The sequence below is a fragment of the Lissotriton vulgaris genome, chromosome 1_1 (assembly GCF_964263255.1).
Source record: "Lissotriton vulgaris chromosome 1_1, aLisVul1.2, whole genome shotgun sequence".
In the NCBI taxonomy this organism is placed as follows: Eukaryota; Metazoa; Chordata; class Amphibia; order Caudata; family Salamandridae; genus Lissotriton; species Lissotriton vulgaris.
The window spans coordinates 1,029,820,240-1,029,892,328 of record NC_141685.1 but is presented as its reverse complement, the minus strand read 5'-3'; positions in this window follow the sequence as shown (position 1 = coordinate 1,029,892,328).

Below are 72,089 nucleotides of genomic sequence, written 5' to 3'. Positions count from 1 at the left end.
AGGATGAGGACCTCCGTCTTGTCCTAGTTCAGCTTCAGACGGCTAATCTTCATCCAGTCGGCGACAGCCTTCATTCCTTCATGGAGGTTGGCTTTGGCGGTGATGGGGACCTTGGTGAGGGAGAGGATCAGTTGAGTGTCGTCGGCGTAGGAGATTATGTTGAGGTCGTGCTGTCGGGCGATGTGTGCGAGAGGGGCCATGTAAATATTGAACAGTGTCGGGCTGAGGGAGGATCCTGGGGGTACGCCGCAGATGATCTAGGAGGCTTCGAAACAGATCTGGGGGAGGCGGATGCTCTGGGTTCTGCCAGAGAGGAAGGAGGTGGTCCATTCCAGAGCCTAGTCTGGGATCCGGGCGGCATGGAGGCGTTCGCGTAGTGTGCGGTGGGAGATGGTGTCGAAGGCGGAGGAGAGGTCTAGGAGGATGAGTGCTGCAGTCTCCACGTTGTCTAGCAGGGTCCTGTTGTCGTCGGTGGCGGCGATGAGGGCGGTCTCGGTGCTGTGGTTGCTGCGGAACCCTGACTGGGAAGGGGCCAGGATTCTGTTCTCTTCGAGGTATCGGGTTAGCTGTCTGTTAACGATTTTCTCGATGACCTTGGCGGGGAAGGGGAGCAGAGAGATGGGTCGGAAGTTCTTGAGGTCTCTTGGGTCTGCCTTGGGTTTATTGAGTAGGGCGTTGATCTCGGCGTGTTTCCAGCTCTCTGGGAAGGTCACGGTCTCAAGGGAGAGATTGATAACGTTGCGTAGGTGGGGTGCGATGGAGCTGCTTGCTTTGTTGAAGACCTGGTGCGGGAATGGGTCTGACGGAGAGCCGGAGTGGATTGTGCTCATGGTCTTGATGGTGTCATCGACGCTCACGCTGGTTCAGGCTAGCAAGGGGATGTGGTCGATGGTGTGCAGAGGGTCTGTTGTTTTGCTGTCTGTTGGGGCTGTCTAGGTGTTGAAGCTGTCGTGGATGTCTGCTATCTTGTGGTGGAAGAAGGTAGAGAGGGAGTCACACAGGGTTTGCGACGGCGGGATGTCGTTGGTGTTGGAGCTGGTGTTGGAGAGTTCCTTCACGATGTCGAAGAGCTCCTTGCTGTCGTGGGCGTTGTTATCGAGGCGGTCTTTGAAGGAGGTCTTCTTGGCAGCCCTGATTAGGTGGTGGTGGTTGCGGACGGCGTCCTTTTGTGCTGCATGGCTGTCCGGAGTTTGTTCACTGTGCCATTTCTTCTCTAATTTCCAGCAGGCTTGCTTGGAATCTAGGAGTTCTGGGGTGAACCAGCTGGCCCTCTTCCTGGTGTCTCTGTGGGGGGGGTTTCTTCAGCGGGCGAGGGTGTTGACGCAGTCCTCGATCCAGCGTCTGAGGTTGTGGGCAGCGACGTCGGTGTTGGAGGGTTCGGTGGGTGGGCTGAGACCGATGTTTGCATGTAGTTGGTCTTCGTGATTTTGCTCCAGCGGTGGTGGGGGAACTGTTGGGTGCGGTGATGTGTGGTGGGTTTCTGGAAGGTGAAGTGGATGCAGCGGTGCTCGGTCCAGAGGAGTTCGCTGGTGTAGCTGACGCAGACGTGCAGGCTTGAGGAAAAAACGGGGTTGAGCGTGTGGACGGCGGAGTGGGTGGGCGTTGTGATGAGTTGCCTCAGTCCGAGGTTGACGAGGTTGTCAATTAGGGTGGTGGAGATGCTGTCGTTGTTGTTCTCAAGGTGAAAGTTCAGGTCTCCGAGGAGGATGTAGTCGGTGGAGGTCAGGGCGTGCGTGCTGATGAAGTCAGCGATGGAGTTGCTGAACTGGGGTCGGTGTCCGCGGGGTAGGTAGACGAGGGTGCCTCTGAGGGTGGAGTTGGGGTCAGTATGGATCTGGAAATGCATGTGTTCTGTGGTGCTGAGCGCCTCAGCAGTGCTAGTCGAGACCCTGATGCTGTTCTTGTGGACAATGGCGATTCCTCCTCCGACTCTGTTGGTGCGGTCTCTGCAGGTGATTTTGTAGCCGTCTGGGATGGGTATGGCGATGTCGGGTGCAGAGGAATTGTTCAACCAGGTCTCTGTCAGGAAGACGGCGTCCCGGGAGGTTGTGTTGAGCAAGTCCCAGAGCTCGACGGCGTGTTTGCTTGCGGAGCGGGTGTTCAGTAGTATGCATCGGAGGTGGTTGAGGTCTTTGTTGGCGGGTGGTTCGTCAGCTCTGTGGCTGGTGTCGCTGCAGTTCCGGCAGGTGAAAGGACCGTGTGTGCATTTCGGGGCGGCCTTGAATAAATTGTGGGTCTGTCCGGGGTTGAGAGTGTGCAAAGTGCTGGTGTGGTAGTGGTGGCGGTCGTCGTGGCGGGTGTGTGGGCCAAGGGTTCTGGCGCTGGGCGCGGTCCAGGCGTGAAAGGGTGCAGATGGGCTTGCCGCGCGCCAGCTGTGTGGCCGGCATGTATGGGGAGGTGGGAGTGAGAAGCAGATGGGAGGCGGGTGGAGGAGGCAGCGAATGGGCAGTCAGGGGGGCGGAGCTGCAGGGGACGCAGCGGTGTAGGCGGTCAGGAGCGACAAAGGAAACAAAAGGCAAAAGGGCACAACAATTGAGGGGGAAACGAGTGGCACAGAGGGCAGAAAGGTCACAAGAGGGCAAAAAGGGCACAAGAATACAGGGGGAAAAGAGTGGCACAAAGGTCACAAAAAACGGGAGGAAACAAGTGGCACAGAGGCAGAAAGGTCCCAGGAAAGGGCAGAAAGGTCACAAAAAAAATGAGGGTAAACGAGTGGCACAGAGGGCACAAATGTAACAAGAAAAGGCAGAAAGGTCACAGAAATGCAGGGGCAGCTAAGCAACAGAAGGCAAAAACGGGCAGAGAGACACGGGCCGCGAGGGGAGCAGAAGGAAAAACTGAGCAGAGAGACATGGAGGCAGGAAGGGGAGCAGAAGGGAAACTGGGTGGAGAGACACGGGGGCAGCGAGGGGAACAGAGTGAGAGAACGGGCATAGACCACGTACAGGCAGCGGGGGAGACAGACAACAGCAGTCACAGACACAACAATGAAAATGCAGTCACTACAACGGGTGCAATGAAAGAAAATACTGGCAATACAATGGAGGATGAGCAAACCTACGGCCTACCACTGGCCACCAGGAATGAAGCGCAGGTGGTAGCCTGCAGGTGGAGGAGGGCCTTGAACTTCCTCAGCAGCGGCAGCTGGGGCAGGGACACACAGGCGGTGCTGTGCGGAGGGGGAGCGACCTACCTGGAAGGGTCAGAGTTTAAACCAGCTGGGGAATCCAATGCGGTTCCAATGGGCTCAAGGAGCCTGACGGCCAGTGGAAAAAGGCCTCATAATCCCTTAAGGACTGCGTTTACGCGGTCAGGATTTTGATGTTGGTTTCCGACAGCCAATCCATGTCGGACTTTCTGACATGGATTGGCTTTCAGAAACTGACTTTGGGGGACCCTGGCAGGGCCCCCTTCCTCCTTGGCCCTCCACATTTGGCCCTGGGGGGCGCCTATGTTGCTTCCCTAAACATCCCACACGTTACAGGGATGTTTGAAAACATCCCTTTTTTATGGGAGCTTATGCTGTTTTTTTTTTTTTTGCCCACTGCACAAGCTCATATAGAAAAATTTATGTTTCAGACCGCACTGTGTGCAGTCGCATTTAAATCATACGGTCGGAACCCCCGGCCTGAGGTCAGTCGTTTCCCACTCCACAATAGTGTGAGGTGGACGTGAGTTCACCCAACATCATAATCAGCCCCTATATGTGAACCCCAATATCATGTAACAATGCTGTCTATTCCAGATATAGATTCTTAAAAACGTCCAGTGCCTTCTCTGTCACTAGTGGTTGCGGCATGGGATGAAACAAAGGACTTTGTACCGGGTGAACAGGAGTGAGTGTGGGGCTGGTTGTAGTGGTGGTGGAGGCACAGCAAGAGAGGAAGTCCCAACACATTCAGGAAAAAAAAACCTTTCGTGTATTTACCTATTGTATCTCTATATGCCAAGTACTTCTACCGATATACAATCTAATGCCAGGAGCACAATATAAAACATAAATCAACCATCAAACAAATCTTAAACGGTGTGTGAGTTTCATAAAAAATCCAGTTTATTACAAATCAATAAAAACAATGTTACAAGACATGATAATAGTGCCAAGAGAAACGAGTACAGTTGCAATGTAAACTTAAAATCATTAAAATACACAATTCAAAATTAGTCAGAAATTCACAGTTGAAAGAACCAATATTCGGTATGTAACCCCCTACAGGTCAAAATTGAAGAAAAGACCGTGTTGCAAAGTGGTCGGAGTCTGTTTGCTGAATTAAAGGCATCAAGTAGCACTGCGAAGTTTGGATATATAATCCCACGCCACGGGTGAGTTAAATTACATTAGGTCTATGGGTATTCACAGGAAGAAACCCCCGCTAGAAACTGTGGCATAAATATATGCTCTAGCCACTGGTAATAGTTCACTGAACAGGAGCCCATTTTGGACATAGTGACAGAACCATCCTTAGACTGATAGTAAAAGCAACAAACAATATAGACTCATCCAGGTAATCTAATACCACAACTTAATTCACTTACAGGGATCTGATATTGACTAATACGGTGGCACCCCTCCAGCAACCTCTTCAAATACAAAGGCCCTGAGGATATAAGGTAAAGAGAGGTGGGCCACTTATTTTCCTTGGGTAGAATGTGAAAAGTCAATCTTGCCAATCCCAAATAATATACACTGGGGACCCTATATTTCTTACAGAAAGGGAAACTGCACTGGAATTAAATATACCAGCTGCCTACAAACCGGAGTGACACCGGTCTGATCATCCTTCTTAATTTGATACAAGAAGAAAAGCAAATTTTACTTCACAGGTATGCTTTTTGAAAATTTCTTCTTAAGCATCCTAGTTGGTGACCTAAAGTCACCAAAGAAAAAATCCACGTGTATACCTTGTTGTATCTCAAATGCCTATGAATAGTACTAATGCGAATGACTCTCTGAGTAAGAGTAATTACCTATCTTAGTGTGTGTTAAAAACAAATGTGCCCTAAATATGTACAAGTAGTAACTATGTATTTTCAATGAGTACCAGACTTTGTGAATAAAGATGTGTGTCTAATTGTAATGTTCTTTTATATAGAAACTGTTTGTCCTGAAGAAGGTGGTATCTGTATACACCGAAACGCGTTGACTACCTCAACAACTGTGAATTTCTGACTAATTTTTAATTGTGTATTTTAATGATTTTAAGTTTACATTGCAATAGTACTCGTTTCTCTTGGCACTATTATCATGTCTTGTAACATTGTTTTTATGGATTTGTAATAAACTGGATTTTTTAAGAAACTCACACACCGTTTAAGATTTGTTTGATGGTTGATTTATGTTTTATATTGTGCTCCTGGCATTAGATTGTATATCGGTAGAAGATACTTGGCATATAGAGATACAATAGGTAAATACACGAAAGGTTTTTTTTCCTGAATGTGTTGGGACTTCCTCTTGTCTTCCCACTTTCGAGCTCCTTGTCCCAGATTGTATTTAAAAGGAGGCCTCCTTCTCTTTTTTTACAGGCACAGGAAGAGATGCTGTTTCCTGTATGGTTTCGATGACCATCACGAGGGCCTGACCAGAGTTGGGCATCTCAGATTCTGATGTTATATTGGCCTCCTTGCAAGCCCCATCACCCTTATTCCATTGGGTCCCTCGGTGTCAGTGGCTCCCTGTACTGACTTCTAGCGGTCCTCTTGTTGGTCCCCTGAAGTGTTGCCAGCATCCCCTTGCTTGCTCTAAAGAAAGCTGAAAGCAGACATTTGCATCCATTAGTTACATACTATAGAATGTATACTTCATATATACATACATCCAGTGAAGGTCAGGGTAATGGGAGTCTATTGTATTGTAATTAGTGATGAGTGAGTTTGTTTCAGATACCATCCCGTAGATGCACCTGTAGCCCCATCATGAGATATTCTTACTTACGAATGAAGCTACGCCACCTGAAATTGAAATCCCTAGCAACAACTGCACTTGCAAGAAGTGACTGGTGGAAGATAAAGCTGTTGTGTGCTTCCAGGAAAGGCTTTGAATACATCAATCAAGCAATCCCTGAAACTGCAGCGAGCTTGCACATTGATGGAGTGCCAGAGGTGTCTATTGTTCTATTGTGGAGAAGATATGATGTGTGGTGAGATGGGTAAAGTGCTATGTGGGTGCGATGATTGGCATCATCCACAAGTGGCTTCAAGGCTTAATATTCCCTTGTCACCCCTTGCCTTTCCTCCAGTGAGTGAGGCATGGCAATAAACTGGTACACTCTTTCTTCGACGTAATGAGACTGGGTTGCCTGTGAGATGACTACAATGTCAGAGCTGACCCTCTGGAAACGTCCAGTGGTCATGAAATGGAGTGTGGACAGTATTTTGACATGGGCAGGGAAAGACTGCGAATAGGCTGTAAGTGACTCAGGAGCCTGCTCCCAGTCTGCTACCATGTCAAGGATCTCTTTAGGTGAAAGCAGTACCTGTCAATAGTTGTTTCCTTGGGCATACCAATGATGTTGATCCTTTTGCCTGTAAACCCTCTTTCTATCACAAATAATTGTTCCACAAAATGTGGGGCAAAACTACAAACACATTCATCAACATAATGAAGGAAGAAAAAGTGTTTAGGTATGTGAGTTCATGTATGTTATTAGTTGAATGAGTAATGTGTTTCACCTGCAGATGGTTCAGATGGTTGATGGAGTCCAGAGCCATGCCCCCTTACATTACCAGGTGTGTTGCAAGTGATGCAAGCCTTTTTTGAAATGGTAAAAAAATATTTACAAAATTGGATATAACAATTTTTAAAAACCAATGTTCACATTATTATCCTATATATTTAAATTGTTACTTTGTGCCTCCATTGTTTTCATGGGAGTGTGTTGCAGTACCTGTGAGTGGCCATGTGTTATACTTACCTTACTCCAAGGCTTGACTGGAGTACATTTAATACTGTTTGGTGTTCTTTCTGGCTGTATTGACTTTAAAAGTGCAATTTGTAAACAGCAATGGCCTTACTCTTTCGTAGGTTTGTTTTGTTATTGGTTTATATGCATGTCTTTCCCGAAGCCCCCGTTACTTTTCCCTAAATCCCACCAATTTACTTGTCAGTGTTCCACGTTTTAAAGCTGCTTCCCATATCCCCTCTCTACCCCACTTCTTAAAAAAACATATGCATACCTGTGTCGAGAATTCCGAAAATGTGGTGGAGATGTGCACACACGTAGATAAGAGAGACACAGGTTTGTGAAAACCATTTTGTAATATGTGACTAGTACTACTAAACTTATCACAAAGTACAATATGTGAATAGGCACCATATACATTTATTCAGCATTCACCAGTGCCTTTGTGCACTTCTAGTAGGATGGGTTTGTTATTTACCACTCAATTGGTCCACCTATCTCCCCAATAAGCCTTAGAGGTTCAGAGCGCATCATTTACCAGCAGTAGCTCCGTCGTTGGCCAGTGAACAATGCCACATCCATTAATTCACCAGCGCCCGCCCCTCAAAGTCCTTCTAATAGTAATCATATTCGTTCACCAGAGCCATGCCCCTGCGCACCAGTAAACGTGGCCCGAATATGGACATCGTCATTCATCGACTGAAGCCGGCTCTGCCCTGCTATAGAGAGCCGGGGCCGTCCATTTACTTCCAGGCAGCGGTTCGTTCTTACCGTTTTAATTATAGTAACACATTGGTCATTGAATAGGCGCATTTATTACTGCCATGGTCCTGATTAATGAGCATGGTCGTCACTTCCGGCCCCTGCTCCCTTCTTCCCACCCCTACACAGAATCTCTCCTTATAACCTCTTCCCCACCCACTTCACACCGCTATCCTCTCTTCACACCCCACTGTCTTTCTCTACCGACAAATCTCTCTCCTTCACCTTTCTGTCCCCCATTTGATTATTCGATCACTCCCTCCGTCGATCTCACGACCCTCCATGCCTTCTCTCTCAGTGCATCAAGTGCATGCACAGACTAGCTCTCTTCGGTGCCTTCTTTTTTTTTCATTTCTCGCTCTCTCTTTCTAACTCTCGCTCTCTCTCTCTTTCTCTCCCGCTCTCTCTCTCTTGTTTCTGCTGCACGCCCGTACCTCACTCTCCCCTTTGCTGCTGTGGTAAAACGTGTGACTAGAATGCAAACCGCAGAATGCAGCTTTCTCGTCAGGAAAGCCCTTCCCCTTTTTCTGAGGACACTGCTGCACCGGTTTCCCCGAGGCGGGATTCCCTCGTTCCTGGGCACCAGCTCCCCTCTCCCTCCCACGCACGAGAGCTCTGCAGTATTCTGGGTCCTGGGCATCTCCCGGGCACGCGAAGGCTGAGCGGCCTTTGCAGAGAAAGAGATTGATGGGCAGAGGCGCCGCCGTGAGCGGTGTCTGACTCTTGGCGTGGGTGCTATCGTCGTTTCCCCCTTCTCGCTATGAACATGGGCTCCGCAGCAGAGGCGTTTTAAGGCATGGGCAAAGTGGGCTGTGGTCCAGTGTCCCAGTCTTTTCGGGGGGGCCCCTGATACAGCCAGCTCTGTTCTGCAGAGATCAAAGCAGGACCTTACCGACGAGAAATGGGAGGGTGTCACAGAGATTATAAGTGCAGTAATATTAGTGAGCTGCTGTTGTGTTGAACACTCACATCACTATCGGTGAATAATAGATGTAAACACATTTAGAATCAGGATCAGTGTGCCTATCTATGCACGGTCAGTTTCCTGGCCAAAGAGGGCATAACAGATCTGAAAATGGATCATAAATCCAAAGGTGTTCTGAACAGGGGGCCTCAAAACACGTCGTTTGGCCCAGGCCCCCAAAATCCTTAAAATGTTCCTGCTCCGCAGTTTTCCCGGGTCCTCGGCCACTGCCACGCGCTCGTCATGCCTTTCTCAGTCTAGGAGGCGCGTGGGGATTAGTGTGATTTTTAATCGGGGAATAGCCAGAGATTAAAACTCCCACCCCACCCTCCATCACCCCTTTGAACTATACCTAGGCTCTAGTCTAAAGGTACCGACATCAAGCATGCCAGAGATTCGCGAGAAAAGATTATTTTAACCGTCCATCCTTTCAACTTCCCGTCCATCCTTTCACAGATTTACAATGTTACCCTCCCGTCTAGCCTCATCCATATTTTCACCCTTCCGATAATCTATTCAATCTCGCTGTGTTTATCCCATCACTTTTTCTTCATCCCATCTTTACCCCATTCCCGTTATCCTTTACTTTTAGCCTGCTCCTTTAACCCTACTTTTATTTTTGTTCTTTTCACTATTTCTTCCTCGCAAACATTCTTCATAAATTCCTACTCTCGCTTCTTATTTTTTGCTAAACTCCTTTTCTTGGTTTCTTACTGTTTTGTAGCCTATCTCTTTCCGGGTTGCTCTTTCTATTTGCGTCCCAATCTGCCCATTTTCGTATATTCTCTTTCTCTGAACCAGCACTGTTTTGCCTCCTTTGCCGGCTCTCTGCCCACACCACTCAGCACCCTTCTGCAAATAGACGAAGCCATAAAGAACTAATCAGTGTTTTAGATGGACCCTGTTTACCAGCCCATCAGCTACAGTGCCATGCACCCTTTAAGCTGCTACAGCGGGGTTTCCTACTCAACTGAAGAAAGTTCAAATAAGACAATCAATAGCCATCAATGTCAGGGGGACTTCCCCCTTTTTCAAGCGCTATCTTGATGCGTCCGAATTTACAACCAGGCTACTCGGGCCAATAATTGGTAAATGTTGGCTTAGCAATAGAGTCAGGTAATGGAACAAAGCGACCCTGTGTTGCAGGCTGATAACCAGTGTGGATGATATGTTTATGGTTGTAAGTGATACAGCACCACAACAGGCTGCCTGTACAATAAAAGGTTCTTCTCTGAAACGTTTGTGGCTCATGTTTACCTTTTCGCGTTTTTTGGGGGTAATTTTGGAGGTGAAGTTAATCCTACCTTTACTCTAATGGCAGGTGTCTGACTTTGGGTTTGACTGCTTTTTTGTTTTTGTGACTCTAAATGTCCTTTTGGCTGTTCAAGTAACATTTTATATGGAATGGAGTGTAGTTGCTCTTTTATAGTATGTACATCAACAGCCCCAATTCCCTTGACCGCTTCGCTTTTCTTAAGTGAGACCAAGACTGTGAGAGCAGAAGTGCTTTAGTGCTAGTGTGAGTGGGTGTTTATCTCTAAATTGATACTTGCTGATAGTGTGCCAAAAGTTACCCCGTTATGTCATTTCAAGGCGGCTTCCCAGCCTTTTGCATTGGCATAAGGACTGATATAGCGGGAACCACGTTTTATTTGGGGGGGTGCATTATAATCACACATGTAGAGTGCACCCACATATAATCATTTGTTGTGTTAACATGAAGTGTTAGAATCTTGAAATGTATTAACATGAAATGTCGTGTATTTAGGCCATTAAACAGTAACCTGAAAAATTAACGTAGAGAGTGATTGTAGCTCGCAGAAAACATTAACTTAAAGGTAACATTAAGATGCTGCACATCCAGAGCTGGATGGACCAGAACCATCTTAGCTCAACCCAGGAAAGACCGAGCTTGTACTCCCCGGCAACAGCACTTTAAGTTGGGGCCCCCACTTCTGGCCAGCCTCGTTGGGCCCCCCTCCTTCCCCCTCTCAGTCAGTGAAAAGCCTCGGGGTCACTCTCTGCTCCGACCTCTCACTGAAGACCCAGGTTGGAACAGTGATCTCTTCCTGTTTTTTTCAGCTAAGAAAGATTAAAAAATCGCCCATTTGCTGTCTCATTCTGCTCTCATTCAGGTGGTAATCGCCCTGGTCCTTTCACGACTGGACTTTTCCAACTCCATCTACTTGGGCCTACCTCTTGCCCTCGTTAAACGCATGCAGATTGCTCAAAATCAAGCGGCCAGATTAATATTTAAGAGCAACCGCAGGAAGTCTGCCAAACCCCTACTAGCCTCCCTCCATTGGCTCCCTATAGCCCAATGGATTACCTTTAAGGTAGGCTGCATAACCTTCAAAGCCCTTCACGGCAAAAGCCCCAAGTTCGTCAACCTTCTCATAAATAAATACGAACTGGATCTTCGCTCTGCCCACTTGTCCCTTCTCTCGCTGCCCATGTTCAAAAAGAAGCGACTAGGTGGTTCCCGCTTCGCTTACCTCGCCCCCAAAGTTTGGAACTCTTTTCCCCTGTCTATTCGGAACTGCACTAAGCTAGTAGAATTCAGGAGAGCCTTGAAGACCTGGCTATTCAAACAAGCGCACAGTTAGAGCACTGTTACCATCTCTCTCTCCAGATACCATTTGACTCTCAGCGCCATGAAACCTCTGGGTGACCGTGCGCTTAACAAATTCCGAATAGAATAGAATAGAATAGAACTTGTGTTGCGCAATTGACAATTCATTCGTTAAATGTGCTTATTGATGTGTCATTTTAATGTGTAGGTAGAAATATTACTGAATGTGCCTTAATTTCTTATGCAACTTCGTAAAGCTCACATTTTCTTATGTTAGCTGAATCTTGTAGGCCTAAATTGTATGTTTCCCTGGAAGCTATCACTTTAGAATTAATAGCTGAATTTTATCCGTGCTGTGGAATTTGTTCTTTCTTACGTTTTGCGTTGCAGATAAAAGAAGCCCTCATGTTAAATATAATATGTAGATTATAGCATTTGCTTCAAGAACTTTGATGGGTGCGAAGGCCACATACTCCACCATAGAGAAGGAAGCACTTGGATTGTGGTGGGTGTTAAGTATTTTACTAATTTTGTTTGGGATGTAAGGAAATGTGGTTTATGTTATGGTTTGATTGTGCGACCTCACCTTGTAGCAAGCTCACCAACCTGTCTTAGCTTGAGTCAGGCTCGTTTGTAAACCCTTAGCTCAACATTGGGTAGCTGTGGCTTCCAGCAGTCAGGCTTTATTAAAGGAATAAGTGCAAAGCATTCTGAAGTACCAAAACAACTCAATAGGAAAGAAACACAACACAAAGGAGATCCAACACCAAATTATCAAAATAGTACTAATTTTTATTGATTTTTAGACCCACAAACAAACAAAATCCACCATAGGGTTCCGAAGATACATATTTTTGAACAAATTGTAAATCACTGCTTTTCATTAAAATGCATACAATCATTGGCAACTGCAGTGATTAGTGGTTACTATGAACATTTTGTAAAACGTTTTTATAAAGTTTTGTTCGGGTACACCAGCCTACTTTGGGTGACCAACTCTGGCAGGGAGCAAGTTACAGGGGCCAGTAAGGCTTAGCAGGACAGTTACATAGCAGTCAAATCAGAATCCAGTCTAGTTCCAGGCTCTATTAGAACATTCCAAAATACATCAATAGAGTGGTCCTGATGCAGGAGATACAAGATGCTGATGATGCTGATCTAGTAGATGAGGGTCTTCCCTCAGCCCACGAACATGGTGGAGCAGTTTTGGTGACAGGGGTCAATGTCCCTCGAAGTCCAGGTAAAGTACAGGCAAATTCTAGTAGCCACTGGTCTACTTGTCTCCAGACTCAGCGAAACCAACACTTCCATTTAACTGTGGCTAGAGTCTGTCTTGGGCAACCAGACAGCAGTTTGATGACTCTTACGGGTCTAGCAGACATAGGTGCAATCTGTGAGTGTCAAGACTCTGTGTCCCTGGCTGCAATTCGGCAGGTAGTGTTAAACAACCAGTTGTGGCTACCAACTCTACCAAGGCAGCTTTTTCAGATTTTCCGGTCCAGGTGTTGGAACAGGAAGTCAGCCAACTGACTCTTGGAGTTCACCTCTTCTTTCTGGGGTTCGTGTATGACTTTTTCTCAAGCAGGGCACCACAAACACAGTCCCCTCTTTGCTAGCTCGGGACTGGCAGGTGCAGTCCAGTCTTTGGTGCAGCCTCTCTTTCCCAGGTCCAGAAAGCAGCAGGGCAATCCTTCTTAGGGCTTCTCTCCATTGCAGATGTGATCTGAGATCTGGGTACCAGTGGTAGTCTTTGGGCTATCACATCCCCTCCTGCTTGTTGACGACTGTGTGGTAGTGTGTGGTATCTACCTATCCCAGAGTGCATTATTCTGCCCTCTTCCAAGGTGGTAGAACAATTCTCTGAGTATGTAAAGCTTATTGGCCCACCCTAGAGGTGTGTCTACCCGGGGGGGCTACACGCCTTTGGGAAAACTGGTTTGACAACTGTCTTCCCCTATATGTCCCAGACGCCAACCTCTCTACCAGAACAAAAGAGCAGCACCTCTCATGTGGGCCCAACATTTTCCCTTCAAAGGCCAACTTCCCCTTTGAAGCTCACCTTTTGGGCTTTCACCCTTTGTGGCTTCCTGCCACAGAGAGGTAACACCTCTTCCAACTTGCTTTAGTGTTAGGGCATATGAAAATGCATCATACTTCATAATATACAGCACCCTACCTTTAGGACTCTACAGGCCTTCCTTAGGGGTGACTTATATGTAGTAAAAAGGGGGTTCTGGGCTTTGTCAGTTTAAATGACAAAGTCGAGTTAGCAGTTTAAGCGGCTCTACCAGTCTGCAGTGGCAGGCTGGGAGTCATGTTTTACTTTGTCACACTCCAGGTGGCACAATCAGTGCCACAGTACTTGAAGGATACGTACAGGCCATGGGTACTCCAGGTACCAGGTCCTAGGGACTTATAAGTAAGTTAACTTATGCCTAGTGTGTAAAAGACAATCAATCACAAAACGTAATAGAATCCGTAGGACCTGAAAAATACTGCAAGAAATCTACCTCTAAAGCCAAGTGTAGAGGCACTGACAGCCCAAAGTGCTAATAAATATTCGGTAGAGCAAGGAAAGCAAAGAAGAAACAGAGAAATTGTACTCAAAACCACCTAAGGATAGCTGGTGTCCCATCAATACACAATCATGTGCCCAGTGTCATCATCTGGGATCCCAAACAACCCTCTCCTGACCCTCTTAATTAACAGAGGGAAATTGGAGAAAGAGTTGTATCCTTCTGAGCGGTTCTTACAAAAGAAAAAAAATAAATGCAGATGGGACTTGCTTAGAGAATAGGTGATTGAGATAATCTCTAGAGTGCAGTGCAGAAAACTGTGAAAAAAATGGGACTAAAAAGGATAAACCACACAGATGGAGCTCTACCCTTTCTAATACTATTACTAACAATCTCTAGTGTGTTTTCCTATTAAAAACAGTGTGAAAGTGAAAAAAGATAGGAAACAGTTAGGAACTAATCACTGTTTCAACGGTCGACATGTTTCAGCCACTAGGATTACTCTCCCTGGCTTTCTTCAGGACCTACAACAACCTTTGTCACTGCAAAAAAAAACAAAAAAGTCATACATACAGTATTACTGCTGTTGTATTTGTATTCTAATCCTTGATGCAAGCAAGATGTCTGGACAGCATCATTGCTTCTCAAGGAGTAAGCCTCACCTATCTTGGCACCAGCTCAAGTTATGTTAGAGGCCCGCTCTGTCCGTCGGTACCTCCGAGTGGAAACTTCACTGACAATCAAGCCTGTACTTTAAATGGTCAGAGCACAAGCACAGAGGTCTGGTTAGCAGGCCTCAGTGTACTTTCAAAGTTAAAAAAAACTAACAACATCAATTCAAACCTTTGCAGGTGATCATGCAAAAAGAGCCATTTCCTTACATGGCCCCCCTCCAGATGAGAGGTGATAAGCATCTAAACTACAGCCTGGTAGTTCTCATCATCTAAGCAGAAGAACCTCGAAAAGCCATCTGCATTGGCATTGTCAGTCCACTGTAAAGGGCATATCTTGTACGGAAATGAGCCACATCAACAATTTGGGATTCTCTCATCTCATCTGTATAAGTCTCCTTAGAGGCATTTGTTCAGTTTGAACTCTGAAGTGAGTGCCAAACAAGTAGGGTCTCAGCTTCTTCAAGGAGCAATCCACAACAAAGGCTACCCTCTAAATGGCACTCCAAGACTGCTCTCCAGGCTTTTTGACAGTGCGCAGTACAGATAATATTTCTGAGTTGACTCTTGGAAGTTAGTTCTGTCAATGGTGCCACTGTGGTACCATAGGTTTTAACAAAACTCCTATAGGACCCAGTCAGGCATAAAAACTTAAAGGCTCAGTGTCTTAGGAGCTTCTGAGGCCTGAATGGTTTGGATCTTGGGCTGGAGAGGTTGAACATAGCCTCCACCTACTTTGTGACCCAAGTATGCAACTTATCCTTTGCCTATCTGGACCTTACTTGCCCTGATAGCCTGTCCTTCCTGCTGTAGTGCCTGAAGCGCTTATCTTAGGTGGACCAGACTCCCCTCCCAGGTGGCACTAAATACAGCAATATCATATAGAATAGGCTGTACTGAAACTTTCCATGCCCAAAAGAACTCTGTTCACCAACCGTTAGATGTCGGAAGGTGCATTTTGCAGCCCAAAGGGCTTCACTTTAAATTGGAAAAGGCCTTTAGTGGTTGAAAAGGCAGACCTCTCCTTAGCTCCTTGGGTGAGGGCTATCTGCCAGTACCCTGACGTCAGGTCAAATGTACGTAAGTACTTGGCAGCTTCCAACTTGTCTATGAGCTCATCAGCTCTGGGTAAGCATCAGTCTTGGTGACTGCAGTTAGGCATCTGTAGTCCACACAGAACGTCACCTTAAGCTTACGCCATTTGGGATTTGGTTTGGGCACCAGCACCACTTGGCTGGCCCATGGACTACTAGAGGGCTCTTATACCCCAACTCTAGCATCTAAGCAACCTCAGCTTTGATGCTAGCTTTGACCTGATCTGACAACCAGTAAATATTGCTTTTGACAGGTAAACTGTCACCTGTGTCCACATTGTGGGTACCCCACGTTGTCAGACCTGTGGTCAATGAAAACAGACCAGTAAACTGTTGCAAGAGCCTGTAACAATCTTTTTGCTGCTAGTCTGTTAAAGTGGAGGAGAGTGAGGAAATATAAATTTTTGGTCATGTTATGTTCCCTAGCGCGTACCCCACCGACTCCATGTACCAGCTTTAAGTGCATGTAACTTCCCTCCTGTACCAGTTATGAAGACGTAAATACATTTGCGTCCAACGTTAACTTGTCCTCTTTCAGATCCACCCTGAATGGATTATATAGTCCGTTCCTAAGTATACTATGCCACCGTCTTTTTGTAGTACACTTTACATGTTTTTCCTGCTCTGACAGAGTAGGCCCTGAATTTCTGCCATCGAGCCTCTTTCCTGGCTCTTGACTCTGACAGCCTCTGCCCAGGCTACCTCTGTACCCGTGAACTCTGACTTACTTTCAGCGCGGCCCCTCGCGCTCAGCTCTGCCTGCTTTCTGCCAAGACTGACTATAACCTTCGAGTTATCTGTCCCGTTCCTCGAGAATGCATTCCTGCCTACTAGCTCCAGTAAACATCCTCTCCAGCTGCAGAGCCAAAGGGCCGACCTGTCTCAATGCAAGTAATTCATAGCCTCTGTTGCCATGCCTCCATGGAAGGCCCCGTGCCCCCACGCTTCACATGCAGACACTTAGGCGCTTATACACGCATCCACAGTTAGCATAGAATAGCTTCTGCCCTAGAGACCTTTTCGCCCAGATAGTATGGTTCCTAAACATCAGATATCAGATATGATAGAAGTACAAGTTGATCTGACATGCCAGACTTCTGTCTCTTTCCGTCAGTGTAAATGTCAAGTCCCCTGCACCCCGTCAATCACACGTCATGCAGCTGCGCGCGCATCCAAGCTTCCGATTTCTGCTGACATCGCAACAATTCTGTTAGCACCACCCCTTGGTGCCACCCACTTGCGTCACCTATCAGTGACGTTTCTAGCACACACCTCTGGTTCACGCCTAGTTCACGCCTCTTGATTACGTACTAGTACCACGTGTATACTGTTATCTTGTCTTCTCTCAGCTGTTACGCCTCTTACATTACTTCTTATGGTATAAATCAAGTATATAAGCTATGTATTGTTAATAAACGTGAGCGCTCTATCCCTTCTGACACCCCTGTGGTGTTCAGAACATGATATCCTGGTCTTGACCATTCCTTTATGAGGAATAAAACCCTTAGAAACTCTAACACCACGGACTCTGTCTTTTTTCATCCGATCTGAGTTATTATTGATTAAGTACTTACCTGCATAGAAATTAAGAGAGTAAATTAATTATTTACGTCATTTTGGCGCCCGAATAGGGACCCCTCCCCCACCTCACGCGCCGGTTGGTGCGTTGCAAGCTATGTCCCCTGCCATCAGTTAGATGGAACATACGCGTACTGGCAGGATTTCCTGCATCTCCCTCTGACCCACGGAGGTGACGAAGACTGCGATCAGTGCCCAGACGAGGCGGTGAGGAGTGCGGAGGATCCCGACCAGAGCCTAGCCGAAAGAAGCAAGGTCCGAGGTGTCAAGAGGCCCACCAGGTTTCCGAAGTTTTCCGAAGTTTTCCGAAGTTTTCCGAAGTCTTCCGAAGTTTTCCGAAGTACCGAGTCGAGTCCAGTCGAGTTTTCCGAGGCCTTCTGTTTCCGTGCTTCCCGGTGAGTACCATTGCTGGGTCGTATCTAGACGGGTTTGGGTACGCAAGTCCGGTCTGCACTGTTTTTAGGCAGTGTATCTGTACTGTTTAGCAGTATATCTAGTATTCCGAATTTCTGCACTGTTACACCAGTGTATCAGTACTGTTTAGCAGTACATCCAGTATAGGGGGGTAGTCATCTATGTCTTCAATGTTCTTATGTGATTAATGTTGTGGTATGAATGTGACTGTTTAACGTGTATTATTGTGTTTCTCGTATAACCTAGCTGTCAAGAGTATTAAGGAATAGGGATTGAGCATTCCGTAATAAGTAAGCAAAATGCCGATTTTCAACAAGTTAAAGCAGATAGGAACTAGGAAAGGGATACTGGAGGAAGAAATTCCTATTCCCCCTAGGGACACTCCCGGCAATTTTATGTACCAGAAGCATGGCTTAGATGCCATATTGTATCTAGATTTATGGGCCGATTACACCAAACACCTAGACGAAAGACACAGATGGCCTGTCACCGGAACATGGGATGCCGAATGCATCATGAGGGTAGAAGAAGCATTATGGAAAAAGAAAGCTAGACAATCTCAGAAGGACGCCATAGAATTTTGGCGTAAGGAATCACGTAAGCGTGCTGACAAAGCACTCCGTAGAGAAGACAGACTTAAAGAATCAGAGAAAGACCAAGAAAACGAATTAGTTACTGAAGGGATCCGAGTAAAAACAGAACAAATAGACCGTGCCCGAAATAATCTTGTAAACGGTATGTATCTTGCAGCAGATGGCACATCTGAAGCCCTATCAGAAATACCGAAAAACTTACCGACACCATTAGTCCCAACTAAAGTAATGCATAAAACTACTAAAGACATATTCCTAAATTCATATTTAGAGGATGTAGCACCAGCTTACGCCAATCTGCCTGTTCGCGCCCTGCCTACTGACAGGGATGGGGGTGGCACTACGCCCCCAGATTATGTTCCGCCAGTACCGCGACAGACTTCCCCTGTTCCGCCAGCTCCGCCACTTCCCGCACTCAAGATTGACTTACCGAAACAGGTCCTACCTGATCCTACTAAACGACAAATTCAAGTTCAGATCCAGACTCCGCGGAGAGATAATGCCCAAGCATCCGCCTCAGGAGGTGCGACTGCGGGTCCTCAGACCCCGCCATTAACACACAGATTCAATTTAAGGGACACGCAGAATCCTTTCACGTTCCAGTCCCCCCGCCTTGACGCATTAAAGGAAAACATGTCAGTTTGTAGATATGATCCAGTACCCGGAAGAAACGATCTAATGATATTGGCATCCTTACGGTTAAGATCTGCCACTGATATCTTGCTATGCTATGTAGGAATGAAGGAGCGTCTCGATAGAATATACGAGTTTATACAGACAGGGAAAGACCCTGACAGTGTCAAAGATGCCATGCATAAACAGAAAGTTGACATTCAAGCCCAGATATTACGATTTTTCATAAATTGTCTAATAAGAGAACGAGACAGGCCCGAGACAGATCAAAGTGAATTAGATGGACTAACAAAGTGGGGTCAAAATATAGCCGAAGGAAAACATGACAAGGGGGCTTGCATAGCCAGTATGTCCCAGAAAATTAGAAAGGCAGTATTATTTGCACACCAGGAAGGGAATGATAAAGCTTCCTCCGAGGAGGAAGAAGAACTTACAGAACAAGGAAGGTCTACAGATACTATAGCGTATGTAGGTAAGGGAAACTACCTTAGGAAAGGCATCCGTCCGGAAAACAAGAGAGTTTTTCTCTCTGCTTTAACAAACCCGAATTCTTCTGAACATCAGTTCCAGGAAACTGATAAAAGGCTTCGAGACCGAATGGGGTACCATGTACTCAATTCTATGGATGAACAGGAACTAGCCCGGTCAGCCGTGTTATGGGCCGAAAACCCAGACATATATAATGACGATACGTTAGCACAGACATTCTTGAACCTTTCCCCAGACGAGCAGAAATTAGCAGGGGTATACATGATTCAGCACCTCCTCATCAAGTTCAGAAACAACCATTCCGATCCAGGTCCCTTACACGAAACATTAGAAGCACTACTCATGGATAGATGGAGAGGTTTCAGTACTAAGTTAATACAAATAATTCTAGAACAACGACGTAAATATAACACCTTCATAAGTTCTGAATATGTTCCCGCCCCGCCTCCAGAAAGAAAAACGTATCACATGCAATGCCTGAGTGGCATTGAAAGTCAGAACCCCTTACGAGAAGTACACCCAGTTATGGGTGCGGATCAAGTCTTGAGGCGTGTATATGTCCACACACCACTGACTAAGTTAGAACTGTTAGAAATGAAGAAATTAGTCCCGTGTCACGATAAAGACCCTGCAGGTTTTCACAGAGAGCTCAAAGACATGTTACTGATGGGAGATTACACGTATGATGATATTATGAAAATGTTGAAAGTACTGTTGCCCACGGGCATTTACGAGAAATTAAAGGAAAAGGATTGGGAGGTGGGAGAGTCTAAGATAGCATGGGCAGAAATAGAAGACGAAGAAAGCAAACGAATCCCAGGGGTAGGCCTTGGGGATAGGACTAAAGCATTGCCTGGATTAATAGTACAGGTTTTACCAAGATTATTGACAACTAGAAAGGAAGATTGGGACGCAATCTCGTCCTGTAAACAGAAACAAGATGAAGATACTAGTGACTTCTATTCAAGATTCGAGAAATGTTTCATTATAAATAGTGGCCTACAACCCAGCAGCGAGTCATATCCACACCTTTTCGTATCAAAATTAGTCGAGAATTCCCTACCATTAGTTAAAAATAGAGTGTACAAGGTTGAAAGTACTTGGCAGGCAAATACGCCATCCCAGATGTTACAAATGTTACAATATCATCAGAACAGAATTAGAGAAGAACAAGATCAGGAACAGAAGCGTATGAAGGACACAAAAATGAAAATGTTGGTAGCTCAGTCGGTCCCAGCCGACGGTCAGAGAAAAGGTGGGGCCCAGACCAATCACCCTACAGCTCCCGTTAAAGGGACATGTAATTACTGCAAGCAGCCAGGTCACTATGTACATGAATGCCCAGTCCTGAAACATAACATCTCAACAGGTAAAACTAAAGAAAGACCGCATCCGCCTAGACATGAACATGGTCATCAACAGACCTCACAGAATGTACAGCCAATACAGAATACACAGCCTATGCATGCTCCATCTCACACAGCACAGACAGTAGCAGTACCACAGCCACAGCCCATTGCCGCGACTCAGCAAGTCTCACAACAGATGTACCAGTATGCCCAATCTGCATATCCAGATTACCCCCGATACACATGAAACAGCCTAGAGAGGGAAGGTGGTTTGCCTCTTATTGAAATTCCTGTAGATCAAGAAGGTCCTTATGTACACAGTCACGTATTGGGAAAAGACAGAAAGTTTTTAATTGACACAGGGGCAAGTCGCACTACCATCAGTCACAATGAAGTCCCAGGGGCACCCCTCTCAGGCTCACAGAATGTTTCCCTTGGTTTTTCAGGACAGCCTATTGTAAATGAAGTATCGGAACCAGTACCATTAGCTGTGGGTCCATTATCCCGAGTTACAGATTTGTTACTTACGAAATCATGCCCAGAAAATCTGTTAGGAATTAAAACACTGAAGGCTCTAGGAGCTATAATATGCTGTTCCCCGGAGGGAGTCAGACTCTTTCTACGGGATTTCAAGGGTCATTATGTTTTACGTGATTTTGATGTCAGATTGAAAAATGTACCAGATCACTTATGGGCAAAAGGCCCAGCCGACGTAGGTTGTATGCATATCACTCCATACCGTGTTACACTCAAGACAGGAGTTGTTCTACCCAGAATCAGACAATACAAGTTACCACCCGATGCTGTAGTGGCTTTACTGAAAATCATTGAAGAGCTTATTGCCCAGGGAGTGGTCGTAGAGACCGACTCCAATATCTGTAATTCACCCCTCATTCCAATTCTTAAACGTACAGACCCCAATGCACCGCCAGTATATCGGCTGGTGATTGATCTTCGAGAGCTGAATAAATGCATTGTACCGCAGTACCCTGTGGTCCCCGATATCTCTTCCCTATTGACTGCTATTGATTCAGAAGCAACGTTCTTTACTGTAATTGACCTCAAGAACGCTTTCTTCAGTGTACCTATTGACCCGGAGAGCCAATATCTCTTCGGATTCAGTTTAAATGGACGAAGTTTCAAATTTTCCCGCGCACCTCAAGGATTCACAGAAAGCCCCAGCATCTATAGTCAAGCACTGAAAAGACAACTAGATTGTGTTCAAATGCCAGTTGACACCGCTTTACTGCAATACGTCGATGATCTACTGATCACCGCACGAAGTGAGCCCGAATGTGAACAAGCATCATTGACAGTTTTACATTTCCTGGCCGACAAGGGACACAAGGTGTCTCCTTCGAAGCTACAATTCTGTGTTCAGCAAGTTGTGTACTTGGGTCACTTGCTGTCCAAAGTGGGGAGACAGCTCACTCCAGATCGCATTCAGTTAATTGTAAATATGCCACGACCCCAGACACAAAAGGAAGTGCGGGCCTTTATAGGCCTCACCTCGTACTGCAGACAATGGATTCCTCAATATGCATTTCTAGCTAAACCACTCATCCAGTTAACGACGCAGGAGGCAGCAACTTCGCCTGCCCTCCCTTGGACTCAGGAACACACACAAGCCTTTGAGGAATTAAAGAAAGCATTATGCCAAGCACCAGTTTTAGCGACACCATGTTACAGCAAACCGTTTACACTTTTTGTTACAGAACGTGACGGTACAGCATTGTCTGTCCTCACTCAAGATCAAGCAGGTTCACATAAGCCTTGCGCTTATTTTTCAAGTACATTGGACTCAGTAGCCCAGGCACTCCCTGCGTGCTTAAAGTCAGTAGCAGCAACAGCGTTAGCAATCAGACAGAGCGATTCAATTGTTCTAGGTCATCAGTTAACAGTACAAGTTCCACACTCTGTAGAGGTTCTGTTAAACAGAACTCAAACTCAACACTTGACTATAGCACGACTGACAGGTTACGAATTAACGCTATTCCAGCCACACATAGAAATCAGACGCTGCAGCATCCTGAACCCAGCAACACTGTTACCTACAGTTATGACAGATCCAGCTCCGCATGATTGCATAGAGATCATTAATGCAGTAACAAAGCCCCGACGAGATTTAACAGATATTCCATTGACAAACCCAGACCTGACACTTTATGTAGATGGTTCATGTATGAGAACAAGTACAGGAGAATTAGTGGCCGCATATGCAGTGACCACTGAAACTGAAGTTAAAGAGACACATCGTATTGATACACTGTCTGCTCAAGCGGCAGAGCTCATCGCTCTGACCCGAGCCTGTATTCTAGCCAAGAACAGAAATGTCAACATATACACTGATTCCCGTTATGCGTTCGGAGTCGTACACGACTTCGGCATGCTGTGGCAAGAACGAGGTTTTCTGACCTCTCATGGTGCCAAGATACAACACGGTCCCCTCATTCAAGCACTGTTAGAAGCAATACATCTGCCTTCAGCCATATCCGTTATGAAGTGTAAAGCACATACTAAAGTCACAGACTCTGTTTCCCAGGGTAACGATCTGGCAGACCAGACAGCAAAACATACAGCACTGACTCACACTCAGACAACTGATACGACAAAGACAACAGATCCGACAAACTGTATGACAGTCAGGGATCCCACACTAGATGTTATCGACATTCAGACACATGCTACTCCAGAAGAAATAAAGAAATGGATCGAACTAGGAGGGATCCAGACAGATCAAGGGTGGATGACGAAGGGAAAATCTACATGGTTTCTCCCTGATTCTATGGTTCAAGTTATGATAAATACAGCACATAGTCCTGCACATCTAGGAGAGAAAGCAATGTTAGACAGTTTGCAAAATCTCTGGAACAATAAACACTTACGAGCAGCCGCAAAACAGAAAGTGCGTACTTGCATGATCTGTTGTCAGTTCAATCCAGGTAAAAGTGTCCCTGTAGAGCAAGGTGGATTTCATCCTCCCGATCACCCTTTTGAAGTCCTCCAGATGGATTATATCCAGATGGACCGTTGTCGAGGATTTAAATATGTTCTCGTAATTGTCTGTGCTCTGTCCCGCTGGACCGAAGCATACCCAGTCCCAGATTACACTGCTCCGACCACTGCCAAGCAGCTGGTTCGTGAATTCTTCCCACGATACGGCTTGCCTCGTGTCGTGTACTCAGATAACGGTCAGCCATTCTCATCTGCATTAATGAAAGAAGTTTCCTTATTACTGGGATACCAGTGGAAGTTCCATTGTGTCCGACATCCCGAAGCAGCAGGCCTTGTAGAAAGGCATAACCAGACACTAAAGATCCGCCTTGCCAAAATATGTCAGGAGAAAGGGGTCGACTGGATAGTCGCCCTGCCAGTGGCACTATTCTACATGAGGATGGTCGCCCATTCGAGATCAGGGCTATCCCCGTACGAGGTGGTCTTTGGCAGACCACCGAATATGTGGGGGACGCCCCTTCCGAAAAAAATTACTGATGTTGATGGTAATATGTTGACAGATTACCTTGCCTCCTTGATGTCTGCACTCCAATCATGTCGTTCACAGGTTGCCGCAGCCTTCCCTGACAACACTGATGTAAAGCCACACGACGTCCGTCCTGGTGACCTTGTGTTCGTCCGCAACTTCGACAGGAAAAGTCCGCTGGAGCCCCGCTGGAAGTCTCCGAAGACCGTACTTCTTACAACAAGGACGGCCGTGAAAATCGAAGGAAGAAAGGGGTGGGTCCACACGAGTCATATAAAAAAATTCTCTGGACTGAAACCTGACCGAGACTCGTCCACCCCCACCAAAGACTGTGTCGAACAAAAAGACTTTACAGAATCTGAACGAGAAAAGACTCCTCAAGAAAATTATCGCATGAAACTCCGATCTAGCAAGTCAGACAGTTTAATTGTTTAAGTCCTCCCCTAGGTGAATCGGTTAAATAGTCTCTGACATGTATCCCCTAGATCGAGATAGAGAGAGAGAGAGAGAGGCCAAGAAACGTACATATTGTAAATCACTTCGTAGTCACTGTATAGTGACACTATTAATCATGTTTATTCTCAGTATTCTAAATATTATTGTCAGCATCGTATTACCCATCTATTATCCTATTTTCAAGCGTGAACATTCTGCCTATAATGTCTCTGCTGAACACACTTTTAGCAAGTTACCTCCTCACGAGCTTTCCTACAGACTTGCGCTGCGCAACAATACATTCATTAGTATGCTACACCATTCCCATCAAACTAACAATGCTACAGACTGCTGGATATGTGGCCGACTCCCTCCCTACCAGAATTACAAGGGAGCTCTGCCCCTCTTTCCGTACCCATTCACTCATAATGGCTCCTGCGGAGCATGGTTTAAAATAATTAATTCTTTAGATCCTGATATTGCTGTTTTCGATGGGGGTTGGGTTTGGGGAAACCTGAACTTGGTCCTGCTCGACGTCTGTTACCCAGATAAGGAGGGACTCCCCACTAGAATAGGAACTGATCTAGAAAATGAAGTATATGGATTAGGTAATTATACAATTAGCCTTATGATTCTTACTGTCGAGTCCGAAGCTGCACCAGTTCTACCAATTATGTCAGTACTGCCAGTCACTGGTGAATTATGCATCAAGAAGAAAGGTTCAGTACACTTAGGTCATAGTAAATGCACTACTGTGGTCGAATTCAGTGATCATGGAAAATGGTACTTCAAAGCTATTAGTCATTCTTACTTTGTTTGTGGTCATACCGCATACATTCGTCTACCTCCAGATTGGGATGGTACCTGTTACATTGCATTCCTTCTGCCACCTGTTTTTCTAGCTCCTCCTGATTACCACAGAAATACTAATCTAGTAAAGAATAGACACAGAAGAGATATCGCACTTGTCGACTACACAGAAACGGCATGGGAACAGTACACCGACTTTAATAAAGGATTCTTTTTCTTCTTAGGACCTGTTCAGAATAGTAAATTAATACGCAGATTAACTAGAACACTTGAAGCAGTAGTGAATGAAACTGCCTCCGCCTTAGGTAACTTAACCGAAGAGCAGTCCGCCATGCGGGTTGTTGTCCTTCAGAATCGTCTTGTTATTGACGTCATCTTGGCAGATAGAGGTGGAGCCTGTAAGGTCATCGGGTCAAGTTGCTGTGTTTTCATACCACAAAACGCACCATCTGTATATCAAGCTATTACCCGTCTCCATAAAATTGCAAATCAGATACATCAGAATCCAGGCACCTGGACTTGGTCCGGTTGGTTCTGGACAACGTTAACAGCTTGGGGATGGAAGATCCTGTCCTTCCTAGGCATTGGCCTAGTCCTAGTATTCAGTTGCTGCCTGTGCCTACAGTGTGGGCCAGCGATTTGTGGACTGTGTGCCACGTCATGTATTGAACATTCCAGTTTTCTCTCAAAACGTAAACAAAAGAAGGAAGAACAAATGATGTTACAAGAACAATCTGATAGATTTATGAGGATCGATATATCATGAAGGGTCCGTAGGGAACAAGGAGGGAATGAGGAAATATAAATTTTTGGTCATGTTATGTTCCCTAGCGCGTACCCCACCGACTCCATGTACCAGCTTTAAGTGCATGTAACTTCCCTCCTGTACCAGTTATGAAGACGTAAATACATTTGCGTCCAACGTTAACTTGTCCTCTTTCAGATCCACCCTGAATGGATTATATAGTCCGTTCCTAAGTATACTATGCCACCGTCTTTTTGTAGTACACTTTACATGTTTTTCCTGCTCTGACAGAGTAGGCCCTGAATTTCTGCCATCGAGCCTCTTTCCTGGCTCTTGACTCTGACAGCCTCTGCCCAGGCTACCTCTGTACCCGTGAACTCTGACTTACTTTCAGCGCGGCCCCTCGCGCTCAGCTCAGCCTGCTTTCTGCCAAGACTGACTATAACCTTCGAGTTATCTGTCCCGTTCCTCGAGAATGCATTCCTGCCTACTAGCTCCAGTAAACATCCTCTCCAGCTGCAGAGCCAAAGGGCCGACCTGTCTCAATGCAAGTAATTCATAGCCTCTGTTGCCATGCCTCCATGGAAGGCCCCGTGCCCCCACGCTTCACATGCAGACACTTAGGCGCTTATACACGCATCCACAGTTAGCATAGAATAGCTTCTGCCCTAGAGACCTTTTCGCCCAGATAGTATGGTTCCTAAACATCAGATATCAGATATGATAGAAGTACAAGTTGATCTGACATGCCAGACTTCTGTCTCTTTCCGTCAGTGTAAATGTCAAGTCCCCTGCACCCCGTCAATCACACGTCATGCAGCTGCGCGCGCATCCAAGCTTCCGATTTCTGCTGACATCGCAACAATTCTGTTAGCACCACCCCTTGGTGCCACCCACTTGCGTCACCTATCAGTGACGTTTCTAGCACACACCTCTGGTTCACGCCTAGTTCACGCCTCTTGATTACGTACTAGTACCACGTGTATACTGTTATCTTGTCTTCTCTCAGCTGTTACGCCTCTTACATTACTTCTTATGGTATAAATCAAGTATATAAGCTATGTATTGTTAATAAACGTGAGCGCTCTATCCCTTCTGACACCCCTGTGGTGTTCAGAACATGATATCCTGGTCTTGACCATTCCTTTATGAGGAATAAAACCCTTAGAAACTCTAACACCACGGACTCTGTCTTTTTTCATCCGATCTGAGTTATTATTGATTAAGTACTTACCTGCATAGAAATTAAGAGAGTAAATTAATTATTTACGTCAAGAGGACTATTCCATCCCTGAGCCATCTTTGACATCGCTGGACAGAAGATCAGGGAGAAGTTCACTTCCCTCTTCTTCCTCTCCATCTCTCACCATGAGCATAGTCATGTCTTTTCTGTCATGAAAGAGTTTCAGCCTGTTGACATGGATTACTATATATTGGTTTCTTGGAGTACCAAAATCCACCTGGGAGGTGACTTCAGCTTTCTTTTCCAAAATGGGATAAGGCTCAGCTCGCTTGTCCTAGAGAGCCCTAGGAGCTACAGTCTCTAAAACCCCCACTAACGTTCCTGGTTGGTACTCTATCATTGAGGACTTATGGTCTTACCTGTGCTTCACAAGCTCCTAGCTGGCCTCCAAATATTTGTTTGCTTTCTTCAGGAACTCTGCCATCCTGGAGTGAAGGCCTGGTACATAGACAACAATATCTTGTTTAAGTTCTTTGATGGGCCTCTCCCTTTCCTACTAGGTGGCAAAAGATGAGTTCAGAGGGACTAAAGCCAACTCCTTTCTGGAGCACCTCCCTGTAGGCAAACAGTAAGCATTGCAGGAGAACATCCTGTCTCCTTCTGAGCTTCTCTGGTAAACCCATAATCATGCCTTTCATGGTCTTATTACATCCTTCAACTAGTCTATTTCCTTGGAGATGGTAGGGGGTGGGGAACTTATTGGTAACTAGAAGTAGCAATGTGGGATGGAGAGGCGGAGACTAAAGAGTCTCTCACTCAGCTTTCCAGAGAGTATCACAAAATATCAGAAGGATTTATACGACACCATATCTGGAAAACAGTCTCTTGAGAAAATATTGGGGCCCTCAACAGCTAGTTTCAGTCAGTGGCACACTGTCCTCACTGACGTACTAGTAACCAATAGCGTTATCATCAGGTCTACCCTCCACGAGAAGGAAGAGTCTAAAATTGCAGAGATGGTGTGGGACGCGTGAAAGAAAGTGCAGTGGTTTAAAATTACCTCCTACTTAAAGTAGGCCAAAATAAGGGTGATATGTTTTAGGGAAGAGCTAGATAGCCCTCACATCTAAATGGTCACATGATCAACATGTTTCAACCTACTTGGCCCCAAAAGATCAATCGCTTTCATCAGGACCAGAAAATATCGGATCCCTCTTGTTAGCCAGTAGGGACACTTTCCCCTGGCCACTTGTGTTGCATAGTGTATTTACTTTGTAGAGGTTTGCATAACACAATGTACTCCCCTGAAAATAGAAAAGAATAGTAAAGCATGCATCCCTTCATTGCTGCTGTCCCATTGTTACAATTATGTACATCAACATAACTTAGTGGACCCAATTTCAAAACATAACATTGATTAAAGCCTATAAAGCATACATTACCATTTGTGTGTATAAAGCACAGTGTACAGTGAGGACTTGAAAAACTTCTTACGAATACTGTGAATTATAGAAAATTTGTATGTTGCTGTTATGATGTGAACCCAATCAGTTTGTTAAGTTCATGCAGGTTTGTAGTGCGGGGTATGGAGTACATTTTAATTACTGATTTTTACATGAGTAATAACTGCCAAGAACGTGCCTTGTTGTGACCAGAATAAATGAGCTTTGTGCTTTAGAAGCATGTGGTCCCTTTTTAGTGAGTAATATCAGGCATGCTGTAATTGCAAGTGCCCGTACGTGTTAGTGGCTGTAATTGTGGAATTACCTTGTATCTTTGAGAGGAAGCCTCATGTGATGTGTATAGTGGGCGGATCTGTTTTCGTGCTTCCTAATGGATTCACAGGAAAGCGCAGTAAATAAAATGTAATGTGCTCAATGCGTCGCATGCGTCTCTTGCAAGTCTTAAAAAATGCTATGCTCCCTGGGTAGAAAAGTGCTAAAGGTTATGCGTAAAACCACACTCATCGTACATTGCTTGCAGACAGGCAGACAAGGTTAGTCTCTCTATCACAGATGATTTCCTTAGGTTAACCCACTCTGGTAAAAATACCAAGCAGAGCCCTAGGCACAACAGGAGCAGTCACTGTCCAACTTTTTCAACGCCTATTTCTTCTAAAGGTTTCCAGCTTAAATCTTTCTAGAGACAAGAGTGTTCGTATATCTCACCACTTACTCCATCTCACCTCCTCGACACATATGCCCAAGAGGAGGATAATGACTATGATGACGATGAAGGAGCTTATGGAGTAGCTCGTCCTCCTTCAGAACTGAAAATTAAATGTCAGAAAGATGAAGACTACACGGAACACTACTACCAGGAGGACATTGTTGTTCCTCATCACACAGGATACCAGAGGGATTCTGGATTTCAGAGTCCAGTCATCTGCCTCCTTCCCTCATTCAGGACTTGCAGGCCATGCTAGCTGATTATAGGCAGCGCTTTCCACCGAAGCAAGTCATTCCACCACCCAGCCTGTGGTAGTTCCAGATCCTATACCTCAGCCGGAGGTTCCGGCACCAATGTCTCCAGTAACAGAACCTCCTCAACAGCCCCAGCCTGTACAGCCTGCTCGAACTCCGGACACTTCTTCGGATGAAGAAGTTGAAGAAGGTGAGCTGCCAGAGAATCCTCACTTCGATCCGTGGGATTCATATATTATCCCCATGCCGTCTCCTCGAACTCCACAACCATCAGACCTCATCATAACCTCATGCAGCGAGTTGCTGCTAGATTTCAGCTTCCAGTGACTGTGGAACAAACTGATTGTTTCCTCAAGGATTTCAAAGAGGAGGCTAGGAAAGCGACCAGCGCAATTCCTATAATAGATTACATATTGACTGAGGGCATCAAAATTATGAAGAGTCCTGCATCCGTGCCTGCAGTGCTTCCAAGGATTGATAAAAAATATATTGCTCCGGTTGACAGCTTGTCCTGCCTCATTGGTCACCCCAGGCCGGATTCAGTCATTCCACAGGCCGCCAAACAAAGGTCTAAAAATCTGGCCACACCAATCACTACACCACCGGACAAAGAGGGACGTCGTCTTGACCTCATTGGGAAAAAGTTCTCAACCATGGCTGCCGCCTCCATCAGGGCAGCGAATTCATTAGCGATCTTAGGGCGTTATGATCGCCAAATGTGGTCGGACATGGCTGGTCTGATTGACCTAATTCCAAAGGACAAACAACAGGAGGCTAGAAAGATCTTGTTGGAAGGAGAGCGCGCAGCTTCAGAAACCATCAACTGCGCTCTGGATATAATGAACACAAATTTCAGGCAATTGGCTGGGGCTGCAGTTCTCAGGCGCCAAGGTTGCTTGAAGGCTACCACCTTCAGACCAGAAGTCCAAACCAAAATATTAGATATAGCCTACAACGGTGAATCTTTGTTTGGCAAACATATTGAGGAAGCCCTCCAAGCAATCAAAACAGATACTGATACTGCAAGATCTTTGGGTTCCCTACAGTACAAACGGGGAACATTCAGAGGTGCTAGAGGGCGTGACTATTCTTCTAGAGGATTCCTCTATAGGAGGTTACCATCAACAGAGCAGGCAATATCAGCCTCAATATCGGCAATCTTATCAATCATCGTACCACCAATCCAATACGGCTGGCTTCTCTCGCCATGGAGGCCGAAAACGCTCCAACAATCAAGGGCGAGACTCTCATAGAAACAAGTGAATTCAACCGGGCACCAATCACATTTCCTTCCCTCCCTGTGGGCGCGAAAATGTCTTTTTACCTGGATCAATGGCAAAAAATTACCTCCGACCACTGGGTGCTAGACCTTGTAAAGCATAGGCACACCCTAGAATTTGTCACCAAGCCACCAACGACTCCGCCCAAGGACCCCCTCCCCCTCGTCTTTACTTATTGTTCAAGGAAGCTTATTTAATGTTCCTCAAGAATGCTATAGAGAAGTTCCTGTTCTTCAGAAACGGGCAGGTTTCTTCTCCCGTTTTTTCTTCATCAAAAAGAAATCAGGGGAATGGCGACCAATTCTGAACCTTCGCAACCTCAACAGGTTCCTCAAAAAACAGGGTTTTCGTATGATCACCCTGTCAGAGATTCTGAGCTGCCTGAACGAGGGAGATTTTATGGCTTACTTAGACATGGAAGACGCATACTTCCATATCCCGATTCATCCGAAACATCGAAAGTATCTCCGATTCACTGTGACTGGCACCCAGTTCAAAGTGCTCCAGTTTGGGATCAAATCGGCTCTAAGGATCTTCACAAAGTGCCTGGCCCCAGTAGTGGCAACATTGCGTTCTTGGGGAATCCATGTCTTCCGGTACTTGGACGATTGGCTAATCAAAGGTCCTTCAAAGCTGAATGTCAGGAATGCCATTTCAACATGTCGCAATCTCTTTGCATCTCTGGGACTAACTGTGAACAGAAGCAAATCCCAGTTACATCCAAAGCAGATCCGGTCGTTCCTGGGAGCACGTCTATACACAATACAATGCAAGGCATTCTTATCTCAAGAAAGACAGATTCGCCTCCAGAAATAGGCACGTCAGGTTTCAAAAAGAAAGTCACTTTCTGTTCGCCTGTTCGCTTCACTCCTGGGAATGTGTTCTTCGGCCATAAATCTCATCCCCTTGGCGCGCCTGAAAATGAGACCTTAACAGGAGGAACTACATCTTCAGTGGAAACAAGCGACAGGTTGCTTTGACGACGTCATCAAAGTCACTTCAGGAATGGTGGATGCTCTTCAATGGTGGTCACTGTTACCCAATCTAACACAAGTACTCACGTTCATACAGAACCCTCCAGACTTCGTTCTGACAACGGTTGCATCCATGGAGGGATGGGGAGGTCATCTCCAAGATTTACAAGTACAAGGCAAATGGTCTCAGAAGTACAGACAACGACACATCAACAGTCTGGAACTGCGGGCAATCCTTGCAAGCGTTCCTTCCAAGGATTGCAGGATCTTCGGTCTTAGTCCGAACCGACAATACCACCAGCATGTTCTAAGTGAACAAACAAGTAGGGACAAGGTCGGCAACGTTGTCAAAGGAAGCTCAGGAGTTATGAGAATGGCTAACACTTCACAACATAACTCTCAAAGCAGAGCATGTCAGAGGCCTCCACAATACTGTAGCAGACAAACTCAGCAGTTCCCTATCAGACTGCCACAAGTGGGAATTGGACCACGTTCAAGTAAACAGAGTTTTCCAGGCTTGGGGGACAACCGACTTTGGATTTGTTTGCAACAAAGCAAAACAAGAAATGCTGGTATTACGCTAGCAGATACCCTCAACAGGGGTCACGAGGGAATGCCCTGTCCATGCGATGGTCAGGGATTTGTGCTTATGCTTTTCCCCCGATCCCGTTGCTACCAAGAGTGTTGCACAAGATGAATTTGGAGAGCTGCCGTCTCATCCTGATTGCTCCCCGGTGGCCACGCCAGTACTGGTTCCAAGAACGTATGTTGCTATCCCAGGACCGTCCAATCCGTCTTCTTCCAACTCCAACAATGCCGTCCCAGAACAAGGGACAGATACTTCACCCAGACCCTCAATCTCTAAAATTACACGCATAGCTCCTGATTTCTTAGAATTTCAAGACCTTCATATTCCTCAGGACTGCAGTGACATCTTACGGCTAAAATCACAAGCACAAAGCACATTGAAGACTTATCGTCTTAAATGGAAGAGGTTTTGCTTTTGGTGTGACTCTAACAGTATACACCCGATAGAAGCTCCTACAGAGAAAATTCTTCGTTATCTACTGCATCTACCTCGCTCTGGCTTCTCTTTTTCATCAATAAAAGTCCATCTAGCGGCTCTATCCACATTCAGGAAAGTTGCCAACATTCCCTCACTATGTTTGTCCTCATGAATCAAACAGTTCATGAGAGGTCTTTTCCGAGCTTATCCTCCGGTTAGGCCTCCTCCACCGGAATGGAAACTCAATACGGTTCTCTTACAACTGATTAAACATCCATTCGGACCGTGGAGGGTCACCCTACTGTCAGCCTTAACGTCTGCCAGACGAGTAAGTGAAATTCAGGCATTCACTATTAAAGAACCTTTCCTGCATTTCTCTAAGGATTATGTCACTCTTCGAACTAATCCAACATTCATACCGAAAGTACCATCACAGTTCCATTTAAATAAACCAGTGAAGTTGAGAGCTTTTTTTCCAAATCCTACTTCACCGGCGGAAAGAACACTACATTCTTTGGACATCAAGCAATGTTTAAAGTTCTACCTGCAAAGGACAAAAACCTTCAGGAAATCTGATCAATTATTTGTGGCTTACAGTCAAACCACGCTGGGTACAGCAGTCCCAAAAGCCACAATTTCCAGGTGGATAGCTTCCGCAATCCATTTCTGTCATATCAAATCGAACAGACCACTACTAAGAAAGGTCAAGGCTCACTCCACAAGATCTGTGGCAGCGTCTACAGAGTTGTTTGCAGGAGTGACGCTGGAAAATATCTGCCGTGCTGCGACATGGAAGAATGTCCATACGTTCACGAGATATTACTGCCTGCAATCAATGAGTCAAGAGGATGCGGCAGTTGGTCAGGCTGTCTTATGACACCTATTTCTTTAAGAACAGCTTCAGGTAACCTGGCTTCTTTAATTTTGTATTTATACAGAGATATTCATATATTGATATACAGATATAATGTATCTTTAGGTATGTATATATATATATATATATATATATATATATATATATATATATATATATATATATATATATATATATATATATATATATATGCGATTTTAACAAATGAATGTACGTGACATTATATATCCATGTTTTTATTACTCTATGAATGTTCTTTTAAATTTCTGATCATATTTTATTTATGTAAGTTCAGTTGCCCTACTCTTGTTGGTTATTATTAATGATGTTTCTGGGAGTTTATCAGTACACGTCTCCCACCATCTGCAATCGACTACTACATGGCATACTGCTTGCTATTCTGATTCAGGCATGTGAATCTATGAAAGATGCCCCAATACTGCATAAGAAAACAAGTAACTTACCTGTAACTTCAGTTATCCATTATTGGTATCTTTCATAGATTCACATGCACCCATCCGCCTCCCCGAAGAGTCAGTTCTCTATTTGGGATACTCATTTCCCACTTGTGCTAACGAAAATCTGAGGAGAACTGGCTCTGCAGAGAGTGTTCTAGAGGGTGATGCTAGCCGATTGGCTGGGACAGACACTTTGGCCTTTTTAGCATACTGATGTAGATAGGCTACTAAGTTTTGGCCTCAGGCCTTTTTCCTTAGGGCCTACTACTGTTATTTTCCTTTGGCACTGTTATTTTATTTACCGTGGGACTCCCTACTCGGCGACGGGGAATGATTCAGGCATGTGAATCTATGAAAGATACCAATACTGGATAACTGAAATTAAAGGTAAGTAACTTGTTTTCTTTTATAGTACTGAACCACTGTGACATATAACACTACCAAACTCTTTTCTAGGGTGTCCAGGCGAAGAACAGCTGGTAAAGGGCATCACTCTGTGGCCTACTGTCTATTTGTGCCAGTTATGCTCTGTGAAGAGCCTAGGGCAAAAACTGTCTTTGGACCCTGACCACTCCCTCCACTCTTCCCCCTACAGTTATCCTTTGTTCAATCCAAAGAAGAGTATGCACAATTAAACTGGATTTCAATGCGGTCGGCAGTAATTATTCTACTCTGGACTAACCGTATCTTCAGAGATCGCTTTCTTTCACTCTAGGTGGACTTCATATTCTGATTTTGCAGTACCTCCTTGGTTAGGGTCCCCTTTTGATCCTCGGTGTGTTCATAAAGTGACTTACTGGTGGCTTGGAAGCGACTGCAGGGTGGGAGCTAGTATTTGCACCATTTTGGACTCTGATTATAGCCCTTTTAGGGAGCCCCTTCCCTGATCCTTCAATGCAAACCTTTCTTGCCCCATAGAGAATAATGATTGCCAAAGTGACTGGTATTCAGATCAGCAACAAAGGCCTGGGCTCTCCTAACATGACACAAGTGACATAAAATATCCTTTGTTTGGATATGCACCTTGCAAAGCTTTCCCTCACTCGCTCACTTACGTACAGTCCACTGCGCAGAGATCTGAAGCAGCAGGTTTCAACATACATTACACTCAACACGAAAACACTACACTTTAGTTGACAGTGGGGGTCGATGTTCAACTGGTTTAAATCTTTCCTTGCCAATCGCCAACAAATGGTCTGGGCTCCCCCTTTCTCCGCCAGGATGCCGCCATTGGAGGTGGGAGTGCCCCAGGGCTCTATATTGAGCCCCTCTCTTTTTAACATCTATATGTCCCCTCTGGCGGATCTGGCGGAGGCTTATGGAGCCCAGATCGTGTCGTACACTGATGATGCCCAACTTCTTTTCACGTGCGACAAGGGCTCCGACTTTGATGGTGAGAGCATCAGGGATTGCCTTGGGGCTGTTTTCAGCTAGTTTCAGCGGAAAAGCCTCAAGTGCAACTCCAACAGGTCAGAAGTACTTTTTTTTGGCTGGCCCTCAGATCCCAGGTGGAAGGCCTGGTGGCCTGCTGCTATGTTTCTCCCTGTTAGTGACTCAGCGGTCGCTAAAAATCTCGGGATACAAATTGATCATGGCCTCACGCTTAAACCCCAGGTATCAGCATTGGTGGGCAAATGTTTTGCCATCCTAAAGATGATCCGGAAATTTCTGCCCCTATTGTCATTTGACCATCGAAGAGTCACGGTACAGGCACTGATTGGCTCCCACCTAGATTATGCTAATGTGCTGTACCTGGGCCTCCCTGAAATTCTCCTCTCCCGTCTGCAAGTTGTCCAGAACTCAGCAGCATGCGCCATATTTGGTCTCACTAGGAGGACCAGAGCCAGTGCTCTTCTTACCACTCTACACTGGCTCCTGATTAAAAAGCGGATTGTCTTTAAAACATTAACGATGGCCTTTAAGGCATTACACGGCGTGGGTGCCATGTATCTCCGGAAACGGATAAAGTTCTATCTGCCTTCCAGATCACTTAAGATCTGCCACCCTGGCCTTGGCCGTGGTTCCTGCTACGCGGTGAGCTAGGTGCGGGGGACGCTCGTTCAAGCTCCTCGCACCTCAGCTTTGGAACGCCCTTCCTCTGTCCCTAAGAACCACCAGCAATTTGCTTACCTTTAGGAAGAGTCTTAAAACCCTGCTTTTCACTCAGTAAAGTATTTCTGCTCTCCCGCCCTTCTGTACAGTTAAGGATCTTAAGCGCCGGGACACTCCTCGGAGTAGGTGAGCGCTATAGAAATCCCCCATATAACATAACATAACAGTGCAACCACCACCTTTGTTCGCCCATGCACTGGAAGGCTGGGTCATACTCATACCTATTCGTTCACTTGGAGAGCACTTTGCGCCTGCAGCAAAAGTCACAGAAAGCTCTATAAAAAATTATGTAATGAAATACAATTACATCAGATTTTTTTCCTCCTTACGAATCCAATGGTTTTAGTTTGCTCTCATCTTCTTCATGTAATGTAAGCATGGGCGGAAAATCCGTTCCGCTCGCGGATTTTGCGGATTTTCGGTAAATTCGCAATCTGCAAACTCTCGCAAATTTAGCGAAAATCCGCAAATTTGCACGCAGCGGATTTTTTTGCTTGGTGATACAATATTGCGGCATGCGGCGTTCACTTACCTTCAGTCAGCGTTTGCCGAGTTGTTTTTCTCGATATTTTGCGAGTGCTGCGCCATTTTGGATCTTGCTGCGGGATCCCGCGGGAGTTTGGCGACGCATCGCGAGAGTTCGCAATTGCGAACATGTAGATGCGGCGGGCAGCAACAATCTCGCACACGCGAAATTACAAAATTTGCAATTCTGCACAAGAAATCCACCAGCAACAGCATAAACCTTCTGAAAATGTTGATTTTTATCAGAATAACTCCTCGGGTTGACATTTGCCTGCACTTTTTTGGATTTTAGGCCTTTTTGACTTTCTTTGCATCACTTTTGAATTAGAAATCAACTTTCACAAGTAAGTTTGTTTGGGGCATTACAGTTGCTGTTCTGCAGGAAAACGAGTTTTGCAAAACTGAAAGCACTCAGCAGGTGCAAAAGTTCAAACTCATCATTAGTAACCATTCCCTGTAGTGCTTCCTGAGGGGCCCCTCCAGAGTTCAGTTGCCTACTTGCAACTATTCTATGACCCTGCTCTGACCCTCACAGCAGGCTCATAGAATAGCTACAAGTAGGCCACAAAGGTCCTGGAAAAAAAAATTGCACTGCAACAGAAAGCAAATTACAGATAAGGAAGCCGGTGCCAGACAGGAACTTTAAATTCAGTGACACATTAATCAACCCCAAATTAATTCATGTCAGTTGAAGCAGGGTAGGTGTGCTTGCTTTCCCCCCCCCCCATAATCTACAGTGATGAATCAGAGGGTGGCAGTGATGTACCAGAGGGTGGCATGGGTGAAGCAGAGGGTGGCAGTGGTGAAACAGAGGGTGCTGTGAACCTGTGATGATGAACCAGATGTAGAAACAATAAAGTCGCGACCGTTGAGAGCCGACAAGTAAGTTCGCAATTGCGAACTGGTACAAAACCCTCGCGAACTGGTAAAAACCCTTGCGAACACAAAAAAAAAAAATCCGCAAATTCGCGGATTTTGCGGATTGCGAGCTCGCAAATACGCAAATTCGCGAACGCCAGATTCGCAAAATTCGCCCATGCTTAATGTAATGCCCCTCTTCTGTGGGCCTCGTTGATACTCTGTCAGTCAATAAAGAATCTTGACCTTCTTGACAGACTTGTGGCTGGGTTTCAAGCTAGATTGTGCGGTGCCACTTTGGGACCAGCTACCTCATGAACGCTGAACACACCTCTGTCTCCCATATACAGAAAAATAGATAGCGCCTGACAGGTATTCCCGTTGACGAAGTGTAGGCCTGGTATCTTTGTTGGCTCAAGAAATGCTAATGGAAAATCTATGTGCCCATGTTTTGCCTGAAGCTGCTTTCCTTTATTGTGTTTTGGTGTGTAAGCATTCTTCAGTGCGCAGTTGTCAGGTTCAGCATTTCTTGGATTGCTTACATATGGGTTGCCGCCTTTTGCTCTATTAGATCCTGTGCCAGATCTCACTGAAGCCCATCATTCACAACTAGAAATTGAGTCTACTTATGTAAGGTAGGTATATAGCACATTCCTAAATCCATGGGTGTTGTGTAAAGGGATCTACACACATTACAAAATAGCTTATTGCCATTTTTTTACTAGAGCTCTATCTATCTATCTATCTATCTATCTATCTATCTATCTATCTATCTATCTATCTATCTATCTATATATATATATATATCTATTTGTATGTATATTGACTCTTAGATCGAAAAGAGTCAATCATGGAAAACTGAGAGCAATCCTCTAACAAGCATTTACAATGCAATGGTCTCGGCATTGTTAAAGGTAGAGCTATTGGCATTGCTCATGACATTATTTTTATTTATGTTTTTGTTTTTAAAACATATAAATAAATGTCATTGTCATTTACAATGCCAATAGCTTAATCGCTTGCAAATGTCTATTGCATTTGCACCCACACAAAGCCACCCACACACACATACAGAGCCACACACACAGACCCACTCACACAGAACCACACAGACAGAGCCACACACACAGACGGAGCCACACACACAGACAGAGCCACACACACACACACACAGAGCCACACACACACAGACAGAGCCACACACACAGACAGAGCCACACACACACACACAGACAGAGCCACACACACACACAGACCACACACACACACAGAGCCACACACACAGAGCCACACACAAAGCCATACACACACAGAGCCACACACACACACACACACACAGAGCCACACACACACAGACACAGCCACACACTCAGACAGAGCCACAGAAACAGAGCCACACACACACAGACAGAACCCCACACAAACAGAGCCCCACACACACAGAGCCCACAAACACAGAGCCACACAAACACAGAGCCCCACACACACAGAGCCCCAAACACACAGAGCTACACACACACACACAGAACCCCACACACACAGAGCCCCACACACACAGAGCCCTCACACACAGAGCCACACAAACACAGAGCCCCACACACACAGAGCCCCAAACACACAGAGCTACACACACACAGAGCCACACAGAGCCACACACACAGAACCGCACACACACACACACACCCACACACACAGACAGAGCCACACACACACAGAGCCACACACACACACATACAGAGCCACACACACAGACAGAGCCACACACACACACAGACAGAGCCACACACACACAGACAGAGCCACACACACACAGACAGAGCCACACACACACACACAGACAGAGCCACACACACCCGCAGAGCCACACACACACAGACAGAGCCACATACAGAGCCACACACACAGACAGAGCCACAAACAGAGCCACACACAGACAGAGCCACACACAGACAGAGCCACACACAGAGCCACATACAGAGCCACACACACACACACAGAGCCACACACAGAGTCACACACACAGACAGAGCCACACAGACACACACACAGACAGAGCCACACACACACACAGACAGAGCCACACACACACACACGAACAGAGCCACACACACAGACAGAGTCACACACACACACACACAGACAGAGAGCCACACACACAGACAGCTCTCTGCCCAGTAATGCCCCAGGGAACAGAGGCACGAAAAAAGGGATCACAAGCAGGGAACAGAGGCACGAACAGGGAACAGAGGCACGAAAACCGGACCACTAGCAGGGAACAGAGGCACAAAAACCAGATCACAAGCAGGGAACAGAGGAACAAGCAGGGAACAGAGGCACAAAAACCGGATCACAAGCAGGGAACAGAGGCACAAAAACCGGATCACAAGCAGGGAACAGAGGCACAAAAACCGGATCACAAGCAGGGAACAGAGGAGAGAAAGATGGAGAGAGAGTCATAATAGGCTAGGGAGGAGAAGTGTTGAAATCACGACAGTAGTATGGTACACGAGGAGAGGGAAGAGCGGATGCAGAGTAGAGGAGAGGGCGACATGGAGGGGATGTGGAAAGATCGGAGAAAGAGGAAGAGAGAGATGCCGTGAGGGAAAGACGTGGAAAGAGGCAGGTGGTAGGAAAGTGGTACTGGGTGTGAAATATGGAAGGAGGAGAGATGGAGGTGAGGGTGTGACAAGAGACGATGACAGACAAGAGAAAAGGAGGACAAAGGAGAAGGGGTAGGGCAAAAGAAAGAGGAGAGAGAAGAGAGAGTGAGAGAGGAGAAGGAAAGAGAGAAGAGAGGAGAAAAGAAGAGAAGAGAAGAGAAGAGAAGAGAAGAGAAGAGAAGAGAAGAGAAGAGAAGAGAAGAGAAGAGAAGAGAAGAGAAGAGAAGAGAAGAGACTTGTGTCTGACAAGACGGGGAATGATACAACCCTGAGGGGAGAGTGGCAGAGGGACCTGTTGAAAAGGATAAGCTATGAGCAGTGGATTCCGGGTTTTCCATCATAATTAGGGGTAACTGTGTGAGCTGAGAGCTGAAGCAAGACTTAGTTTACATTGGTGCAGCGGGTGCAGTGGCACCGGGGCCCAGGACTCTAGGGCGGGCCAGCTGAACCCTGATGTTTCCCCTAATTTAGAATTCAAACAGCAGCTGCGGTGTGTGTGTGAGGGGAGGGGGTTTTAATTTCCTTCCATGCACCAGGGCCCATGAGACTGGCCATCCTACTGACGCAACGTCTGACCCTCGGCAAGATCTGATGAACAATGGCTACTCGCGGGCATCCTTGCATTACAGGCACTCGAGAACAAGAACAAACCTCTCCACGGTATAAGCTTAGTATTTAGGTAATATATCCATAATACAATAATTAAATCAACATTGTCCCAACAACAGAAATTATTTAGAAATGTATATTCTTATTTATTCATTCTCATATCCCAAAGGATTATTTTTTATAACAAAAGAGCATCATCATATTATTCAAAACAATACATTCTGTACAACAATATCTACAAAAGCCCCACAGAAAAAAACACCATATTCATTCGTTCAAGAGAACCATAACAAACATTAATACATCCATTCCACACCACATCTCTGCAACCATACCATACCAAATAACAATAAGCAAAAACATACATAAAGTCATATATATATATATCAAAGAAATAAGAGAAAATGGATGAAAAAAGCCACAAAAAAAGCGCCGACGCGCGTTTCGGAAGAGAACCGAGTGTCCACAGCTCCTTCGTCAGGGCGCAATAATTAACATTCCTGGTAGGTTAGGTTTATTCTTTTTTCTTTCTTTCAAAAGACAAAGTTCATAAGTAAATAAAAAGCAGTTATTTGACTCTAAATATTCACAAGCAGGGGCTTGAATTTTGAAGTAAATTCCAGGATCAAAAATGTAATTTGGAATTCAGAGATTCCCGGATCTACTGATATTAGACGATCTTCGGTGTAGGGGAAGTTTCTCTTAGGAAGTAATGTGCTACCAAAAAGGACACGCCGTCAATCCCAACAAGGTTCTTATTACAGCATACAGAGACGGTAAACTGATGTCCGACTGAGGTCGTACGTAGGAGATGTCCTAAGAACGGCTATATATCCACAACATTGCTAGCCCAGATATGATGTACACAGAGATATGGGCGAACACAGAGCTCCACACGTGTCTTTCAAAGCACTCGAGCCCAGGACCAGACGGGGGCAGGCACAAGTCCTCGTATACTCGACCCACTCGGCAAAATCGAGGCAAATTGGAAGCCAAAAGCACCGTCCACGGAATAGCAAGAATCAACGACTCGAACAATCAATCGCTACGTTTGATTTTTGAGGAGTTTATCACTTTAGGTTTCCCGCCCCTCGCCACCATCGTTGTCCTGCCCACCCAGACACCAGCTGTAAAGTGCTTAAGCCACTGCTGGGTATCAAGGCACTACTTCTGGCCCTGAGACACTTTATGTGAAAAAAAGAAAACAAAAACTCTTAATAAGGATGTAAAATTGAAAAAAATGGAATGATATCTTTTTTTAATTTTCTGTAACGAAAAATACAACTGAAAAAGCTGCACTTCAGGGTTAGGGAGCGTTGTGAGAATTTCATATTTTTGCCATTCGTCATAATTGGATGTCATCTTTGTCATTGCAGTGTGAAGTGTGTGCTGCATCACTACGTGTTTATCATTATGGTTGATGAAACTATACATTTCTTTCGAAATAAATAGTTACATTATAGCGCTTCGTAGCCCTGAGGAGGGCCCGGAATTGCTCTGATTGTGTTCCGGTTGTATGAATGAGTGTTGTAGTAAGTTTAACTCGTGGTGAAAGGTGGAAAGGGGCTCGTGGGTTGAGCGCCAGCTGCGAATGAAAGTCTGCGACCCGTCTCTGCTTCAAAGCCAAGCTCGACAGAAGGAGCCCGTCTCTCGCCTTTCGGAGCTTCCCACGGCTCGAAGCCGTGGTGTCACCTGCGGTTAGAGGGCTTGGAAGGTGTGTGCATTAAGTAAGAGGCACTGTGTGATTACAGTTTAGCTAAATTTCAAATGCAAAGGACAGGCGTCTTTTTTTTTATGCTGATTTTTATAGCGCGAATCCGACCCCAGTTATTGTAGCGCTTTACATGAGCACCAGTTACGTTACACAAGGGCACATTCATTTTTGTTAGGCACAAGGAGATCAAGTGATTTGCCCAGAATCACATGATGCTGAGCCTTTTGCCGAGACTCAAACCCGGTGCCCCAGCTCCCTAGTTGGCAGCTCCTGACAGCTCCATGACTTGACAGGTGAGCCTACAGACCATCCTGCCAGAAAGAAGATGTCTCATATTATCACGTCTGTCATTATTATTCACACTCAGACACCCTTGACCAGGGGAGGGGGGTCTGTCATTATATCACACATTCTATAGAACCTCTTTTAGGGGGTCTGTCTCTCACTATCTTACACATGCTACAGACCGCTTGCACAAATGTCTCTAATTACCATACTCACTCCACAGACCCCTTGCCGTGGGGCGGGTCACTCGTTACCATACTGAACATACTTGCCCAGAGTTGAGTCTCTCTCATTACCGTCCCTGCTCCACAGACACCTGTGCACAGAACCGGGTCTCTCATATTCATACCTACTTTGCAGTTGACCTTGCCTGGGCTGTGTTCCACATTATCATACTCACTCCACAACCCCCCCTTGCCCAGAGGTCCCTCATTACCATACTCACTCATTCCACAGACCCTCTTGTCTGGGTGGGATGGGGTGTGAGTGTGACTGACAGTGGGGCGCGCGCTTCCGATCCTTGCTCCTCTGCCCCGCACCCGCGGCCCCCTCCCTGTCTCTCCCCCCTCTACTCGGGACGGTCCGCCCACTCCTCCCAGGGAGGGAAGGGTTAACGAGGAAGGGCTGCCGCGGGTGCATGGAGCAGAGGCGGCGACCAGAGGCGGCTGCGGGTCCGGCAGCAGCTAGCGCCTCCTTGCAGAGGCTCTGCGGCGCTTCATTTCTGTCATCTGTCCTGCTGGCTCCGGGGTCAGAACATCCGACGGAGGCTGGAGGTGGAGGAATCACCTCAAACATCCCACCTCCAAGGCTAAGAACTTCTGTCTGAGTTTGGAGGTAGCAACACTGAGGCAGCGGCTCAAGCACCCTACATTCGGGGGTCACAACTTCCATCAAAGGCTGGAGGTGGCAGAAACCGAGGCTGTAGCGCCATACCCCGGGGCTGAGGATTACGTTCCTACAGAGGGTGGGGGCAGAGGACCCCACGCAGCTTGGCGGGCAGTCATACCTCCGGACCCGCAGCAGACGCTTGAGGAAGAGGACCGGAGCGGGCACAAGAGATGCATCAGGTGGAGCACCTCAGGCAGAACAGCAGGAACAACTACCTCCAAGGCTGAGAACATTACATAGCGCCTAGAAGAGGCCAGCAGGCACCCAGACACATCCTACAGGCTGGACGAAGCATCGCAGCTGCATCCTACCCCCTCGAAGGATAAGCAGACAATCAGATACCTCCTACCTCCCAGGCTGAAAACGTGCACTAGAGGCTGGAGGTAGAAGACACGAGGGTGCATCTCAGATACCTCCTACCCCCGGGTAACTGCGCAAATAGTTTGTGAAAATGGCGGTCTGGGGAAGACAGCAAAACAAGCCTTCAGGAGGGCAGTCGAACACCACCACGTTTCTCCGAGGCGATGCAGAAATGCCTCGGAGAAAGCATCGTCTTTTTCAGATTCGGGGGCGTGGTTTTCGTTCTCTCCTCTTCCCATTGGCAGGAAGGTAAAATTCCAGCCAATGGGAAGAGGAGAGACCGAAAACAAGAAAGAAGTGGAAATGAAAAGCCCCCGAATCTGAAAAAGACGGGGCTTGAACGGAGTGACGCCCCTCTCCTCCAATGGCTGGCCTCCGTTTAGGAAGCCAGCCAATGGAGAAGAGGGGCGGGTTCAAGCCCCACTATAGAACATTAAATCTCTGACCGAGACTGCGCAATCGCAGCCTACGGTCCTCGACCTAAAAAGACTGGTCCATGGCGTTAAAAGCAGGCGAGACATCTGATAGGATAGCTCCCTCTGTGTTACTTTTCTCCAGAATAGTTCTTATGCCATCTCTCTATATAGTCTAAGCAGTTTTAGTCCTTTCAGGATGGAAACTCATGGCAATTTAGGGCCATATCACACATGTTGCTCCTTACGTATTTTTATTTTGCATAATTTAATTGATTTTACAATTCTTTATAAAGATTTAGAGCAGTTGAGCGTCATCCATTTAGTATTCCTTGTATGCGTCAGAGTGGGATATGTCTGACGATGTTTTGAGAAATGTGTGTTTTTGTTGGGGATAATGTGCTAATTTTTAAAATGGGTTTTATGCGACACTGCGTATGATTTTAAATCATAATTTCAATTAAAAGATCATTGTAAGGAATTAAAAAGATACATTCTAAGGGGTGCTTTTCTTTTGTAGTGACACTATAGAGTAGGTTTAACAAGACAAAATGCGTGCAGAATATGAGCAGCACTTTCATTGTGATAGCATACTTTTACCAGCAGTTGAAGAAAGGCGATTATTCAAATTAATTGTTTGATTTGTTTAGGGAAGCCAAGCATCCTTTAAATAAATTCAGCACTGTGAAGTATATATAATTCACAGTTAGGTCTCTTTGTGAGCAATGAGCTTTGAAATCACTAGCAAACATTCAATAGGAATGCTTACCTGTGCAATATTATGCTTACCCGTGAAATATTATATACATATATATTTATATTGCCACATACTTCCACAAGGATATAAAAGGCAGGGCTGGATTGGCTTCCAGGCATTTTGAAATGCTGCTGAGCTGGGGGCTGATTTCGTTGACATGGACCTGCGTGTACTGAACGAAATTCATTTTGCTTTCATTATTTCGAAGCACACACTAGTCTCCCTGAACGAAATCAGTCCCCACCGCAGTGAAATCAGCCCCCAGCTCGGCAGCATTCCAAAACGCCTGGTAGTCAGTCCGGGCCTGACAAAAGGTCGCACTCCGTTTTTTTCTTTCAAAAAAAGCTTTTTGGATGCTTTAATTCCACAGGTTGCAAATTCCTCCTTCAGTCAAAGAAACATACTAACACGTTTCGGCCTCCACTGAGACCTTGCTCACGGTAATGCCCCCTCTCTGAACACATGTTTTTAAGCATCATTGCATCATTTCCTGTGTCCCGTATCCATACAACACTGCACAGAAAAATCACAGCTACAAATGCGACTTTACACGCAAGTAGTTTTCATCAACAAAGTCTGTTCCAAAATATCCCCTACGTAGAGTTCCTAAGATTGAAAGAGGATATCCAAAAACACAAATCAAAAAAGGCTGGAAAAAGGCAAATCAAGCAAATAGAAAAGACTTATTGCAGATAAAATCAACAAATGAAGGAAATATACCCAAAACAGAACCCATAAGATTTATTACAAATTTCTCCAAAGAATCTAATCAAATCAAAGAAATGTAATAAAGAAATTGGAAGATTTTACAATTAGACACCACAGTTGGCAATATCATGGGAAATGCCCCAAACATAACATACAGAAGAGCAACAAATCTAAAAGATCGACTAACACATAGTCATTTTCAAAAGGAGAAACACAAATCATGGCTACAAAGCAAGGGTTTTCAAAAATGGTATAACTTCAAAGTCTGTCAGATTGCCAACAATACTCAAGAAATAAAAATGGCGGATGAAAAAATCTGGAACATACAGGAACTAATCTTGTGTAAAAGTCAATACGTCGTTTATGTGATTGAATGCCCGTGCCTATTAAGGCAGTACCATATGTGAGTTGAAAAAACGGATACTTGAAATGTAAGAGCGACCGTACACAAAGACAGGAGCAACGCAACTGCTAAACATATGGAAACGCACCATGAAGGAGATTGGAAATTAGTGAGGTTCTATGGAACTGAAACTGTAAAAAAGCAAGTGAGGAGTGGTGACAGTGAAAGAAAACTGTGACAAAATGAATCCCATCACATTTTAAGTCTACGAACTTTCACCCAGCATGGACTTAATCAAAGTGAGCAACTCTATAATAATTATCCACATATGTAAAGCATGAACAATCACCCGTGAGGGTCTCTAGGCGCTGGGGGCCGTCGGGAATATTAAGCAAGCTATTGCCCAGAGTCACATGGTGCTGGGCTAATCTGCCACCGCCACCGGGGATCGAACCGTGATCCCCAGATTCCGGAGTCAGTCGCCCTGACTGCGGCACCACACCTCTTAGGCACATTTATAAATGAACTTGTGATAAGAAGTTAAAACTCCGGAAGCCTCTCTTTGATCTTTTTAGTGTAACCAAATAAGGAAAATCACCCTTTTTAACTTGTTAATTAATTTTCAGTTTAAAATAATTTGAACACTTGGTTTTTGTTTATAGTCACATCAGTTGGTACCACGAATGAGATGATTGGGTCTATCAGGAAAATTGTCTTATTGTAAATATTGTGTTTTCCAAGATAAGAAATTAACACAAAAAATCACTCTCCACTTGAGGAGTATAAGAGGTTCATAATATGCTAAAAACTGAATGCCTTCGATTGCCCAGAGGAAGTGAAGGAATGATAGACATAAAAGAATTGTGAAAAGAAAATCGAGAATTTTGTTTTTTAAAAGTCACAACCATCAGTATGACTAAAATACTGAGAATGCTCATGATGTGAGGAATGTATATATTCTTTTATAGTTTTTGTTTAATGTCATGTTTCAAACTTAATTTCAAATTGCTGGTACAAATCAAAAAAAGCTGGCACTACAAATCCTATAATGCCTGCCTAAGGGACACAGGAAATGATGCAATGATGCTTAAAATCATGTTTACAGAGAGGGGGCGTTACCGTGAGCAAGGTCTCAGTGGAGACCGAAACGCGTTGGTATGTTTTTTTGACTGAAGGAATAATTTTCAACCTGTGGAATTAAAGCATGCGAAAAGCTGTTTTTGAAAGAAAAAAATCGAGTGCGACTTTTTATTTCCTTTTGGAAGTGTGTGGCAATTTAGGGCGGCCAGGCTTGGTCGCGAGGTAGCGCACAGCTAGCAGAGAGCTGTGTCATCGAAAGGAGCCAAAGGAGGACGAATATAGCCATACTAATATAATAAAGAGAGAGCCCAAACCTTTGAGGCGGGTAATCTCAGGAACCACAGCACCAATCACAACACCCAATACACCGTTGGAAAGGGCAGTTGCAGCAGAAGGACATAGGCTATGCAGACGCCCACCATATACATTTAATAGGTAAAAGAACTGTGCCAGCAAAGTAGTCCCTTGTGGGCGTGTGTGCGTTGTGCTGTGGGCGTGTGCTGGGGGTGTGACAAATGCTTGGGGCGTGTGGTACGTTCTGCCCTTCATGCCATGTCTCATATTGTGTGTTAATCCCACCCTGCTCCCTTTAAATACCCCTGCACCCCATAATCATAACCCACCCTTACTCCTTAAAATACCCTAACACCCTTAAACACTAACCCATCTTAACCCCATAAATATACCCTGTACCCCAAAACCCAAACCTATCCCTAAACCCTAAAAATACCCCTGTACCCCAAAACCAAAACATAGCCCTGAACCCTAAAAATACCCCTGTACCCCAAAACCCATACCTATCCCTAATCCCTAAAACTACCCCTGTACCCCATAACCCAAAACTATATCTGAACCCTTAAAATACCCAAACACCCCAAAAGATATACCTCAGTACCGCAAAACATATACCCCTATACTCATACTTACCTTATCCAAACATTAAAAAAAAAACATGCTTTTACCATTCATGCATTTACAACGAATTTCGTTGTAAATATATGCGTGGTAAAAGCATATAAAATGTAATGCAATGTGTTATAATGGCATTGCGGAGTCATGGTACTTTCGTAATGAAAGTATGCAGAGTGATGGTATGCGGAAATAAAGTTGCGGAATAATGGGTGTTTACCCTCCCCGGGTAAGTACATTGGTGGCACAGCGGCCCACATCTCCAGCAACATACTCATATTTTTTCACCACCCATTTGAAAAATGCACAGGTCTCTCTCATTGATGACCAGCACCGACATACACTTTTAGACACACCTCCTGCCACAAGTTCTAGAATTGCGAACTTTAGAGCTGGGGAGCTACGTTCGAATCTCGGCATCAGCTCAACATCCTGTGATTACAGGCAAATCGCTTTGTCTCCCCGTGCCTACCACAAATGAATGTGTTCTTCTGTAATCTAAATTGTGCTCATGCCATGTTGTCGAGTTTCCGCTATATAATATTGATAAATCATGTCCAAAATGATAACAACTAATTTCAACTCAAATTACATCACTGATGATGAGTGGGTATGTGAGTGGTTGTACGGGTGTGTGAGAGGTTGTGTGGGTGTGTGAGTGGATGTGTGAGCAGTTATATGAGTATGTAAGTGGGTGTGTGAGTGGTTTTATGGGTGTGAAACTGGGTGTGTGAGGTTCTTTGTAGGTGAGTGAGTGGGTATCTGATTTCCCTTATGGATGAGCGGGGGTAAGTCAGTTACTGTATGGGCGAGTGAGTGTGTCTCCGAGTGCCTGAATGTCTGCATGTGTGAGTAGCTGTATAAGTGTATGAGTGGGTGCATGAGTGGCTGTATGGTTGAGTGAATGGCTGTGTGAGTAACTGTATGTATAACACTGTCTCACATCGCAACCTGTAGTGTAGTTCCTCTAATCCCAATAGGCTCTGCGCTTTGGAATAATATATTCAGCAGTGTAGACGTAGGACTGAGGTCGACTAGGTCTCTACTGACTATATTAGACTTAAGGTTTGCCAGCTAGCTCAGAGGTCAATAGAAACTTTCTCGAATAAACGAGGAGGTGTTTAACCTCCCTGGATAGACAAGAAGGGATTAGCTTCTGACAACCATATAACATGACAACTTTGCTCCCTCAGAATAAGAGTATCTCTAGAGTCGTGTGAAAACAATAGACAGCTATTTCACTCAGTCAATTGTGCGTACTTACTTTCACCAGAGTGCAGAGAAAAGAGAGACGGGCGTTTTCAATAAAAGGTGTAATTTATTGAGCAGTCTTCTTTCTCATGCAAGAGAAATGAATTGCCATAATTGCAATACTTAATGTAAAGTAAAGTGCGTACAGTAAAAAGAGTATTATGAAATAATACTGTAAAAGCATTGATATGGTTTCTTAGCCATAAGATACTTTAAAATGGATAAAATATATACATACATATATACATTGACTAACGTACTCAACTGGTGCTTCTAAAATACGCCTACCCCGGTGTACCTGACCTAAGCCTAATACGTGGGAAGGAGTAAGTAAGTAGCAGTTTAAGTTAAGTTGGTTTTGCCAAGAATCTGACTCAAGAATTCTCTTTAAGGATGTAGTCAGCTCCGTACCTGGGTAATAGAATGCCGAAGGTCTGGTATCTCTCTTTCAGGACTCGATATCCCAGCAGCCCGCGAAGGCGGCTAAGAACACCGGAGCTGCATTTCTCGGCAGGAGAAAAGACAGCGTCTCTCTCAGTGCGTCAAAAGGGAGGGGCAGCGTCCGTGGGCTCTCGCATCAGCTGGGCTCTCGGGCAAGTGGATAGCTGCTCGGCTCCAAAACCACCACCGTGTGTTTGCTTAAAGCAACGTTGGTATATTTATACCTGAAAGGTGCTGAGTTTGACGTAAGGTTTGGACATAAGACGCCAATAAAGATATCACTAAGAACTGACTGTTCCTTTAGTGTTCGCAGGAGGTTAATGACAAATCAAAACAAAAGCAAATGGGGATTTCCCAGGTTGCTGGAGGTTTGGCATGTCGAAAGAACTCGTTGTGCTCTCTAGGAATCTAAGGAAGTAGCTTTGCCATGCTTTTGACTGCAAGGGCTATTTACTAAATATGGATCTGATTCTTATGCCATTATAGGGATATTATTGATTATAGCCGTACAAGGGCATAAAATAGCAATATTGATTTAGGTTCCTAGATAAAAACACAATAACCCTAGCTCCCAGACTCCACAACGCAGGAATACAGGGATCCGCCCTGGACTGGATCCAATCCTTCCTCTCTGGCAGAACCCAGAGGATCAGACTCCTTCCTTTCCTCTCCGACCCCACTGACATCATCTGCAGAGTACCTCAGGGATCTTCACTAAGCCCAATGCTCTTCAACATCTACATGGCCCCCTTCGCTGCCATCGTCAGACAGCAGGGGCTCAGCATCGTATCCTACGCCGACGACACACAACTCATCCTCTTCCTCACCAAGAATCCAGAAATCACTAGACTCAGCTTCCAGGAAGGATGAGAACCGTAGCAGCCTGGATGAAGAACAGCTGCCTTAAGCTCAACTCCAAGAAGATCGAGGTCCTCATCCTCGGACCCTGCACCTCCACTTTGGACAACACCTGGTGCCCCTCAGCCCTCGGGAGCCCACCAACCCACCCCAACAGACCACGCCCAGAACCTCCGAATAATCCTCGACTCCTCCCTCTCCATGAACCGTCAGATCAACGCTGTCACATCTACTAGTTTCAATTGCCTCCGCATCCACCGAAAGACCTTCAAATAGATCCCGCCCGACTGCAGAAAGAGCATCACCCACACACTCATAACCAGCAGATTAGACTACGGCAACGCCCGGAATCAACTAAACTCTTCTACACAAACTCCGCTCCTCTGACCTCGCCCTGGCGGAGGTCTCCCGCATCCACAGAAACAGAACCAACGGGAAAGCCTTCTCCTACATCGCAGCTAAATACTGGAACGAGCTCCCAGTCAACATCAGACGATCCCCAACCATCCGCATGTTCAGGAGGGACCTGAAGACCTGGCTCTTTGACTGACCCGGAGCTGTCCCCCCCCCCCCCAAGTTCCTTGAGACCCTCACGGGTAAGTAGCGCTCTCTATAAACCACTGATTGATTGATTGATGATTGAGTGGGTTTGTGAGTGGCTCTATGGATGAGTGAGGGTGTGTGTGACCAGTTGTATGGGTGTGTGAGTGGGTGTATGAGTGTTTGTGTAGATCTGTGAGTAGATGTGTGAGTGGTCCTATGGATGATATCATCAGTAATATCACTTGAAATGTCATCAGCGATGTCACTGACTTAGAAATTGGAGTCTCTAGTTGGCAAGGGTTTGCACCTTTGTCCAAATAGGGACCCTTCTTCCTAGTCAGGATAAGGGAGTTACACTTCTAAAATAACCCTGGCTCACCCCCTTTGTAGCTTGGCACGCGCAGTCAGGCTTATCTTAGAGGCAGTGTGTAAAGTATTTGCACATAACTAACAGTAATACACTGTAAGCACTACGAAAGAACACCATATCAGTTTAGATATTCTTTATATACTTAAAACAAGACCAAAACTATAAAAATCCACAATACAGTACTTAAAAAATCTTCAGTTATCATAATACCCTTGAAAAACAGTTCCTTGATGTCGATAGCTCCGTCCGGGGCTATCACGGCATTGTGAGCAAACAAATCCAAACAGTTCTGGCTGACAGCGGCGTCGCGGGTCAGTCACGGTGTCGGGAAGACCCGTAAGCAGTACCTTTTAGAAATGCAGAGCGTCGGCGACCACTTGTTGAGCTTCTGAAAGCACGGCATCCGCATGCGTCGATTCCGGAGGTCGGCGCAGGAGTCATCGGGCCCTCGAAGTCATACATGTTGCAGATCGAACTCCTCTCTGGTGAAGTCAGGAGCGCTGGCGTTGGCAGGCGTCAGGTGTCTCGGTGTGAAGTGCAGCTGTGCGGCATGCGGTGCCCTCAGGTCGCAGTGCGAGAAGCGGTGTCAGATGGCGTCGTCGGTGAGACCAGGGTCGCGGTGTGAGATGAAGGCAGTGCCCGTCACGGTGCTGGCAGGTCGTAGTGCAAGCAGCGTCGTTGTTGCTGAAGCGAACTGGAGTCAATGGCATCGGCGTCGGTAGGCCAAGGTTGCGGTGCGGGTTGAGGGTAGTGCGTCGTGTAACTTTACAAGTGGTGCCCTCGAACCACGGTGCAAGCAGCAGCGTCGATTCTGGCGTGAAAGGCGGCGTCAGAGATACCAAGGCGTCGTTGTGAAGCGAGGCGGTGTGGATTGCGGTGCCCAAAGGTCGCGGTGCGAGCAGCAGCTCGGTGGCAGCATCAGCAGGCGCTGTCCTTGAGACCAGGATCGCATTGAGGCGTTGCAACGGTGCCCTCCGTGGTGCCGTCAGGACAAGGAGTCGGCAGTGGCATCATAGACGGCGTTGAGCTTTAAGTCTTTGCTGTTCCTGAGACTTCTTGACCAGCTGGCAAGCTCTAACTCAAGCCCTTGGAGAAACTCACAAACGCAGAAAGTTCAGTCCAGTCCTTTCACCGCCCAAGACAGAAGCAGCCACTGCAGGCTAACACAGCAAAGCACACAGAAAAGTGGTAGTTCCTCTTCACAGCTTCTCCAGCTCTTCTTCTTGGCAGTCTTCTTGATCGCAAAAGAGTTCTAAAGTTCTGGGGTTAGGGCCCCAATATTTATACCAACAAATCCTTTGTCCTCTGGAGGCAGAGGGTCCTGTACTTATTCCAAACCAATTTTGGTCAGTCTTGGAGCACTTTGTTTACAAGACTCCTTCTTTCCTTTGACAGTGTCGGCCAAGGACATCAGACGCACCACAGGAGGTGGAGCCAGCATTGTGGAAGGCAGGCACAGCCCTATTCAGGTCCCAGGTGCTCCCCCTCCCACCACTCTTCATGTAGATGGGACTATTCAGCCCTGTGCTGACTCACCCTGTCTCCTGGAGCCAACTCAGCCCCTGTCACTCACAAACCAGACATGCAATGCACAACTTGGCAGAGGCAGGCTGGATGGTTAGGCAAGAAAATACCTATTTTCTAAAAATTGTATTTTCAAACACAGAATGTTAAAACCAGCTTCACTAAAATATGTATTTTATCAATCTGATTTTAGGCATACTAAATTCGTTTTCTACCATGTTCCCTGGGTCAGTTAGGATTATAAGATGTTATAATCAAACTGCCCATTCTGGCATATGGGAACAGGTATCCTTGCAATAGTGAAAAACGAAATTGGCTGTAATTCACTATCAGGACATGTCACAAATACCAGGGCATGTCCTACCTTTCACATACACTGCACCCTATCCACAGGGGTACATTGGGCCTACCTTAGGGGAGACTAACATGTAGAAAAGGGAAGGTTTAGGAGGGAACGGCCTTTCTGAGAGTGAAGAGTGCACATGTTGGAGGCTTTGCGTAGCACAGACTTGCCCATCTAATGGTACTTGAGTATGCAAGCTCTCTGTGAAGAGCTGTGCAGCTTAGTTGGGGCTTGGTCACCTAACGGCGTTTGGAAGTCTGGAGGGAGTGGACATACATAAGGGTTTTTGCACAAGGTGAAGGCTATGTGTGGTAGAGGCTTGGACACCTATTTGGGCAGGCTTGGGTGTCTGGGGATAGTGGGCTTTTTGTAAACATTTGTGCACATTGTAAAGGATGTGTGAAGTAAGGGCTTGGACACCATTTAGTCTAATGTACATAGAGGCAGTCAGTTAAGTCTATGTTTATATTATTTATGTTTTACATGATTCTGTGCATTTATTTCAAAGACTGTACTGGTTTTAGAGCAAATTCAACAGTAATATGGTGGATGATGTAATCAGTGATGTTATCGAAGATGTCATCAGTGATGTCATCAATGATGTAATAAGTGTTGACATTGAGAATTTCATAAGTGATGAAATATGTGAGGTCATAAGCAGTGCATGGCAGGGACACAAGTTATAATTAGCTCAGTAAACTATAACTGGTGAATTTCAGTGTCTTTTCAATGTTTGGTTGTATTGTTAACTGAAACTTTCACCTAACTATAACGTCTCTTTAACTTTTTGTGGTTTTTCTGGTAAATGTCTTGTTTTTTTAACATGAGATAAGCTATTATTACGAGACCGAACTATATTGTCACTGTTAGAAATTGGGTACCTAGTTGGCAGAGGTTTGCTACCTGTCCAAGCAGGGACCACAATCCTAGCCAGGGTAAGGATACACACTTTAAGTTAACCTGTGCTCACCCCCTGGTAGGTTGGCACAGAGCAGGAAGGCTTAAATTAAGAGGAAATGTGTAAAGTATTTGTGCAACACGCACACATAGTAACTCAATGAATACATCACAAGAAGACTGCACACAGATTAAAAAAAGCAGAGAATAAGTATCTGAGTAAAACAAGAATAAAACAACAACAATCCCATCAGTAGAAGTTGAGATATGAATTTTAAAGAATAAATGCAAAGACAGTGCTTTGAATTCTAAAGCGCTAAAAGGTTACTATAGATTGCGAGGGACGGGGGTGAATAAAAGGTTCAGGCTGAATGCGAAGAAGGGCAGGTCGGCTACGAGACTCACGCAGGTCCTGCTGGAAAAGTACCTTGGATGTAGCACAATGTTGACGCCGAGGGCAGGATACGTCGAGCATTCCCATGCAGTCAGGTCACTGCATTGTCGTCGAGCTCCTTTGAGATGCAGGTCATTGTCGAGCCACGCATTCTGTAGAACCACTAACATGAAACAATCTCTGCTTCAAAGTCGAATGCTGATGTGCCTGTTTTAATTGGCGTAAAGGTGACAATGCATTGGTGTTGTAGCAAAACCGCTGCAAAACCCACTTCTGAGGCTCAGGACTGGAGGGGGCACTTCAGGAAAGGTTAGGACTCACAGGTGTCAGAGTCAGGCAGCATCAGCAAAATTCTAGGAAGTATTTTGTGTCCCTGAGACTTCAGAAAACCATAGGAAAGCCCATGAAGTCACTTTGGTTTCTAGTAAGATGGGTCCAGTCCTTGTCATCAGCAGAGCAGAGATCAGCAGGCAGCAAGGCAGCTCAGCAAAGCATAGAAGCATTTCCTCCCAACAGTCAGTCAAGATAACGTGATAAAGGAAGGCTATCAGAATGCAGATGAGTACTCTGTCACACCCATCCTTCATGTGTTTGTGGCTGTCTAGAGTGTTGCTGTCACCCAGCCCAGACATGTATTGGAAACAGGTTGCAGGCATACAGAGCAATGTTAGGGGAAAGAGAACTGTCCACTTTATAGAAGTGTCATTTCTAAAATAGTAATGCCAAACCCAACTTTACCACTAAAGAGGATTTATTATTTAAATTCCATTTATTTTTTAAACATGATTTAGCTACTCCTTTCTAATCAAGAATTACAGCTTTACATTTTTTGAGGAATTCTAAATGCTAGCATATGAGAGTAGTAGGCCTCGTACTAGTGAAGAACGGCTTTAGCTGTTTGTCACTACCAGGACTTGTACATCTTAAATGTACATGTCCTACCTTTTACTTACAGAGCACCCTCTCCCTTAGGGCAACCTTGGGCCTACCTTAGGGGTGACCTTTGTGTAATAAAAGGGACAATTAAGGTTGGTCAGTGGTTTAAAATGTCAAGTTGAAGTGGCAGTAAAACTGCACATACAGGCCTTGCAATGACAGGCCTGAGACTGGTTTGAAATGCTACTTGTGTGGGTGGCACAACAAGTGCTGCAGGCCCACTAGTTGTATTTGGATTGCAGGTCCTGGGTATATGGAATACCACATTACAAGGGACCTACAAGTAATATAAATATACCAGTCAGGTATATACCAATGTTCCCATGTTTAGGGGGAAAGCATATATACTTTAGCACTGGTTAGCATTGGTAAAGTGCTCAGGTTCCTAAGGCCAAGCCAACGATACAGCAAAAAGTGGGGGTAAGCATACATCCTAAGAAGGACAGGTCGAACAGTCACTTTAACCTTTTATTATGTCCATGTTTTTCTGAGGCTTTTTAGTGTAAAGTAAGATCTCATTACCCTACCTACCTATAATGTAATTTTACCATTTGTTTTTTCTGTGAATTCCTAGGATGTTTTTTAACACAAAGTATGATCTTACTACCATACCTCTAATGTCACTGGCCTGTGGCGGACAGGCCCTGCACCCAATTCGACTGGGGAAGGGTTGGCCAACACTTTGTACACAGCCAGACAATGAGAGCACTCATCACAATATGAGGAGATGTCATTAAAAATAAGGCCTGTCTTCTGGCATTGTCAGTGGGTCACCAGATCAATATATAAAAGGCAGACCTATTGGCTTTGTCAAGTAGCTGTCAGGGTAGAGGTACTTCCTCCTTAGCCAAGATGGTCACTGAAAGTTGATCCAATGGCTGATTATCCTGTCGCAGGAAGACGTTTTGCTCGGATCTTGGTGCCCTCACACACCTGCTAGAGTGTCATGCTTCATCATTGGGCGCTCCTTGTCAAGCCGACGCTGCAATGCTTGACGAGCCTCGGGGCTCTATGTCGGAGATCTTTTGATCTGAAACTGCTGTGTAGGGCATGTAAGGGGGCTAACTAACAGTGTAACTAGTGATGTAGCTGATATACGTGAGTGGTGAATAAAATAGGCTCAGGTATCCATTAAACAACATTTTATAGAGGAAGGATCCTCTGTATAAATAAAAGCAATGGTACTATCATGTGGTCTTAAAGTACCAGGATAGCTTTGAGCGTCAAGTGGTCAACATGTTTCATGCCTTAACAGCCCGGAAACGCAGGCAGCACTTCTTCAGGACCAAAAATAATAAAGTGTGCCTCATACTGAGGCTTAAGGTCTCACTTCTAATAAGGGTAACCTGTCAAGTAGCAACCCTATCATTATACAAGGCAAGTCTATTGACTTTGCCAAGACATCACTACATCATTCTATGAATGCAAGCCTAATAAAGTTGTCAGTTGGTGGCCACATCAATATACAAGGCAAACCTACTGGCTGTGTGAAGGGCTCATTACCTTAATCAAACAACAATGTTCTGATTAACCATTAAAAGCAATGGACTCCAATGCCATATGTAAATTCATTAATTATAAATAACAAGAATTGCAATGTCTGTCAATAAATCATTAAATAAGGAATAGGTATTCAAAATAACATTATACAGAACCAACATCTTTCTTTTACACTGCTTAAACTATATGATGCAGTCATAACACCACCCACAATGACTCCCTGCAGTCAAAAGCAGAAGACCAAACCTCCAGCTCTGGGAATGCTAAGAGACACTATGCATGTTTCCTGGGGCTCACACTCCAGGAAACATAGGGTTGCTTTTAATTATGGGTGGCTGTTGTACTTCCTGATGCCCCCACAAAACGTTTATAACATGTTAGTGGTACCCCTGCCCAGACTGGGGCACCACAAAACACGAAATACTATGGAAATTACCCCATTAAGGGCATTATGGGTCTCTCATTGCTGGAAGAAACGAGTGGCTACTGCAGCTTATTTAGTATAACTTTTTGCATTTTTTTTTGGTGCGCCAGTTCACCCAGAACACCTAAATCACTGTTGTGGGCCCATCCAGACTGCCAGATGGGAGCTGACAATGGGATTTTAAAAACAATTTGTGGAGCCCCTGGCACCACCTAGGGCTCCTACAACACACCAGGTCTTTGGGGGGCATGGGGGAGGCCCAAGGCTCCCGTGGCCACATAGTTCCACATCTGTATCCATCCACAACCTCCATCCTGACTTTCATTAAAAAAAAATGCTCTGACCTTCCCCTCACCCGGTGAAGGAGGTGACCCAAAATGGGCCAGCCAGGTCACTCACGACCTCCTCTAGCCTTCCTAACAATGAAGAGTCGATGACGCAGTAGAGAATACAAACGTACTTGTTTATTAGTAAATACACTGCAGTGGAGTCCAGTCTGACCAGCCTTCTATGATGGCTGGAGAGGGACTGACTCTAACAAGCATAAAGTTACATTATGTATGTTGTGGAGCCCTCAAAGACCCACCTACTAGGGAAAGTATAAGTAAATGTTATAATACAATGCGGGTACACAGCATGGGTTTTGATTCATTTGCCGAACACAAGCTATCTACTGCCCAAGGTCATCTAGTTTATCCTCCCCACCGTGCAGGTGGGAGAATGCCTCTTTGTAACGGGAAAAGCAGGCGTTAATGAGAACACTTGCAAGTAAACGGAGCTAAAACAGAACATGAAGAAACAAAACGTACTTGGAGCCATTTCTAGTAAATAATCAAGTAGCAGTTTTGATTATAATACAAGATGGCGTCTACTAAAGCCAAGATGGCAGCACACATGCTAACGTTAATTCACAACACATCTATACTTATTGATTGCAAACATATACAATAAGACTTAATCATGATTTAGCTACATAAATGCTAACATAATAACATGTGAAGCACGAGTAATATGGCAGCGAAAAAGTGTAATTCCAACACCTGTTCCTTGGCTCACACTGATGCATTTTAATGAAAATGGCAGCAACAACATTTTTTAAAAAACAGTTCTTGGCCAAAGGAATGCCTCTGGACCATTCCCCAGATCCCTCAAGGACTTGGAGCCCCTTATATTGTTAAAGTAAATACATTTTCAGGAATGAGGACCAAGTCCCTGAGTTCTGTAATGTCTGCCGCAATATTCTTATTCATGTTACAGCCAGATCACTTGCTTGATAAAAGTCCCCGATGGCCAATTAGAAGGCTTGAATTTTTGCATTTCAGCCAAACTGTCAATATATCTGTACATTTTGACCCTCAATTTCATTAAAACTACTGAAAATATTTGCACCAAATCAAAAAAGCACACTTTCTGAGTAAAGTTGCTATGTTATGTGAATTTGTAGAGCATGGCTAATCACCTGTGAGGATATCCAGGCACTGAGTAGGTCAGGTCTGAGGGAGTAGATGAGATCATGCTTGTTTTGTCTAGAATAGCCATTTCATGAGGGAGGGGGAGGGTCTGAGGTGATTCTGGAGGTTGTTCCAGGTCTCTGCTGTGAGGTATGAGAAGGGGCATTCTCCGCTTCTGGTCTTCTTGATGTGAGGGAGATGTGCTCTTGCCTGGCACTCTGATCAAAGGTGTCTGTTGTGTTGGTAGAAGTTGAGGTGGTCGTTAAAGTAAACTGGACCACTGTTGTAGGGAGCTTTGTAGGCATGAGTAAGTAGCTTGAACTTACATCTTTCCTGGACTGGGATCCAGTGGAGATTGTTGAGGTGTGCAGAGATGTGGTTATTTTGCTGAATGTTTAGGATGAGGATAGAGGTGGCATTCTGGGTGGTTTGGAGTTGGTGTAGAACATGGGCTGTGATTCTGTATAGAGGGTGATTCCGTAAACAAGCCAACTTGTGATAAGAGCCTGGGTGACTTTTTGCCTATTGTTCAGTGAGATCCACTTGAAAATCTTGCCTAGCATTCACAAGATGTGAAAGCATGATGAGGCAATAGTGTTGGTCTGTCTGCTCATGGAGAGTTTGGTGTTCAGGATGATCCTGAGGTCCTTGGCATGATCCACAGGGGTGGATGGGGGGTAAGTTCGGAGGGCCACCAAGAGGTTTCCCAGGGAGAGTGGTTGTAGCTGAAGATTAGGATCTTTGGTTTTGTCTATTGAACTGGGGGCAATTGTTTTTCATCTAAGCAGCGACGTTTCTCATGAAGTTGGCAAAGTTTGCTTTGGGGGTGCTGGTTGAGTCAGTAAGGAAGAGAATAAGCTGTGTGTCATCGGCATAGGATAATTCTGTTGATGCCGTGGGCTCTGATGATGTCCGCGAGGAGCGTCATGTAGATGTTGAAGAGTGTTGGACTGAGCGACGATACTTGAGGGACTCCTCAGATGACTTTTTTGAGGATTTCCACTTGAGGGCCAGTCCGCAGATACCCAAGTACTGAAGCTTTCTGATAAGCCTGATTGAGAGCTGTATAGAAGTTGATGGAATTCTAGATGATCTGTGAGTTGGGTATTAATGTCTTTCTCAATTGATCTGCTGTTGAATTCTACAGTACAGCATTGACTTCTGCATTTTTCCAGCATGATGGAAATGTGGCAGTGGTTATGGAGGTGCTGATGATAGCGGTGAGCGCAGGGGAGGTGATGGTTCTTCCAAGGTTATATTTGAAGTGGAAATATGGGTCTGAACGGGCTCCTGAGTGGATGGTATTCATCAGGGCAGTGTGTTTTTCATTAGAGAGGAGCTTCCAGTTGCTTAGCTGCTGTTTGGGGGTTAAAGAGGTGTCTGGCTGGTCAAGGGAGCTCGTATCGGTATGCTGTGCATCGAATGCATTGTAAATCTTGCCAATCTTCTGTTCAATGTCGTTTCAGAGGTTTTTGCAGAGTGCTTGGGATGGGATGATGTCATTATAGGCAGATAGCTAGAGGGATCGAAAAATCCAGCACCTGCTTGCGAACCAGATTTAATTAGGGCGAACTATTTTTAGGTCCTACTCGCCCTTTCTGGCGACTAGGAAGATAAACTCACTTTTGACCTCTGTCTCTGAAAGCAGAGCAAATGTGTCTAGATAGCAAGATTTGAAAGGCATCTTTATTGCTCACAAAGTGAATGAGCAATAAAAATGCCTTTAAATCGTGTTAACCTGTCACATTTTCTCACATAGGTCAAGTGAATTAGTTCATACTTTCATACTGTAGTTAACCCATTACCCGCCTCTTTGGGGTACTGATAACGGCAGTGTGGGAGCTCGTAAACATTACAAAACACTAGTCTCCGTAAAAAACAAGTGAAGCGCACTCATGCATCAACCGTCTTATGCAATTCTAAGTTTATTTCATTCTGAAATGAAAGCCTCTCTCTCACCCAGAGCGTTTTGTGAACCTGTTCTCAACATAACTAAAAAATCTATTTCTGCCCTCCTAATTAGGAAATTTAGAAATCTGACCCATAGCCCAGGAGGGCACTTTATGTGATAGTTCAAGTGGCACCTACAACAATGGCTTTTAAAACTAACACCCAGAGAAGCTTACACAAACTTACACGTTCTATCACATTACACTATTAATTATATTGTTTCTTACAAAATAATGAACCTTTTTATGTTTTTATTTTGTGTTAAAAAAGATATGATTTTCAAGAAAATCCTGCTAGTACACACAAAAGTGTGCCTTTTTCCAAGATATAAATTGCGATTTTTTTAAAATGGTAAGTTGGGAACTTGCCATTTTTCAAGTGTCCACACCTCTAACTTCCTTTAAGTGCTTCACTGCTGGGGTTTACCCTCTCATGGTGCCACCCTATTTCTGTGGAACTTGTTTTTCCATGGTACAAAATTCTCAATTTATTTCATGAAGAGCTATTTTCAAGGTGCTCGAAAAAATAAATAAAGAACTCCTGAGAAACTATTTAAATATGATTGATTCAATATTTTCAGGTTCTCACTTTTAAACTGCAGGGATATACAAAAGGTGTAACCATTTAAAACATCCTATTCAACGTTTTTAAACATTTAAATCTCAAAAACTACTACATTGATTTACACCAAACCTCTGAAAGTACGCTTTGCAAATTAGGTTTTACAAATCATGCCAAGTATGGCGTGAATCCAAACGGGCAGGAACAATTTGAGTTTCTCTACTCGCAAGAGCACGGGCAGATAATCACATGTCTGCTCTGACCCGGCAGGCACATTTTTACAGCTACCTTTCTATTTAAATTACTGTGTATCGAGAGTGGACTCTCAGAAACAAAGTACTTTAGCCGGCCTCAGAGGATGAGACCCCGTGGCCTTTACAGTGTTGTGGAGGGGAGTCTCTCTTCCCCCTACACTTTTATTTACAAATCCTAAGATGGCTGCCCCCACAATATAATTGGCAACCAATCAGATCTCTGGAGATCTGTTGGCCCCACGTATCCCTCGTGGCGTGAAATATACAATATTTTTTAGCCTTACTTGCTCAAAAACTATTGAACAGGTTTACACCAAAACACAACAAGTACACATACTAGACCAAGATTTAGCTTTCAGCAAAATTTGGCATAATTCATTCAGGCTTTGGGCTGTAGATGTGTCTAATTTTCCTATGGAAAAATGAATGAGGAAAAGCTGTTTTTGGGACCTTGGCTATTTCGTGGCCCCCGTTTGATGGATTACCCCAAAACATTCCAAGAAGGAGCTGAGGTGGAAGAACATGTTTTTGGAAAGTTTTGTGAAGATTCGTCAAGCGGCACCAAAGTTATTCGGAAAACAAAAAAAGATTTTTCTATGGAAGCACGATCCTAACTGTATATATATATATATATATATATATATATAAGCTACAGCTCGCAACAAGGCACCGCTTACACGAGGAAATCACGGGCATGGACCAACTTGATTATTCAGCATTATTTTATTGTTCCCACATTTCGTCAGGACGCGTTTCGGCCGTCCAAGCGTCCTTGATCACATATATATATGTATATATATATATATATATATATATATATATATATATATATATATATATCTTCTCCACTCCTTGCCTCGGAAGTAGTCACCGCCGCCAAACCAACGGGTGTCTCGTCTGTACAAAAGACCTCCGCTGCCGGGTCTTTTCGAAAAAGCCTCAACGAGTAGAAAACCACACGCTGACGAGACCGTGTACCAGACAAATTAAGTTTTATTTGTCAAAACCCTGGACGCGTTTCGCCTGACCAGCAGGCTTGATCACCTAAGGTACAATGTGAACAGAAACCATTTAAAGTGCAAAACAGGTTACGAGGTCACGTGACAGGAAGTTTAAGGAAAGAAATGGAAAAAAGACTTATAGTTCATTCCATCACATAAAATAAATCCTTGAAAATCATAGCGGAGCTCAGCTTAATAAATAAATTCATCGGCAAAATTGACAATTGTGCAAACATTGTAATACACAGTCACAATTAAATACAGTTCTACTGATTTAACCGCAATACCATAAATAGTACGATAGATTGTGCCCGAGTGGGCTTGTTGTCATTGTCAAATTTTTATGCCGTTTTTTTGTGTCATAGCGTTAAGCAGACCGCAAGGAATACCGCCCAAGTGGGCAAATAAAGCAGACTGGTTTCACATGTGACCCCCACTTAAATTTGTGACACCCTTAAAATTGTGCAAGTTAAAATAAAACCTCTTTCGTTTGTGGGAGCGGGGATCCTAGGCCGACCACCAACTCCTGTTGAATAGATAAACTTGTACAGCAGCCTTTAAGCCTAACTTCAGGTCCAGACTAAAACAATGTGTCTAGACATCTAGATCTAAAGGTGTGTTTTTAAATCTTCTTCTAGGTTGAGACCTCCGGGGGCCTTGGCATTGAGTTCCAGTATATACCTGGACTCAAGCCGTCTCAACTTCTGCAAGCGATCCCCGCCCCTACTGCTGACAGGGACAGAGTCAACAACAAAGTAACAGAGCCCTGTTACATCTTGATTATGGACTGTCTCAAAATGCCGGGCTACCGGGTAGGCAGGATCGGCATGTTTGATGGCTCTCATGTGTTGCAGGATGCGCACATGAACTGGATGAATTGTGCTGCCCACGTACCTCAGGCCGCATGGGCACTTGAGCACGTAGACAGCATAATCCGTCTTACAACTAAAAAAACCCCTGATGGTTTTAAGTCTTTTAGAAATTCCAGTTAGGTATGTGCGAGTATTAACTCCTGCAGTGCAGGCTTTGCATTTAGAGCATTTGATAAAGCCAGGTTTCCTCTTTAGCCACTCCAACCCTTTCTTCTGATGGTGAACGACATCAGGCAGAACATTCGAAACCAACATTTGTTTGAATGATCTGGCCTTCCTGTAGGTAATTTCAGGTCTCCTCTGTACAAACTGCTCAAGTACTGGATCATTGGCTATAAGGTGCCAATGCTTGTTAATGATCCCCCTTACTGCTTTATGTTGTTTATTGTATGCAGTAATCATTCTGATGTTACTTTTGGGGCATTTGGCTACCTGATCTTTTGAGGGGTTTTTGAAAAGAATTTCTTCCCTACCTCTCCCTTTGGCCTTCTGTATTGCACTAGAGATGTTTGATTCAGAGTATCCCCTGGCCTTGAATCTTTTCTCAAGGGTGGCGAGCTCTCGTACCTGGCCTTCGGGGTCACTGCAGTTACGTATCACCCGCAAACTTTCCCCATACGGGATGCTCCTGATGAGGCTGTCAGGGTGGAAACTGTTTGCGTGAAGCAGTGTGTTCCCTGCTGATGGTTTTCTGAACAATTGGGAATGTAGTCGGCCCTCCTTCACAAAAATGGTTAAATCAAGGAAATTTAGAGATGTTGAACTAACTTCACAAGTGAATTTTAAGTTCAGATTGTTGGCCTGAATCCTATCCACAAAATTCCTGGCACTGGCTTCTGAACCCTTCCATATTACAAATAGGTCGTCTATATACCGACTCCACTGCAATATGTTTTCGCCCCATTCAGTGTGGAACTCCGCCCGGATCACCTGCTCCTCCCACCAGCCCATATGCAAATTAGCATAGCTGGGGGCGAAGCAGGTGCCCATCGCGGTCCCACATGTCTGTCTATAGAGAGTAGACTCGAAAAGGAAGAAGTTGTTGTTAAGACAAACAGACGCCATCTCCACCAGCATTTGTGAGTGTAGCCAGAGGTTGATCGGTCTGGCTCGTAGTGCATGTCTCACGGCCCTCAGGCCGTCCTCATGTCTAATGCTGGTGTAGAGTGTGGTGACGTCTATTGTCATGAGAAGATAGTCTTCTTCCCAAGGCAGGTCGTAGATCTTACGCAAGAAATCTCCTGAGTCTTGGACATAGGATGGGAGTTGCTTGACTAGGGGGCAGAGGAAGGAGTCAATGAACTTTGAGGTGCTTTCCAGGCCCCCCCCAATTGCAGAGATTATAGGTCTCCCTGGGGGGTTGACCGCACACTTATGCACCTTGGGTATTAAGTAGAACACCGGTGTTACTGGGTTACTCACTTTCAGAAATTGCAACTCTTCTTTAGAAATTAAGTTAAGTTTGTACCATTCAAGCAGTTGAATATTATATTTAGCAAAGCTGTCATGCATAACTTTGTCCATGGTTTTAACATAATTGTTTCTGTTGTTAAGTTGCTTATAGCTCTCACACAAATATTGACTCCTGTCCCATAGGACAATATTGCCCCCTTTATCTGCATCACGAACAATGCAGCTGCTGTTGGACTTCAACTTATTCACTAAGGCAAAATACTCCTTTTCTTGCTTGTTAAATGTTTTATTCTGCACACTTGTGCACTTCTCAAGGTTTTTAAGGTCATTGACCACCAACTCATGAAAAATGTCCACAGAGTCTCTCACACTGAGGGGGGTGAATTTTGATTTAGTTCTGAAGTCAGTGCTCACAGTCTTGGAAATGTCTACATTCTGTTCTTTAGCCAAATCCAGAGCTCGGCTGAGCACATCCACTGTGTCTTCTCGAGTTTCATCATTGATTTCTAGAGCCCTAGAAATTGTCGTTTCATCATCAGTGTTTTCAATATCATGGAGTTCCATCATAAGATCCATATCAGAGACCAGCAAATTGTCGATACCGGTAACAACAGTTTTTGATTCCCTGCCCGTTTGAGGTTCTTTGAACTTGTTGAGAGCAAAGAATTTTTTCAGTTTTAAGTTTCTCACCAATTTGTAGGTGTCTATGCGAGTATCTACATAGCTGAATTCGGATGGCGGGCAGAAGGATAAGCCCAATTTTAGCACTTGTTCCTCTTTGGGTGACAGGGTTAGTTTAGTCAGGTTAATGATGGTTGAGTCTCTGGCTTCTCCCTGTGATATTTCAGCCGCAATCATTTTGCTTTTTTGTTGGCGTTTTCTCCTCCCTTTCCGCCGCCGGCTCCTCTGCCTCTTCCTCTTGGTCTTGTTGTGTAGGTTACATGGCGCCTCGGTCTCAGATTGAAGCGCCGGTCCTCCTCTAAAAAAACTAGCTCATCTATTACAGTGGGGACAGTTGCTGCAGGACCCGCTCCTCCACTTGCGCCCTCTTCCGGGTCAGTTTCTAAATCCGAGCTGACCACACTGCCTGCATCGGATTGGCTTACTTTACCATGTGGAGGGTTCATTTTCTGTTTGCGTATGGTATCGAATTTTTTAGCGAAGGTGTAAATTTGCCCCCTTTCATAGTCCAATTTGTCTCTGAGGAACTTTTGGCTTTTACGTTCCTTAATCGATGTCTCCAATTTCTTTAAACGGTCTTTCATCTCGTTTATGTACTTGGTGACAAGGTCTTGATCTGTATCTTTATTTAGGACTTCCATGATTTGATCGATCTCTACTAACATTTTTTGCCTGTCGGATTCAGCATATTTAATCAGGATTGTTAGCATTTTACATGAGGCTTCATGGTTGTTGCCCGCCCACTCCCTCAGCATGTTGGGGTCGGGGTTCTCGTAGGTTGGAGCTACCATGATTCTCAGACCCCGAGGTACTCGCTTAACTTCCAGGTACCGCTGGAGCGATCTTTGCTCCCACCATTTTGAGAGTTCCCCTCTCTTCAGTTTTTCAAGTCTCTTAAGGCGTGTTACAGTATCTGAGACGGGGTCAGCGTTTCCTGGAGGTTTGGCTCGGCTGGTGGCTGCCTGTACATCGTCAAACACGGAGAGGGCGGCCTCCTCCCGCTCCCGCATTTCTTGGGCTGACATAATTAATACTCGAAAAATACCTAGGAACCCACGTTCCTGGTCCGGTAACCGTCGGGGACGTGGCGCGCTGCAGCTGGGCCACGGAGTTAGCGATCAACACCCGACTTCCCCGTTTCCTGGTCCCAACTCGGCGTCTCCTACCTGGCCCTGCACCATTCACCGTGTGAGTCCTCCGACTCGAAAACGGGCTCGATGAGGCTCCGGGTGTTACGTCGCACAGTTCTGCTCGGCAAGCCTGCCGCTTCTGTAGAGGAACCAGGGGGGCGGTGAACATAAAACTTCTCCACTCCTTGCCTCGGAAGTAGTCACCGCCGCCAAACCAACGGGTGTCTCGTCTGTACAAAAGACCTCCGCTGCCGGGTCTTTTCGAAAAAGCCTCAACGAGTAGAAAACCACACGCTGACGAGACCGTGTACCAGACAAATTAAGTTTTATTTGTCAAAACCCTGGACGCGTTTCGCCTGACCAGCAGGCTTGATCACCTAAGGTACAATGTGAACAGAAACCATTTAAAGTGCAAAACAGGTTACGAGGTCACGTGACAGGAAGTTTAAGGAAAGAAATGGAAAAAAGACTTATAGTTCATTCCATCACATAAAATAAATCCTTGAAAATCATAGCGGAGCTCAGCTTAATAAATAAATTCATCGGCAAAATTGACATATATATATATATATATATTCCAGTACTCTATCCTTCAGAATCCAATCACCAGCCAGGACTCAGATAGACAAACGCGGACCCATTTTTTCGTGCTTTTCATTATTTATTTAAAGTTATTTCGCCACGCATCAGTATGCCGCCATGACGCGTTTCGTCATGGCAGCATACTGATGCGCCATGACGGTCGCCAGTAGGTAGTTATAGTTAGGATTATTTTGTATAGGGAATCTGCAACATTCTATTGGAAATAACTTTGGCGCCGGTTGAGGAATCTTCCTGAAATTTTCCTTGAATTTGCCTCACGGCGCTTCGCTCCTTCCCTGAAAGTTTGGGGGGGATTCATCAAGCGGGGGCCGAGATAAAGGGGGCGTCCCAAAACGTGTTTTCCCCATGTTAATTTCCATAGGGCAGTTGGACTCACTTTTAGCCCGAATGGCTGAATGGATTTCCACCAAACTTGGCAAAATTGTAGGGACTGGTAGCCCGATGTGCCTTTGCTATGTCTCAAGATATGTGCTCCAGTGGATTTTGATTAATTTAGGTTCAAAAAAAAATATATATCTATAAGCGCGCCCCGGTACGCGCACCGGGTCGCGTACCTGCGCGCTACGCGAGTTCGCGCGCGGAAAGCTGATTGGCTCTCGGGTGTCTGTCAACATTCCAAACAGTCCGGATCGGCCGCCATCTTGTGTCTCGGTAGGATCGAGACACAAGAGGTGGCAAAAACAAAGGGGGAAATGACCAAAAGGGGGCAGAGTAGACCCCCCTGACCCTCTAGGTTTGAGTGGGGGCCATAAAAGGGTTTTTAAAGAATGTAGCCTTTTTTTATAAATTGGAGGTAGTTCTAAAAAGAACAGTTTTCTTCTTTTTGTTGTTTTATATTTTTTTTATAGTTTTTTGGAACATTTTGTACTTTTTTTGGCTTTTATGAACAATTTTATATTTTTTTTGTTATTTTTATGGGGACAAACAAAAAACAGGGAAGCTCAACTGGAGCAAAAAAAAACAGGAAAAAATTAAGGTTTTTTGGGCAATTGTGGTTGTCACCAGCACGGTTGATGAGCTTAATGCTTTGCTTACCATAGGTAATTGTTTTACCACAAAATATACAAACGATTTTGTATTGTCCAAACTGTGTTTGTATGTTTGGGACCATCTCCCTTGCCTCTGGACCCGATGGAGTGGGTTGCTTACTTTGGGAGGTGCTGGGAGAAGATTGGGTTCCTGGTCATTTCTCGGACCTCTGCCGCAGCATAGTTGTTAGGGTGCCGGCGTTGCATGTGGCGAATCATGGTGTTGTTGCCAAAAGAGTATTTTTTGTTAGGGTTCCCCCTTGAAAGTTGAATGCCACAGATTAGACGAGTCACCTTTGGCGCATTTACTTTCTTCTGGTCCTTTGGGATAGAAAAAAACTCCCAGATAATGTGCTCCTTTGGCTTATATGGGGTAGTGTCTTCAGGCAGGAACCTCCTCCTCTCCTCCTCCTCCTCCTCCTCCTCCTCTTCTTCATCTCCACCACTGTGGTGTTGTGGTGGTCTTTGTGGTGGTGGTGGTGGTGGTGGTGGCTGAGATGCACCTGCTGCTGCTGCTACTGTAGCCATTTTGCAGTCCAAAAAGGCACGAAGATGTCTTTCAACAGGTCTTCCTCACTCAAAGTACAAAGTGAGAATGAGGAATATAGGTTGGGGCTTTTATCATTTGGAAAACAAAACTGTCCTGAACCAATGAAAAGTGTTATTTTCAGGTCACATGACTGGGGCCTTCATCATTTGGAAACCAAAACTGTTCTGAACCAATGAAAAGTGTTACTTTCAGGTCACATGACTCGACGCGCTTACGCTACGCGACCCGGGGCGCGCCCCGTGGCGCTTACGTAACGCGTTCATATGCGCGTGGCTACTTCCGGGTGCGCTTACCTCGTGCGTATCACGCGGCTACACGATACGTCACGATGATGTTTTCGTTTGCGGCATTAGCGCTAACGGGACGCTCACCGGTACGCGCACCGGGGAGCGCCGCAAGACTGCGCTTACCGGTGCGCTCACCAGTACGCGCACCGGGAGCGCTCCAGGGCAAAAAAAATAAAGAATATACATATAAAAAATAGTATTACATAAATACACAATATAGAATTCATTAAAAAAAATATTATATTTGATAGCCATGAGTGATGTCACTGACCATGTCATGAGTGATGTAATATGTGACGTCATCAGCAGTGCATTGCAGGCGCGCAAGTTATAGTGAGTCCAACTAACTATAACGTGGGAATTTCAATGGTTTTATGTCAGTAAAATTTCCAGCTAACTATAACTGGCCTGAAACCTATGGCTTTTTCAGTGAATTTATTATTTTTTTTAAATGCTAATTCCTAACTATAACTGGTATGAAACCTATGGTTTTTTCAGTGAATTTCATAGGTTTTTTAAATGCTAATTCCTAACTATAACTGGTGTGAAACCTATGGTTTTTTCAGTGAATATATATATATATATATAATGAATATATAATATGAATGATTATAGTCCTGAACAACATGGACAAAAATATAATCCTCCGAAAATGTAAGTTAAAATATTCACTAACAAAATATAGTGAATTCTGTACTTATAGTAAAAATAACTAAAATATTAATTCCAACTTTTGTCTTATAATATGTTACAAAATATTTAATCAAAAATCGAAATTACAGTAATAGACAGTTTTAAACCTGCAATTAGAATTAACAAAGATATCAAACACCAATAAATGATATAACAAAATTGATATAATTTAAAAATGTGGAATGTATTTAAATATCTAACATGTTTAAATTGTAAGAGTTATAATGCTTTTTTTCAAGTATATAATTAAAAATATATATAATTATTATTAAAAAATATGTATTTTGCAGTACAAGTAATCGAAAAGGTAAATAACCTTTTACACTAGAAAATATTTAATTGACATACCTTAGTTTGATTAAAACATTTTAATAATTTTTGTAAACATATGAGTCAAAAAATAAAATTAAACAGCTACGCAAATACGGTTATTTTTCATATTTTAAATATATTGCTTCTAAATATACGAAAATGTATAACATTTTTTTAATACATTTTAAAACTGAGGAATGTGCATCTGTTTAAGGAAGGGCAGATCTACAATTCTAACTCCAATCTAACTAACAGGGATTAACAGTAAAGAACATATATCTATCTAAAAGGTATTTCCTTTTGTATAAAAATCACGTTATAGGAGTATGATATAATAGGATTGTCCATGATCACTATAGATGGATTACTAATAGCATATCTGCTACATTCCACAGATTTTTAACTGTGATATCAAAATACCCTCAAAAAATCAGGGAGGACTCTCACGCACGTGCGGTTGCACAGGTGAGTTATTATAATGATGTTTTAGGATTAGTGGTTTGAAAGGATGAATGTTTGTGTTGTATGTAATCTTAATGGAGGGTGGAGCACTTACAAAGAACTACAGATAACTAGTAGTTGCCATGACTACATGGCTGTAAAGTAATATGCATTTTGGTATAAATCTATTTTTTGATCATGTGTTAATATTGATTATGTCATGCTTAATATATAGGTTTACCGCATGTACAGTGAATGTATTTTGAAGATATGTTTAGATTATACTGAAGTAGTTCGATAAACCTTGTGAGACAATGATTTTTTTTTAGGTAAAAGACTTTGTTTTTATTTTTTTAACTAGGTGACACCAGTTATAAGGAGAAATATATTAATTTTGTCCTGATGAAGGTGGTCTTATCGAAAAAAACCACCACTGAAACGCGGTGACGCTCTATTTTGTATTAAATTTGGAAGGTCCAACAGCACTGTGGTGACAGGGAATTAAGACTTTTGCCCTCTTTTGCACCAAAACATTCAGAATTAACTGTTGCAAGACAAAGTTAACTGTCTAGGTTTTCTCCTGTTAATTTATGATTTGGTTTTTAATTTATGTAGTTGTTTTCAATTACTTGTGCGTGCAATTTTAATGTATTTCTGTACTAGGGGTATTGTTTTTAATGACAAATAAATTCTGTGACATACTCAAATATAACTGTGATCTTCTTTGTAAGTGCTTTATAGTATGATAATGGAATGAGAAGTGTGTTGGATGCGAGTAGTGATGTGAGACGCTAGTGGCTTCTACATTAAACGAGACTAAAGGGAAAATCTTTTAAACCTCTTTTAACACCTTATTCACAGTTGTAAAACCAGCCTGGTCCAGGAGAAACCACTATTTCACCATACACAGGGCTTATTTATCCCCGGCTAGACTCTCTAAAATAGCTAAGGGTT